At 35.5% G+C, this 72,089-nt stretch overlaps 1 protein-coding gene across 3 annotated transcripts; it reads right to left on the minus strand.

The window, feature by feature from the left end:
- Nucleotides 1–5,258: 5,258 nt before the first annotated feature.
- Nucleotides 5,259–40,321, minus strand: LOC148947560 (uncharacterized). 3 transcript variants are annotated; one of them, XM_089095305.1, is made up of 5 exons: nucleotides 40,212–40,321; nucleotides 25,989–26,078; nucleotides 21,042–21,278; nucleotides 11,343–11,448; nucleotides 5,259–6,459 (listed from the first exon to the last, which is right to left on the minus strand). In XM_089095305.1, exons 1-4 carry the CDS (start codon nucleotides 40,258–40,260, stop codon nucleotides 11,387–11,389), a joined length of 438 nt encoding a protein of 145 aa, XP_088951431.1. In that variant the 5' UTR covers nucleotides 40,261–40,321; the 3' UTR covers nucleotides 5,259–6,459; nucleotides 11,343–11,386. The 3 variants fall into 3 exon arrangements, with proteins under 3 accessions (XP_088951431.1, XP_088951430.1, XP_088951432.1); XM_089095304.1 differs by lacking the exon at nucleotides 11,343–11,448 and adding an exon at nucleotides 13,998–14,118 and having other exon boundaries at nucleotides 40,212–40,314; XM_089095306.1 differs by lacking the exon at nucleotides 11,343–11,448.
- Nucleotides 40,322–72,089: the final 31,768 nt, after the last annotated feature.

A 72,089-nucleotide genomic window follows, 5' to 3' on the forward strand; every position in this document is an offset into this window, starting at 1 on the left:
TTTATGTCGCGTATCAAATTTAATTTTTAATTATTTTTTTTTTAATGCAGTAGTTATTCAATAAGGTCACTTGAAATCCTAAAAAGGATTGTTTATAAGTGTTGGCGTGTCTTTGATAAAAGAATTCATGTCGTATGATAAACTTGTAAAGTAACAATTGAATGTTATAGAAAAAGATATATAGATTGCAAGTAGATGTTGTTTCTTTGCCCATGGTTGATTCTTTAAATCTATTTCTCTTATATTTTAAGATTGAATTCCACAAAAATGTTACTTCACAATTTATGCGAAGCATACAAAACAACGGTTTTCGCCGAAGTTGAAATATGTGTCTAGATTTGTTCTACTCTTGTTTTATATGTTTCCTAATTCTTTTACTCCAGAAAAATGCGACTTTTTGCATTATTTGATAGGAGCCTCTTTCATTATTTAGGGTATCCCAAAATGCTTAAACAAGAGTAGGTTGGAAAACGCGTATCATATGACTTTTTTTCGTGGTTTGGAAGATGATAACGAGGAGTCTCAACAATAGAGAAATACATGTTAGAATAAGAAAAACCCATTGCAGCATAAAGCCGCTAAGGCCAACACAGTAGCACAAAGTTGTGTCAGTTTTCTGCTTGTATTTTCTGATTATTATATTTATATTAAATAAATACAACAATAAGTGTCTAATCTCAATTTATGGAAAATAAAGCACAAAAAACAAATACACAAAAACCTCATTTTTGATTTTTTTTTTTTCCTTATATTATGGTAGACCAATGTGATTTAAGAAATTATCTACAATTACTAAGCTAGGAAAAATGCCGAGAAACACCAAAGGGCTGATGGGACTGGTGTTTTTTTTTTTTTTACACTAGCACGAGTTTCCGCTTTGATAAGTCTTCTATACTATTTGAGTTTACCTTCAATGGGATTTTAATTGTTGTATATCCTTAGTTTACATTTTATTGAATTTGCTATTCTGTTTATATTGAAAACTATTAGTCCTTGATAGATATTTTTGGTTTAAACTACTTCTGAGTATATACCACGTTGCAACCACGCTTATGAATAGATTATATTTTCCATGTAAAACTTTCTGTGTTTTTAGACCAGCTCCTTATAATCCTCCACTCCTCAAGCACTAAGTAGAAATGATCATTTTTCGATCTACTTTGGTTGGAAATGTTTTGCCATACTCCAAATAAACACTGTCTTGGCGGTAATGATTCCTGCCGAATGCTGCACAAAATTAAGCTTCATATTTTACCACACTAAGAAACTTGGAGGGTATTAGAAGCAAGATTAGATCTAGTTTATACACTACTAGTACTAACAACTCACTGCAGTACCAAGCCACCTTTAGCCAACACAGTTACGCAAGCTCCTCCTCCATTCTAATCAGAGCCTCCGTTTATATACCCTCCCAAGAATTTTATCATTGCACCCTAGTTTATACAAACATTCATAATCAAGCGACCTTTTGCTAAAACAGCTATGCAAGCTCCTCCTCCATTCTAATCTAATCAGATCTTCCCTCTTTAGACCCTCCCAAGAATTTCGTGCATTGCACCCTAGTTTATACAAACATTCATAATCTAGCAAATAGGTTTTTTTTTATTCATTTAAAGTATGAAATTATTTGAAGAACAAGAATCCAAACTTCAGATACAAGAGAAACATCAAGAGTCTAAATAATCAGCCTAGGTCACATACATTAAATATGATTACAATACACTTACTTTATTTTCAATTCAAAGTCAAATAGGTTGGATGCTTTTGGTGTAACTTAACCCATTTATAATAAGCTTTTACTAATATTGGGAATTAGCTAGCGTTAATCTGAGCCAATCATAATTTTTGCTAATATTTTCAGCCGATAAGAAAATTCTGGGAAAAATCAGATTGGCATATCTTTATTATTTTGAAAAAGAAGAAAAAAGGCATTACTCTCGGGTATGCCCATTCGTTTTGCCTTCTCCTACTTCAATCACTTGCCATTTTAGTTCCTAACGTCCCTTTCAATCAATCAATTTTTTTTCTTTTTCAATCAATCAATCAATTTATTAATACTAAAAAAAAACAAAAAAAAAAAAATTAAAAAATTAAAATTTATACACGCCCAAGAAGCTAAGCTTGTAAAGGGCCAACAAAACAAATAAGAAAATATTATAAAGCACATAAAAGAATAAGAGATTTAAAAAAAAAAAAAAAAAATCAGAGAAATATATTCAATGAAAAAAAAGACATATAAATGTGGATGGAATGCAAAAAAAAGAAGAAAAAGGGGGAAAATACTATACTGGAAATACCCAGTGAGAAAGTGCCTTTGCAGAAAGAGATAGAGGGACATCAGGAGGGATGGGATTCCTCAGTAAAATAGATTGATAAACAGGAGACCTCTGACCTGCTGTCGATGAACGCTTAGGTAAAATGAACCTGCGATAAGAGCTACGTAAAAAAGAAGAGTACCTACCTGAGCCTGACAGAAAGAAAAACTGCTGCAGAGATGGTGGAAGTGTACCTAGAAAAGCAGAATGTGCTAAATAGAGGTAACTTTTACCCACAATACGATCCAGCGGAGCTATTCCAGTATCATTATAAAGATCAGAGGAAGGGTAAAAACGAGGTAGAAGAAAAGTAGCCTTCACTGCCCTATTTTGGGCTCTTTGAAGTGAGCAGAGAAGAGATTTATTAGTACAACCCCAGACAGAACAGCAATAAGAAAGGTAAGGAAAAATAAAAGCATAATAAAGAGAAAGCATAACATCTGGGGGAAGAAATGAGTTAACCCTGTATAACATTGAATATTGGTGGAGGACAAGGGAACGGGTATGAGTAATATGGGGTTTAAAAGAAAGAAAACAGTCAAGATACACACCAAGAAATTTCACTATAGTAGCTTGCGGTATAATTTCATTCCCATAAGCCAGGATGGTTGGTTCCCTTGCGTCTCTCATACGATAAGGGGTTCTAAAGTGTACAATGGCACTTTTTTGGCTGTTAAGAGTCATACCATTTGACCAGCACCAATCTTTTACTTTATCAAGAAGACCTTGAGCTAGGGAAATGGCAGATGGCAGGTCCACTGCAGCAATGAAAAAGTTACTGTCATCGGCAAAAAGAATAGGGTGCACAAGGGGATGAAGATCATCAACAAGATCATTAATATAAATTAAAAACAAAAGTGGTCCAAGCACAGAGCCCTGTGGGATACCTTTCACAAAAGGCAAGGAAGAGGAAGAAGTACCATTAACCGAAACATACTGAGATCTCCCTGAGAGGTAAGACCTAAACCATTCAAGTGGGACTCCATGCACTCCAAATTAAGATAATATAGACAAAGGGACAGAGTGAATAACCATATTAAATGCCTTTGAAAAGTCAAGAGATAGACCCAAAACACTAAAGCTCTTGTCACGTTTAACGTGAACACACTCTGTAGCATCTGCAAGTGCAAGTAAGGTGGAAAAACTGCGAAAAAAACCGTACTGATGGTTAGTTATGAGAGAAGTACCTGCAATCGTATGAGCAATAAATACAAATGAAGAGAGTCTACAATACATTACTTTTTCAGCAACCTTAAATATTACAGGAAGGAGAGAAATAGGTCTATAGTTTGAAATTAAAGATGAACCACCTTTTTTAAACAAAGGTACAACATTAGCAACCTTAAATAAATGAGGAAAAACAACCAGAAGAAAGAGAGGGATTAGTTATGTGTGAGATGGGGTTAGAAACAAACTGACCAATTTTTTTTAAGAACATTACAGCTTAAACCAAAACCATCAACTGAACGGCTACTTGAAATCTGAGAAATAATGTTAGAAATTTCGGTATCACTGCATGGAAAAAGGAAAAATGACTTTTCTGCTAAGGGAAAACTACTTACTCTGCTGTAGGGGGGATTAGGAACTGAAGGAAGTGAGGTAAAATACGAATTGGCGGCGGTTGCTGAAGAATTTTGTCCAAAAAAGATCCATCAGCTTTTTTGTAATTACTAGGGGGGAACTGTTTTATTTTATTATGGGAAACTTCCTTATTATCTACATTACTAACCTTTCGCAAAGTATTCTTAAACTCATGAATTTGACACGACAAATGGAGCTCTTTGGTTTCACGTACTGAAGAAGTAAGCACATTTTTATAAAGTTTATACTTCAAAAGATCATCCTGTGTCTTACTTTTACATGCAGCCTTGAACAGAGACGCCTTCATATGCGTAGCATTGATCAGACCTCTAGACATCCATGGACATTTAGGTATGGAATTCCTTGGCCTCTTTCTAAGAGGAAAATGCGTATCCAACAGAGCTCCCATACGACACAAAAATAAATTCGTTGCACAATCAACGTCATTAGCTTCAAGAACACTAGACCAATCATTACTCTGAAGACTCTGTATTAAATTAGAAATTTCTTTATCTGTGGAAGTTCTAAAAGAAGACTCACCCCGCTCATCCACAGCAATCTCAGCTTGAGGCACAAAAAGTGAAACATAAATAGGGAAGTGATCAGAAAGATCAGTGAAAACAAGACCAGAAGTAAACTTCAAATTCGAAGAATGAGAAATGAAAATATTGTCTATTAAAGTGACAGAATTTCTAGTAGGGTCAACACGAGAAGGAAAAAAAATTGAAGGAAGTAGACCAGCAGAAGAAAGCACATCAAAGAGATGGTCACAATCATCACTTGATCCAATATTTAACATATTACAATTAAAATCTCCCAAAACACAAATACGTTTTTTAGAGAAAGACCCCACACAAGAAAGTTGATCAAGCAAATCACAGAACAAATGCGTTGGAAAAGGTGGGGGCTTATAAAACAAACAAACAGTGTCACATGCAAACTGGCTTTTCAGATCAATAACAAGAGAATAAACTGTCCTACTATTTGACACTACTGATGTAAACAAGGATTCAAGGTCAGACCTTCTTCTAAACTCAATATCAGACTTTATAAATAAAGAAATACCCCCTGAGCACTTTGTTACCATTCTGGGGATATGGACAGCAAAATAACCATGCATATCATAGGCTGTAAAAATCACCCCATCATATCGCAATGCTTCGATTAAATCTATTACATCCACATAACAAGAATTATCTGAACAAAAACATGGTTGGAGACAGCCAACCTGGTCTCCTATTCTGTTCACATTACATCAAATACATTGCAACTTCGATTTAAATACAGAGAGGGTATAATTGTATCACAATAATCAATAATTATATAATTTGGCCGTGCAAGGTTAAAAGTCTAAGAAAGATCAAAAGGAAATGAGTTTAATATTTTTAGCTAGGAAGTCGAAATATAAAAAGAAAAACGTTCTGTAAGGTGCTCCCTTTTTAACTCGTTTTCCTCAACTCACCAGCTTTTTGTTGCTAATTTTGTCTGTCTTCTAAATTTGTGAGCCAGCTTTCGATCAATTCCGAATATTCAATTGCTTCCAAATTTTGTTAGTATATGCACATCCAATGACAGTGCAAAAATACAACATCCAAATTCCCTCCTTATATACTCCCTCTTGTATGAAGAAGACAACACGAACGAAAAACAAAATTATGAAATAAACAAGATTATACAAGACTTTATAGAGTCGAAAATAAAAAATACGTACATTTTTTAAACTACTTTTCAAAATGGACTAAAGAGTGGAAAGTTTCTTTTTTCGAGAATCTATGAATACAAGTGACAATGAGGGGCGCAAAACGGACTGGGCTTTACTTAACTTGATTTTTTTACTCGTTTTCCTAAACTCGCTGCTGTTTTTCTTTATGCATTTATAACTTAGATCAGTTTGATATTTATGTTATGTAGGGTGTAGTCCCTTTCGCGCCCCTCGTGTTATATTTATAGATTCTCGAGAGAAAAAAATACTTTTTACTTTTTAACACAATTTGAAAACAAGCTTAAACACTATTATTTTTTTTCTTAGAGCGAGCATACTCAAACTAAGATTCGTAAATTAATTCCTTTTTGGACACACCTTATTGTTATTTTTTTTTTTTTTTTTTTTTTGCTGAACAACAGTCACTATGATTAGGCATACATAAGGCCATAAATATTTTAAAAAATAACCATATTTTTGTAACGTCTAATTAAAATGACCCTTTTCTTTGCCAAATTTGTTTTAAAGCTTTGTTTCCGTTCTTCAAGTTTTTTTTGCTGACTTGTCCTCTTGCACAGCCCCCTTTTTGCTGAAAACAGCGCCTTTCTTGAGCGCCCATTTTCTCACATACAGTTTCGTAAAACATGTTAGCAGTAGAGGCAGCGATATTGCGATACAAGAAATTTTAGCGGTACAGGCAGGTTATAACTAACGCCATGTTGTTTTTCAGGTTAAAACGCTCTGGCTTTATAATTTTGTATCACTTCTAGTTCCACTTATCTTAACATTTATTTTATAAATTTCATTAAAATTTGATGAATCCTCACAAGTAAGCATCTTCATCCTTTTTACGCATCGCACCTAAAAAGAAGAAAAAAAAAGATATTATTCAAATGAAAACTATATACTCGCCTGAAAAGAAATCTTAACTGTAAAGACCATTTTACTAAGTCAAAATTGTTAATCTGTTCAAAGAAAAGGATTGGTGCTGCTTTTCAAACAACCTTTGAACTTACTACTGCTACTTCTAACAACTCACTGTAAGACCAAGCTGCATAAGGCCAACACAGCTACACAAGCTCCTCCCACATCCTAACCTATTCAAAGCCTCCCTCTTCACACCCTCCGAAAAAGTTCTAGTTAACAAGGAATTACCCAGCTCCGCAGCAAAAATCCCCAAATAATTTATAACTACAAGCATAATTTACTTGGTGGCTCCATTTTGGCACCACCAAAATGGCTCCTAATAATTTATTTGGCTCCATTTTCTCACGTGATCTCCTTGTGGCTTAATCAGATGCAAAGGTTTCTTCATAAATACTTAAGGCCATACGATTTCTTAAAGGATCACGCAATCTCTTTCATTATAGACGCTTTAGTTTGTGTGGCCAAACTATTTAGATCTGATTGGATGGTCTTGCCACTTGTAGAGCCTGGATAATAGATTCCTATAAATGCCAGAAAACTAAAAACTTACACCTACTTTCTTGGAAATCTTTGAAAAAACTTTTAATTTCCCCTGTTTTGTGCCGGTGATGTTCGGTTTTAATGAAACCGACATCATCAGAATTTTTTTCGCTTCAGCGGAGCAGAATTTTCCTTTAAACCAAAGGAATTATCATTTGAGTAATTTCTGCTCTTTGTGAGTTCCCTCTGGTGCTACTTGCTTCGACTGACAAACTCCTCGACAAAAGGGAAATTAATTTTGGCTAATTTCACAGTCAAACCATAAATTCTCGACAGCTTTCAATGATGGTCAGCCGACACTGAGGCTCGCAAAATTATTTTTAAGGTGCCGTATGGCCCTAGACGTCGGATCACACAACGCTTAAAAAGGCAGCTCGTTAGGCACCTTGAAGTCATCCCCTGTATAACAATTTGTAAACCCTACGTAATAGTTGCTAGTAAAATTCAGATTTGTCCCTAAAAGCTGTGAAACATTTCCTAAACTTTGCCCCTAAAACCTGTGCAATATAGTCCGGAGGGATCTCAATAACGAGCCCTGATTAATAACATTTTCGTTGAATTTTTTTTTGTATAGGTGGTATGTATTATTTTTCCTATGTTTAAAATTTGTATTTAATAACTACGGCCTTGACAGATCCATAGATTTATTGCCTAAATTGATACTTGGTAAAAAGCGCGTATCAAGAATTTTGGTGGGGGGAGGTAGGGGGTGTAAAGCACTTGAACAAATTCATCAAATTTTTTATACGTATTTTGTTACGTTTTACGGGTTCCATTGCAACTGAACCACCGCGTAACTGAACCCCAAGCAACTGAACCACCGTGCAACCGAACCACCGCTCAGCTAACGGAACCCCATTTAACTGACCCCTCGTGCAACTCAGCCCCCGTTCAACTCAACCCCATTTAACTTAACCCCCGTGCAACTGAACCACCGTGCAACTGGACCACCGTGCAACTGAACCACCATGCAACTGAACCGCCGCGCAACTGAACCACCATGCAAATGAACCCTCGCATAACTTAACTCTCGTGCAACTCAACTCTCTCATAGAAAAACCCTCCCCTGAAAAAAATACCCCCTCGCGGAAAACATGGTCTTCCAAATTGGAATATTTTATTTGGGTTCTGTTATTTTTTAGTTTAGCTGGGAAGTGCTAAGGAAAGGGAAAAAGAGGGATTTATGAGTAAGTCTTGCCCTACCTCCGTGCAAAAATGTTCTTCTCACGGAAAATATTCAGGAAACTCTGCCCCCCTCCTCTTCAGAAAAGTCCCAGGCGAAAAATGTTCGTGTGTTTCCCAATAACAAATACTATCTGTAAGCAATGGACAAATTACAAAACTTGAAAAGGTACTTAAACTTCTGTAATAAAGTTTTCTGATTGTTTTGTAGCTAGGGAGAGAGGGAGATGCCTCAAAGGGGGCATTTTAATGCCAAAACATCTTAACTCTCATTGAGCTAATTTTAAGCTGACCATTATATTTAAAATAGATCAAAGGTTAAATAACTATGCCTCCAGGGTTCACAACCCCTAGCTTCTGGTGCAAGGGCTGTAAGTTGTGCAAGTTGCCTATTGTTAACATACAAGGTATTTTTTTTTCTCAAGAAAAGAGGGCATGTTTGATCCTATATGCTAGGATCTTTGGGGCGGCCGTTAGGATCGTTAGGATCATTTCTTTGGGGCGGCCCTGAATCAGTAGCGGAATTCCATCAAAATTCTGAGGAGAGGGGCAAACTGAGATCTGGGAGGGGCAGTTGCCCCCTGCCCTATAGCATATTACGCCCCTGTCCTGAATGAATAAATCACAAATTAAGAATTTCAAAATTTAAAGGTTTTACTGCACAAATACTGTTGATACCTAATAGATGGCACTGCTTCAACAGCTGACTAAATTGGATAAAAGAAGTTGAGTTTAACAATTTGAGTTTAAAATTTTACCAATTCCACGCATCAGCCACCAACCTTTCAAGAAATAAGTAACAAATAACTGAAGCAGCCACTTGATTAGCCATATTATTACCATATTGCAGCTAAGGTTGATGGTGTGTTAAGGCTACATTAGGATGAGGTGTTTCAGGGGATTATTAACTATAGCCATTTGATACGCGTCACAATCGTTCCTTGTGAATATTAAATAAAAAAACAAGTTTTTGTAACTGAAAGTAAGGAGCGACATTAAAACTTAAAGAGAAAAGAAATTATTTCGTATATGAAAGGGGCTGTCCCCTCCTCAACGCCTCACTCTTTAAGCTAAAGTTTTTTTTTTATTGTTTAAAAAAATAGAGTTTGTGAGAAAGAGTCAAACTTTACTGTAAAGAGCGAGGCGTTGAGGAGGGGACAGGCCATTTCATATACGGAATAATTTCTGTTCGTTTTAAGTTTTAATGTCGCTCCTTACTTTCAATTAAAAAACTTGTTTTTTATTTAATTTCTGAACGTTTTTGAATTAATGCAGGTTTTTATTTTGGCTAACCGTACATGAATAATTAAAACGAAATTTGCATACCGTATTAGTTTTACTTTTTTTTTTTGTTAAAAGACTTTCTCGAAAGTTGTTTAATTTTATTTACGAACGTTTTTATTAGTAATAAATATACGTAACTTTACGTAACGAACTTCTATATTTGTATAGTTTTATTACGTATATTTGGGGGGTTTGCCCCCCTAGTCAATACCTCGCTCTTTACGCTTAAGTTCGAATTTTTTACAATTCTCTAAGAATAACCCCTTAATCACAAAGGCCGTTAATTAGAATAAATAGCTCTTAAAAAGTACTAAAAAAACTAGCGTAAAGAGCGAGGTATTGAATAGGGGGCGAACCCCCTCATATACGTAATAATTTCTGCTCGTTTTAAGTCTTGATGTTGAAATTTTTTCAGTTGAAAACTTGTTTTTTTTTATTTATTTAATTTCTGATCGGTTTTTTAAATAATGCTGGGAAATCCGGCGCCCCTTTCATACCAATGTTCGTTCCCCCATGAAAACTTCCTCTATAGAAAGGTCCTCCCACGAAACCCCCGACCCCTCCCCGATACCAGAAAAAAAACCCTCCTGAAAACGTCTGTATACTTCCCAATAACCAATACTATATGTAAACATTGGGCAAAGTTCAAAACTTGCAGCCCTTCCCCCGGGGACTGTGGGGAATTAAGTCATCCTCAAAGACATAGTTTCTATATTTTCCGACCATGCTGAACAAAATGGCCGTCTCAAAATTTTGATCGGGTGACTTTGGGGATAAAATGAGCGTGGGAGGGGGCCTAGCTGTCCTCCACTTTTTGGTCACTTAAAAAGGTCACTATAACTTTTAATTTCCGTTCGAATGAGCCCTCCCACGATATTTTAGGACCACTGGGTAGACACGATCACCCCTTGGAAAAAAAAACACGCATCCGTGATCTTTCTTCTTGCAAAAAATACAAAATTCCACGTTTTTAAAGATAGGAGCTTGAAACCTCTAGAGATTGTTTCTCTGATACGCTGAATCTGATGGTATAATTTTCATTAAGGTTCTATGACATTTAGGGGGTGTTCCCACTTTTTTCGAAAATAAGGCAAATTTTCTCAGGCACGTAACATATAAGACTAAACTTGATGAAACTTACATATTTGAAATCAGCATAAAAATCTGATTCTTTTGATGTATCTATTAGTTATAGAATTAATGAAATTCCGTTTTTTAGAGTTTCGGTTACTATTGAGCCGGGTCGCTTCTTACTTACAGTTCGTTACCACGAACTGTTTGACCGAAATCCATTAAAGTGATTTTCATAGAAAAATTGAGATACAAGGTTTTTGCTTTCTGCAGCAATATGTGGGTATTTACTCTATAGCACAGACCGCTGACATGACAGGATTTAATGGATGTATAACGCTAAACGATATTTATTGCTTAACGATAAACATTCTTTTAAACCCTAAAGGACGTACTGGACAAATTTTATCTGGAAATTTGAACACTTTTTGAGGGGGGGTCTCAACCTTTACCACCTCAATCATTTTAATGGCCTAGCCGGGAGTTTATCTATGGAAGGGCCCAATTCATTTCTTGACGGGAGTGGGCTTAAACCCCGTAAAATAATTGTAGTTCCATTATACAACAAAAAACTAATTATTTATGCGATTTTGACGTCTCAGAGGGGTCTGGACCCTCAAAACCCTCTTCCTGGCTGTGCCGTCTGTACAAGTACATGAGTAAAATACCTTCAGGCTTTTCATTCATTTCAAAGTCTGTTAGAATTTTATTTTGAGTTTATCAAAGGTAACTAAAATTACCTATCTATAATCGCAACATTGAATGTGTATCATCGTAATCATCATCACAACTTAGTAGGCATGGATTTAGCAGAGGCGGTGTAAGGCCGTGCAGCTGGCCCCGGATCTAGAAAATTTGTAAATACATGTAAAAAACAAGAATTTCTGAAAGAATAAAGCAGTGCGATTTTTATCCACTGTCTTGTCTACCGATTTTTTTTCAATAACTAATCCCCTCCCCGAAGAATTAGAACCCTGGCCAAGCCTAAGGTGGTAGGTTCAATTTCAAGTAGGAGGTATTCTGTATGGAGCAATAAATAAATCCTAAAATTTTTAAAGACAGACTGTTCTAACATGAAACTACAAAAGATTTTGTAGTCAAAAACTTAATACTAAGGTAGAAAAGGTAGGAAATTCAAAAATTTATCTTCATTTTCTCCACCATATTTAATCAAGGTTGGTTTTAAAACTTCAAGACTTGTCTTATGTGATTTTAAGCTCTTATCCCGTGATTCAACATCTTTCAGCTTATATTTGAACGCTAAATTTAAAATCACGAATATACCTCGGGCTTCACGGTAACTAATTTGGGCCACGTTCCTTAGAGTGTATTGCAATTTAATTTATTGTTGGCGTCCTAAAAGGAATTCAGGTATTAAGATATTCTTATTTTTCTGTCCCAAAGTGCTTATTGCGATCTATTGTGATTATTTGTTTATTACTGTGCTTGGTAACGCACTAACTTCACTAGACCCTAATTTAGACAAAAATCTTAATTTTATCGAGGGGTTGCTGACTTTTAGAAATCACAAGCACCAGGTGGCGTGTGACAAGCGTGGCAGAACTGTTCAACACGCGTGGCACTCCAAGCATGCATGCCAGGTGGTGGGAAACGAATAATCCCTCGAATTTTATTTCTACAAATTTAATTTGGTCTTGTGGAATTCATTTTGATCATTCACAAGTCTTCTAAATCTGCTAATGCAAGTGCTTTAAAAGACTTTTTTGGCATAAATATAATTGGGCTGTCAAACAGTTCGTGGTAACGAACTGTAAGTAAGGAGCGACGCGGCTCAATAGTAACCGAAACTCTACGACGAAGGGTCTTGCAACAATAGATACATCAAAAGAATCAAATTTTAATGCTTATTCAAAATACGTAAAATTCAATAAATATAATGTTACCTATCAAAAGTTACGAGTCTGAGAAAATTTGCCCAATTTTTGAAAAAGGAGGAGACACCCCAAAACATCAAATGATCTTAATGAAAATCACACCATTAGATTCAGCATTCCAGAAAACCCTACTGTAGAAGTTTCAAGCTCCTATGTACAAAAATGGGGAAATTTGCTTTTTTTTTTGCCAGAAGAAAGATCACGGATGCGTGTTTATTTATTCATTCTTTTTTCCCCAGAAGTGATCGTATCGAATCAGTGATTATAGAAGATCGGGATAGGGAAGTGATCGGAAGAAGGTTCATTTGATCGGAAATCAAAAGTTCTAGTTCCCTTTTTAAGTTTCCGAAAATATTGGAGGGCAGCTAACCCCCCTCCTACGCTCATTTTTTCCCAAGGTCGTCCGATAAAAATTTTGAGATGCCCATTTTGTTTAGGATAGTCAAAAATCTAATAACTATGTCTTTGAGGATTACTTGACCCCTCACAGTTCTGAGGGGAAGGGCTGCAAGCTATGAACTTTGCCCATTGTTTACATGTAGTATTAATTATTGGAAAGCATACAGACATTTTCAGGGGGGATTTTTCTGATGGAGGATTTTTCAGGGGAGAATTTTCTATGGAGAGGAGCCGGATTTCTAGCTTTATTTAAAAAAATGATCTGAAGTTTTTCAACTGAAAGTAAGGAGTAACATTAAAACTTAAGACGAAGAGGAATTATTACGTATATGAGAAGGGTCGCCTTCTCCTCAATGCCTCACTCTTTACGCTAGTTTTCTTTTAAAACTTTGAAAGAGCTTATTATTCTAATTAAATGGGTCTTTTCATTCAGGACTCATTCTTAAATAATTGGAACAAAAGTCGAACTTTAGCGTAAAGAGCGAGGTATTGAGGATAAAGCGACCCCCTCATTTATGAATAATTTCTATTTGTTATAAGTTTTAGTGGTGCTCCTTACTTTCAGTTGCAATAACTTTTTGTTATTTCTAATCGTTTTTTTAGTCATGCAAAGAACCACAAATGGTTATATTCAGTAAGTTGTGCTTATATATCTCTGTAAGTTGTGCTTATAATGTGCTTATTAATAATCAGGACTTGCTTCCTTTTGATTATTCTCTTCCTTTTCTGATTGGTAGCACAAAAGAAAGCACAACAAGTTGCAACGATTTTTAAGCTACAATGAAATTTTTAATTGTCTTTTGACAGAAATAAATCTTCTAGTGGAATTCATTTTTATAAGCCAAAATCTGACAAATGTGCTATTGTGTTCTTTCACACAAAGGACACAAATAGGATTAAATTCAATAGGCTATTGCAATACGTACTAGACAACGCTGCCGTCAACTACGTGGAACGTGTAAAAAGTCATTCGCCATTTCGCTTTTTTGCTACCTTAATATTAAACATTGCTGTTAAATAGAAGAAGAAGAAGAACATACAAAAAAAAAAACGCTAACGTTTATGATAAAAACTATTTTTCTTCAATGAAAAAATTACAACCTTTCAAAGTAGCATTTCCAACATTGAATAATCTATGACCGCTTTTTCACGCTCGCAAGAAGCTTCAGTGCCTGAGACGCCTCCTGTAGTAAACCTCCGGTCCCTCCTGGATGTTTGCCTCCTAAAAATATCTCAGCTCTAAATAATTTCTATAACCTATCTTATCAGCTAAGATTTTCCTCCCTGGTATATATATATATATATATATATATATATATATATATATATATATATATATATATATATATATATATATATATATATATATATATATCATCTTAGAATAACATATTAATAAACCAGTACCAAGACGCATGAAAGTGCTCGGTTACTTCTAGTATTTTACTGGGGCGTAAAACATTAAGTTTTTAAGAAGCACTTTATGGGAACAGTAGTTTCAAGAGTTTAAGTAAAAAAGAAAAGAAAAAAATGTGACATAATGTGACTTCATATCGGTAAATATAATAACATTATTTTCCCACCAAAAAACCGTAGGATTTAGCCTAATATTTGTGTATTATCGGTAAGATTTGCCTATGCTTTGAGTTTTTTAGAACCTGTGCCCTCCCTCCTCCAAGCAAAATAAATTATGCTTCTGTGCTTGCACTTGAGGTAAAGGTTCTGAAATAATTTTTAGAAACGTAAATATTCCCAAGTGCGGCGTTTAGACCAAAAAAGTTGGCTTCGCACTTTTTCTGATGGCACAGAAAAGCTATCCACTACCTACAGTTTCTGCCACCAGTCGTACAACCCACAAGCCCAACTGGGCTGACAGCTTCACTCACGGGTTGCATGTAACCCTGGCGTCCTACCAGGGTTACAGGCATGTAATCATGCAGTAGACCCAATTTGACGTTTAAGGTAAATGCTGTAAGTGCAAAAAAAAGATATATAAAAACCACAAGTTTAATGTAAACAAATGAAACACAACAATGAAACTTAGTCTGAGCAGGCTGCTACATTTAAAGATTTTAGAGTAGGGCCTACAACACAGCTCAGAGTATGGCACTGGCTATATGGTCTCTGTTATATGTATTCTGGTTATACAATATTGTATTCTGTACAATATAAGGTATGTAGAATATGGTACACTCACTGTTTATTGCAGCCTTAAGCTGCCTACGCACTGAATAATCGTCCTGCTCCATTTAATCTGCTTTGACTACATCTGAGAAATTAGCCAGTTTTTTATGTTATTTTGTAAAAATTTCGTCCCAGTCTAATTTCGTCTGATACCACCGTCCGGGTTGTGCAGTACACTATTTTTGAGGCACAGTTTTAGTACCACCTGAAGACATATTCAAGCCACTAATAACCTGAAGACGTATTCAGCTCAGTCATGATGCACATACTTACTTCATAAAAAGTTAGCCCTTGGCAAACAACCAAGTTTGAAAAGCAAGTGCCAAATTTGGCATGACCAAGTTTTCGGCCTAAAAGTATACATAAATAATTTCTTTCTAAAGCATCTATTAAATTAAATTTTTTTTTTTTACCAAACACAGATTAAAAGATGGAAAAGGGCCTATGTATCAGCGTTAAAAAGAGACAGCAGACGATCCAGTGGCAGCTTTCAGATCAGCTTTGTCAGCATTGTCACGAAAAGAAAAAAGCAGTGACAAATTACAGTGACTTTTCTATGAGAAATACTACTAATAACATCTATTCCAGTGCCATCCAGCTGACGCCAACACATGAGTAATTGCTTCTCCTCCACACCACTCCCTTCAAAGCTTCGCTATTTAATCTCCCTTCCTGAAATTCTAACTTCCTTTATATCCTTTTTTATGACCTCTTTCTACCTAATCTTAAGACAACCTCCTTTTTGTTTGGGCCCAGTTGGATAGCCGAAAAGCGTGATGGTGTGCGTGTAACCAAGCCCCCGTGTGACCGAACCCCAAGCAAGTAAACCACTGTAACTGAATCACCGCGCAATTCAATCCCCATATAACCGAAACCCCGTGTAACTCAACCCTCGTGTATCTAAACCACAGTGGTAAACGCCTAGACCCGTAGACAGTGACAGGGCGAGGGAAACCCCCATTAACAGACATACAAAAGAGAAATAAATCTGGCTTTAAGAGTTTGTGACGTCCGATTTCTATGTTTTTGTGACAACAAAACAGAGCTTTTTTATTAACCATCTTGAATATCATTATATCATGACATTAAAAAGGAAACCGTTCCAACAACTACTACTACTACTACTAACAACTCATCGCAGCACCAAGCTGCCTGAGGCCAACACAGCTACGCACGCTCCTCCTCCACCCCAATCTATTCAAAGCCTCCCTTTTACACCCGCCCACGAAGTTCCCATTTCCTTTAAATCTTTCTAAGTCTGAACATATAAGGATTCTAGCTTGTGTGTAAGGATTCTTACCCAATGTAAGTGAGGTGGTTGAGTTGCACGAGAGTTCAGTTATACGAGGGTTCAGTTGCACGGTGGTTCAGTTGCATGGTGGTTCAGTTTCACAATTGTTCGGTTACAATGGTTCAGTTACCTAGGGTTCAGTTACATGGTGTTTCAGTTGCAATGGAACTAAGCGTGATATTTGGCAATCTAACATCCTTCTTTTGTAAAACACGGCATAATCATATCAAACTATCTCTCATTATAGCCCAAGAAAGTGCGATCGAACCACACATTTGTTGGACAGCTTATTATTTGAAATGCGGAGAGTCATACGCGTATCTACAACCACACTTTAAACATTTTCTCTGGGAGAGATCTAGCCCATCTTCTTCAAAATTCTGAACACGTGGTCATACGCGTATGACCACGTTTCAGAATCATGCTTAACCACTGTCGTTGCTGTTGCTTCAAATATTTTACTCCTAGTTTGAAGACAGATCTTCTTGTCGTTTTAAACTTTTTTTCAACTAAATTAAGACTACACTGCACCTTGGCTAAGGGAAATGAACATAAATCATACCACTAACTCAATCTCATATACTAGAGCTATAATGAGAGAAAGGTTCAGATAGCTAGGACGTGTTCTGCGGAAAAAGGATGACAAATTACTATATATAATCCTTATTAGCCAATTCTACAGGGCCAAACGAAAACATAAAGAAAGAAAAACGAGCAAAAATGGGGTTTTTATAGGCCAAATGAAAATACTGAAAAAAAAAGCGAATATTTCGAGAGGACAAACGCCTCTCTTCAAGCTAGCCTTATTTCGCATGGCAAAGGTATTGTCCAGCACTACAGAGAAGCTGTTGAAATTTATAAATACCAACATTTAGGTCTAGCTTTAAACAGAGATTCCGTTGATTTAAGAATAAACGAGTCATATTTCGGTTTTCGCAAAAGAGAAGCCGATACTTTACTAATCCCTGAAATAAACCTTGAACCACTTTCCCATTCATATAATCAAAGACGTGAACAACCCCTTAGGTCTCAAAGGGTGTCTGCAAGAAATGCAATAATTAAAATCCGAAATCAAATGACATAGTTCTCCAACTTATTTAATTGCTGGTTCGTTTTTTTTTGTTTTTTTTAGTGAATGAATTGTTTCCTTTTCTTTGTCAGTTCTTCGCTAGTATCCGTCGATGGCAGTTCATATTTTTTTTGGAGTTTGTGTAAATCGCGGATATTGGCGAATAACTCGCTTTTATGGTTGTTAGGTATTTGGTTTTAATTCTTTTAATTTTTGGCTTTTATTGAATTTTATTCATCTTTTAAGTTTTTTTTTCTTTGGTTTTTTGTTTCTTTTCACATTGACTTTCCACGTTTGTTTTTTTGTTGTTTTTTTCTTTGGCACTTTCCTTGTATACGTTATTTCGTTTCGCGCTGAAGAAGGGAGGCGTTTGTCTTCTCAAAATATTTGCTTTGTTTTTTCAGTATTTTCATTTGGCCTATAAAAAACCCATTTTTTCTCGATTTTATTTATTTATGTGATGTCAGGCCAATGTGGTTTAAGAAATTATCTTCGCCAAACGAAAAGCAGGTCATCCCCGAATAGGGTGGTAGGAGGTCGTAAGGAAAGATTTAAAGGAAATGGGAGCTTCCCGGGAGGGTGTAGAGAGAGAGGCTTTGAAAAGATTGGTATGGAATAAAAGCGCGCGTGGCTGTGTTGGCCTCATGCAAATCGCTGCTGCAGTGCGTTTAGTTCTATTTGTATTTTACATAGTTTGGGATAATTATATACATTTTTTTGTTCGTTTCCACTTTACAAATCGTTTTACATGTAATTTTTGGTGTGAATATTTTTTAAGCCGTTCAAGTCCTTGGCTACATTTTTCCCAAAATAGAAAATGAAAATAAATTTTATAAATGGAAAGTTTAATTCCAAACTATAATCGTAATTTTTAAACTTCCTCAGTAGCCTATCTATTCTTGTGGTGTCTACAGTTAACCATATAATAGCACTACATGAATATTGAGAAGAAACATAAGATAAATCGCACTACGGTAGTTAACAATTAATTAATGAGCTATGTTTTGAAAAAAAAATAATTTACAAATCTTTAAAAAATGAATTAAAATAAATTACGGTTAGGAGCAGCTTTACATAAAAACTTAAAACATGGTGTGACTAATTTTAAACCATGATTCATACTTTTTATTTACTTCAAATTTTTTTGGAATTTTTTTACCTCTTCTAAATTTTTTTTCCTCTTCTAAAATTTTTTCCTCTTCTAAGGAAAATTTCAAAGGAAAATTTCTTCAAAGGAAAATTTTTTTCCTCTTCTAAAATAGAGGTAGAAACTCATGCTTCTACCTTGATGGAGCTTCTTGTAATTTGCAAGAGTTTATCTTTATATTGTATTGTATTAACTTTCCAATGATATGCAAAAAATAGCAGATAAAGCGGGAATTGAACCTTGCCATTCCCGTTGAACATAAGTGTGCAAGAAATATTTTTCTTTCTTGCGGTGCTTATGTATGTATCTTATTTTTCAGAAAAATTGAAAAAAAGAAAAATTTGTCTGAAAAATTTCAGAAAAATTCAGAAAAATATGTATGTATCTTATTTTTCAGAAAAATTGTTGATTTTTCTGAAAAATTTCAGAAAAATTCAGCAAAATATGTATGTATCTTATTTTTCAGAAAAATTGTTGATTTTTCAGAAAAATTTCAGAAAAATATGTATGTATCTTATTTTTCAGAAAAATTGTTGATTTTTCTGAAAAATTTCAGAAAAATTCTGAAAAATATGTATGTATCTTATTTTTCAGAAAAATTGTGATGAAGAAAAAACGAGTATGTTTCCAGCAAAGAAAAAAAGCATAATTATGCAACTATTTTGGCTGAAACCTTCACTTGACCGTCTCAGTGCATTAAAGTAGCATCCTCTCGAAGCAACGGTGAGAGGGTAGCCCTCTTACCGTTACTTGTAGAGCCCTCTTGCTTTTCCTTGGAGAGGGACTATTTTGATTTAGTATTTTGTTTTTGAGTTTTTTGTTTCTATTTCGTCCTTACGACTTTTATTCTATATTATCTACTCTTTGTTACTTTTGTGCAATGAAGACGGACGAGCAGAGGCGTTTCTTCTTCTACGTAATTTTTCTCATTTTGTCAAGCATTGCCAGTGTTGCCAGGAATCATTTACTTCTTTTTTAGCTATTAAATATTTTGACCCTGGGCTAAGAAAAGCGAAAGAGTTTATATTCCTGATCTACTGTGTTATATTTTTTTAGTTTTGACATTGCAGTCCTTTTAGTTTAAAGGTCGTATTTATAAACAGAATTTCCACAAAATGAAGTTTTTAAATAAAAGCTAAATATCTCCCATTATGCTGTGACTGCTAGTTCAATAGGATCAGCCCTGGAAAAAAGAATAGAGAATAGAACTGAACGAAACGAACACGCATGCATGACAATCATGAATAGGCTAAGTCAATAAATCATTGTTCCAAAAATAAAGCTTGCTCTTTTGAGTTCAAAAATTTTACCGGTATTGCATGGTTTTTTAGATTGAAAAAACCTGGAAAATTAGTAAAAAAAATTGTTGGAAAAGGACAATCTCCCTATTTTTTAAGAAAGCTTTGAACCTTCCCAAGAAAAAGTTCAAGTAGTATCATAACTCTGACTCTGTGAATGGATAGATCAGAGACTAATGATTCTAATGATGTAAGTACTCTAATGATAAGTATAATGATAATGATAATAATTATAATGATAAAGTTTATTCTTATAATTCTAATAAAGTTTAATATAATTTAATAAAATAAAGTTTAATAGAATAAAGTATATAAATAAAATGAATAAAATAATAATTAAATAATATAAAACAAATAAAATAAAAAATTATAAATTAAATAAAATAAAGTTTACTAAAAGTCTAAAATTCTAATAAGTTTATTTTAGTTATTCTAATAATTCGAATCAAAGATTCTAATGATATAAGTAATGATAAGTACTTGTCCTTTTTTGTCCAAGTTAGAAGTGCAGGATTTTTGAAAAACACTTGTTTCAGAAGGAACATATACCTTAAGGCTGCTAGAAAAAAGCCAAAGAAATCAGGTAATTTGCTATATCAGAAACCTCTCTATTTTTATAATTGAAAATGTTTTCAAAGTGAAATTAAGGATTTAGCCTTTCAATACTATCAGGATTACGCCCTCTTCGTGGTTTCACCTTTGTTCACTCCAAACAAAGGTTTCACCTTTGTTCTCCTAGCTTTCAAACAGTTTGAAACTCAAATGCGTTTTCTTGGCATTGATATTAAAATTGGCCCTCAATATTATTCTTGACATGGCCTGTAAATAGACATTATATTTGCTCAACTTAACTGGTAGCCGGCCAGTCGATGACAGGTTGGCCATCCAAAATCAGAACACGTTCCTTGCAAAAAAATTCCGGGCATGATCAGGTATACTTGATTGCTTTCCCTGTCAATTGGGGAAGTTTTAAAAATGTTTAGATATTTCCTTTATATTTATCCCTATTTGTTCCTTTTCCGTTTAATTTTTATTAGCGATCTTAAGATTTTTTCCTTCTCATTTCAACCTTTGCCGCTAAGCTTTTATTTTTCCTTTAATAGTCCTATTAAGGGCCCAGCCAATATGAATTAGAAATAGCGGAAAAATAACCTACGAATGTTCAAATTGATGTTGACATTATTGATAGAATCCTCTTCTCTCTGCCTCTTTTGCTCATTGCCATACTTGTTTTCATATCCATATTCCTTTTGCCCATGTTCATACTTCTCAGGCGTTACTACTTTCCCATAGCTCTCCGGTGAATACTGTGGTTTCAGATATTGCTTCTTGTGGTTGTAGTCTTTTCTGTATATATTCCTACTTCTTAGTAGCCCATCCAGTTTTGGCTGACCTAAAAATTAATGATTAAGTCGGGTTCAGATGAGTGATACAAGCTAGCGATAGGAAAGATTAACACAGTAAAGAAAAAGATGTCCACTTTAAGCAGAGACATTGGGACATAGTAACCATTAGAACTCATGATTAGTGAGTTTATTCTTCGAACTCACTATTGCTGCAAACTGAATTAGGCGTGCTTTTTGTCACCAACAGCGTTTTAAAGTCTTCATTTTATTCCTCTTCTCCTCCTTTTATTCCTCCTCTTTTTCTTAAAATTTGTTAAGAAGATTTTTTCCTTGTTAAGCTTAGCGGCAAAGGTTGAAATGAGAAGGAAAAAATCTTCATTTTATTCCTCTTCTCCTCCTTTTATTCCTCCTCTTTTTCTTAAAATTTGTTAAGAAGATTTTTTCCTTGTTAAGCTTAGCGGCAAAGGTTGAAATGAGAAGGAAAAAATCTTCATTTTATTCCTCTTCTCCTCCTTTTATTCCTCCTCTTTTTCTTAAAATTTGTTAAGAAGATTTTTTCCTTGTTAAGCTTAGCGGCAAAGGTTGAAATGAGAAGGAAAAAATCTTCATTTTATTCCTCTTCTCCTCCTTTTATTCCTCCTCTTTTTCTTAAAATTTGTTAAGAAGATTTTTTCCTTGTTAAGCTTAGCGGCAAAGGTTGAAATGAGAAGGAAAAAATCTTCATTTTATTCCTCTTCTCCTCCTTTTTATTCCTCCTCTTTTTCTTAAAATTTGTTAAGAAAGATATTTAGCTTAGGCTGGGCCCTTAATATTGGCTGGGCCCTTAATAGGACTATTAAAGGAAAAATAAAAGCTTAGCGGCAAAGGTTGAAATGAGAAGGAAAAAGTCTTCATTTTATTCCTCTTCTCCTCCTTTTATTCCTCCTCTTTTTCTTAAAATTTGTTAAGAAGATTTTTTCCTTGTTGAGCTTAGCGGCAAAGGTTGAAATGAGAAGGAAAAAATCTTCATTTTATTCCTTTTCTCCTCCTTTTATTCCTCCTCTTTTTCTTAAAATTTGTTAAGAAGATTTTTTCCTTGTTAAGCTTAGCGGCAAAGGTTGAAATGAGAAGGAAAAAATCTTCATTTTATTCCTCTTCTCCTCCTTTTATTCCTCCTCTTTTTCTTAAAATTTGTTAAGAAAGATATTTAGCTTAGGCTGGGCCCTTAATATTGGCTGGGCCCTTAATAGGACTATTAAAGGAAAAATAAAAGCTTAGCGGCAAAGGTTGAAATGAGAAGGAAAAAATCTTCATTTTATTCCTCTTCTCCTCCTTTTATTCCTCCTCTTTTTCTTAAAATTTGTTAAGAAAGATATTTAGCTTAGGCTGGGCCCTTAATATTGGCTGGGCCCTTAATAGGACTATTAAAGGAAAAATAAAAGCTTAGCGGCAAAGGTTGAAATGAGAAGGAAAAAATCTTCATTTTATTCCTCTTCTCCTCCTTTTATTCCTCCTCTTTTTCTTAAAATTTGTTAAGAAGATTTTTTCCTTGTTAAGCTTAGCGGCAAAGGTTGAAATGAGAAGGAAAAAATCTTCATTTTATTCCTCTTCTCCTCCTTTTATTCCTCCTCTTTTTCTTAAAATTTGTTAAGAAAGATATTTAGCTTAGGCTGGGCCCTTAATATTGGCTGGGCCCTTAATAGGACTATTAAAGGAAAAATAAAAGCTTAGCGGCAAAGGTTGAAATGAGAAGGAAAAAATCTTCATTTTATTCCTCTTCTCCTCCTTTTATTCCTCCTCTTTTTCTTAAAATTTGTTAAGAAAGATATTTAGCTTAGGCTGGGCCCTTAATATTGGCTGGGCCCTTAATAGGACTATTAAAGGAAAAATAAAAGCTTAGCGGCAAAGGTTGAAATGAGAAGGAAAAAGTCTTCATTTTATTCCTCTTCTCCTCCTTTTATTCCTCCTCTTTTTCTTAAAATTTGTTAAGAAAGATATTTAGCTTAGGATATTGTAACGTTATAGATATTGTTTCTTGTAGCTTCAGTCTTTTTTAAATATTTGCCTTTTTCTTAGAACCCCATCTGCTTTCAGCTGATCTAAAATTAGTAATTAAGTCGGGTTCAGATGAGTGGTACCCGCTAGTCGTAATAAATATTAACTCAGTAAAGAAAGAGATATCCAGTTAAAGCTGAAGAAGAGAAACAAAGTTTTTATTAATTAAAAAAATTCTCTAATGGAAGTACTTATGTATGCTGTAGATTTCCTAAGAAGAAAATCAATCTTCATATCTTAAGATATGCTTAAAACAGCCAAAACGGCACATTGTATGAACATTATGGAAATAACATCCGATTCTCTTTGGGGAGAGATACCCCAGAGGCAACTTTTCCTGGGGATGTGCCTGGCCGTGGCCTGATCGTTTTCATTTGCCTGAATATTCAAATTCTGGGAAAAAAGCGTTCAAATATTACAAGGCTATTGAAAAACTAGATGAGATATTGAACTTTTCCCGTCCTGATTTAGTTTCAGTTCCTTTAAATGCATAAATTAAACGTAAAGATATACTTTTTTTTGTTCCCAAATTCGCGGCTTCTCGTACTATTAAGAATTCATTTTTACAATTTTGTCGCTAGTCATTTACCCCGTTCCATCATAAGGTTTTCATTGACTGTTTAATATGCTCTTGAAGGAGTGAACAGAGAAAATTTTGGGGAAGGATCGTTTTAGGATCGTTTAGAACTTTTAGGACGTCACCAGGAAGATCGTTACAAATCGAAGAGCAGCGTCAACGAAGCTGTTCATCAAGTACTCTGTTCAAGACGCGTCAGCCTTAAGATAACTAGACCGAGCTGTGTGTCTTCGTGTCTGTCTCAGCGGTTGGACAATGGGGGGCACAACACGAGAAAGATCTATACAAACAGATGAATTTATTTACTTGTAGAGAACAGCCGTCGATGCTACATGAAACCTTTGACTACAAAAATGGAGAGAGTCATGGGTAGCAAGTGAAACATGACCTGTTAGCCCTATTCTGAATCTTTTGAAGTGGTGCCGATCACATTTTTGCAGCACCATCATACAGCGGAGATCCATATTCAGCGATGGGTCTGATGCCAGACTACTAAAGTGGAATGATTGAGCTGCGCGGTAGAAGGTTTTTGCAGCGTTGAGGGATTCCCGGCGTTCTTGCGCACGAGGTTTTTGCCTGATTGAGGAGGGTTTTCCAAAACAGATTTGTAGAGAAGTGAATTCCTTGGACCCGAAGCCCATCAACTCTCTTTATAGCTGCATTTGTGAAGATGAAGCTGAGGTGTATGCGTGGTATTTTCGATCGGGAGATTAGTAGCTCCGTTGGTTTCGATGCGTTGAACTTGACCATCCATGCATCAAACTGTTTTTAGTTTTCAAAAGATCCATCTCTACTGGTAAGGGGGTAGATTTGGGTCTTCGTGTTTTGGGACGGCTATGTACGCCGTGGTGCCGTCGGACAAGTGATGAAGAAGGATTGCAGTCTCCTACCCCATATCATTTATATGTATGAGAAAATGGGTAGGTCCCAATTCCCTAGATAAGTCTACCTTTATTGGATATTCGTGGAAAGGGAGCCCGTCAAAAACAACCCGCAGTGATTGATCAGAAAGAAAGCTCTCCATCGTTTTTAACAGACCTCCGTAGACAATATTCGCGTAGACTTTCTTAATTAGGGCACGATGCCAAACTCTATTGGAAGCTTTAGCGATGTTGAATGACAATGGCCTGAAGTTGTATCTTTTGTCCTATCTACTCCTGGTGCAGGATTACTAGGTAGTCAAGCGTTGAACTTCTCGAGCGATATATATATATATATATATATATATATATATATATATATATATATATATATATATATATATATATATATATGTATATATATATATATATATATATATATATGTATATATATATATATATATATATATATATATATATATATATATATATATATATATATATATATATATATATATACATATATATATATACATATATATATATGTGACTTTTTGGGGATCGCCTAAAAAGTCACTTGACTCCAGGCACTGTTAAAGTCTATGTGTGGTTTGAAACGCTTTCGTAAACTTTCGCAATGCAGGTGAAGAGCGTAATTGGTTACGAGCCAAGAATCATTGGATTAACATCTGGTTTAGGTATAGAAATGACTTGGACGAATTTTCATGTGTAAGGAAAGTTTTCAGAGCAAAAACACCACCTGAAAAGCAATGAAAAAGGTCCAGCAAATTTGGCACTGCAGGACTTCAAGACAAAATCAGGTATGGTGTCAGGACCCATGAATTTGGTAACGTATAATACGCTACAGAATGCAAAGTACTTTAGGAGCGCTATAGGTCACATGATCAAGGACAGTATCGGTTCAATCAGGGAATTCGGGAACTTCTTTACCCTTGTTGGCAAGGTTCAAGAATTCGACGAACGCCTTAGCAAGAGCTTATGTCTTTGCCTGTGGATTTCGCACGACAGGCTTCTCGTTCCCTTTTAGGGAAGGAATTGAAGTTGCCTGAGACAATATGAAAGACTTCTTGATAATTCTCCACCAGCTCTTACTAGAAATCATGTTGAAGCTTAAAATACGAAAGAAAGCTCAAATTTCTTTGAAAACTCATACAGTTTTATGTTTTTGTGAGTTGTAAGAAATTTTGCCAAAGCTAGAAATTTTAAGAAAAAGTAAGGCTGCTTTTAATAACAGGGCAATATTCAAAAAATAAAATAATACAAACCTTCATGTCTACCCTTAACTAATTTAAGATCTTTGATGTCATTTATATTGATTGAGTTGTTTAGATCCTCTTTTTTCGGTGACTCCTCACCTGAAAACAAAAGAACACGATTAGTGACCAGGGTTTCCAGCAGTGGAAAAAGAATACCCAAAACTCAGCTACATACCGAAAAATTACAAAACACAAAGTTAAAGCTAAAGAATATTGCATATTTTTCTGTAGGACAATGGTAAAGTATGGATATACAACCTTTTGATGCCCCTCAGCTGTATTGTAATGATAATGCTCCACCACGTTTTTACTCAAATAAGTAACCGCCTTCACAGCAATCACTAAGTCACTATTGCTGCACTGAAATCGCTAACAATAAGTGACTGGCCAAAATAGGGTTGTGCGCAGTTTTATGGTATCAGTTTAGTGGTTCCACACTGCACAAAGAAACACTATGAAATTTTGGAAACTACTTTAAGCATTCTAAAATTCTTTATTATGTTATTCCTAAATGTGGAGCATTTAACATTACCCCCACTCCCCTAATGGAGAACTATAAAGCCCAAACTATATAAACTCATGAAATCTGTAATAGCTTGACTTTACAAACAGTTCGTGGCAACGAACTGTAAGTAAAGAGCGACCTGGCTCAATAGTAACTGAAACTCTAAAAAATGGAATTTTGATACCAATATATACATAAAAAGAGTCGGATTTTTATGCAGATTTCATATAGCTTGACTCTTTGTATGCCCTTGCAATTTACGGCAAACCGTAAAGCTGTGGCAAGAAGAAAAAATCATGCTATTGAAAATTCAATGAGCATATATAATTTAGGCTATATGTTTTTCCATTAGGGGGGGGGGGAAGTTTAGTGGTTCACTTAGGAATGATATAAGTAAGTATTTTAGATTCTTTTTTTTTCTAAAGTAGTTTCCTGAGTTGTATAGTGATTCCTTATGGAAAATGGAACTAGTAGACTCATACCAATTTTTTAAGCACTCGTATGTAGAGAAAAGCTAAATCGATATTAGGTACAATTTCCACTTTGGACAAATTTAGCATATTCTTTTTTTCCTGGCAATTTTAATATAAACTCAATACTATAAGTAAAAATTGCCTGCTATGCTTTTTTCCAGCTGCTTTATACTTGAATGTTCTAGCGGGAGATTTCCAATGAAATGAATTACAAGCCTTTTCTGGTGACTCAAAACGTAAGAAGATCCTTAAATTTGAAACTGTCAAGCCGTATGCAGCGCAAGAACTGACTTGTGCTACCAGATGTCTGGTTTAAAGTTGCGCCGCCATAAAAGTGAAAATGCACCGAAAGCTCCATTTTCCTAGTGAAAATGAGCCGAAAAAATGATTTCCCCCCCCCAAAAAAAATGAGCCGATTTGAAAATTTTAATGCGCAACCGCCCCCAAAAAGTGCCGAAGTGGCGCAAAATACTTGATTTTAATACTTCATATATATCTTGTATATAAAGACTCATGTACAAGATATGAATATTCAAATCAAATCAGGGGCGGATCTAGGATTTGTTTAAGGGGGGGGGGCAAAATAGGTTGATCCGATAAACTTACGTTAGGAGCAAGTTTAATTAACGCAAACTTGAGGTAATTAACTAAATTACACAACTTTAGACTACGTTAGGGGGGGGGGGGTCGCCCCCTCACCCCCCTGGATCCACCACTGTTTCAAATAACACGAAGATGCAAAATGTAACTTCCAAATGAGCCCTTAAACATCTCTCTATGATTTCTCAGTGCTCCACTAGCGGCAATGAAAAAAAAGAAAAGAAAAAAAATCTTTATAACTTTATCAATGTGTAAGGAGGCCTTAATTTGTGTAAATTTCGTAACTCAATTTTATTCAAGCTTGGAATTCCCTTTCCGTTAATAGATAAGAAATATAGTGACAATTTCAAATTAGCTTGAATTTGAAAATAACTTCTCTTTGCGTAAATAGTCATAAATCTTTTAGTGACACTCTTTGTCCAAGAATCAAACGAAATTTGAACCCGTGATATGTTAAGACCTAATTTAGACCAGTTTTGCAAGGCCTTGAAAGACAGGAAAAGAAACTACTTTTAACAAAAAGTGGTTGATTGGCCAGGAGGGAGGGAAGGTCGCTAAACGGATCAAGTAGCAAAAAGAGTATAACTTACGGATGAGAGACAAATCGGGGTAGTTTTGCCTCGGAAACACGGTAGTCCTTTTTTGGATCGAAAAAAGAGTAAGTGTTTTACTTTGTAATTACGATAAGCTACCACTGTCTGTCTGAATTCTCCTTGGGGATAAAAGTTTGAAGATAAAGGTTAAAATAAGAAGAAACCCTCTAAAGCTTTTTGTCACTCGGAAATAACTTTAATACGTATATAAGAGAAATTAATGTATTTCCACCTAGACAAGGCTTGAGCCATTTGGAAAAAACAGCAATTTAAGCTTTGAATAACTGAGGATTTAAAGGGGGAAGGAAACCTTAACCAAGAAGAGAAAGCTAGGAAAGCCATTTTTGCTTCCCCTTTTTCAGCCTAGAATACCTTAAGGCTTAGCTTGATTTTATAAAGACCTTATATTCGAAAATTGGAATTATCGGACAATAACATTAACCCCCCCCCCCTTTGTGCAATCTTCAGACGTTTATACGAAGAGGAACACCGTTCCCTTTTTAATCAATCTTTCTTTTCATTAATCCCGTACTGCATGTTTATACAAAGGTGACCTTAATGTTTAAACAGGTAGGTTAGGGAAAAAGGGAATAGCCTAATATTATCAGCTTAAGAATTTCTAAACCTTTATGTCCAGATATTTTCAATTAAGTTTCCCTGCTAAAGTTAAAGCTTAATAAAGGTCAAAGGAATACACAACCCTTTTCAAGAAATAATAAGAGAATCTCTTGGTTTGGGTTAATGAAATTTGAATTAAAAGCAAGTACGGTTATTCTTAGCTTAGCTCAAAAATAGCTTGAACTAAAGGATTTTAATAACCCAGAACTCAAGCCTTGACTAGCTGTTAAAGTGTAACCTTTTTAAGTAGAAACAATCATTAGCCTATGATTAACTTAATCTTTTCTTTTCGGTCAACATTGGTGGATTGAACCAGTAGATCATTAGACCTTAGACCTAGAAGAGGTTGGGAAGTATGCAACATAAACAGAATTAGAATATTTTTCTTTTTATCTTCTTTTGTAAATAAAATCAGTTGTCACTGAATTCTGAGTACCGATTTCTTACCTAACGCCTCAGTTTGTATCACACTACCAAATTTATTAGCCCTGTTAGTAGGGGCAACCTTACAAATGCTTCCCATTCGAAAAAGTTATTTAGTTTGCTGCTCATGAAGGAGGATTTTTGGTTTTTCCGCTGTACTGATTTCTATAGTGTGGTTTTAATTTCGATCCGACGGATTATCATTTTCGATTGGTTTTAGGCTGTTTTTCGAAATTCCCGTAAATCTGTTCTTGGAATAAACTTTTACCAATGAGATTAGCCGAAATAACAGTTACCACTCCTGAATCATCTTCGAATGGTGATTCTTTCTCATTTGAAAGTCTTTTTTCAAAATATGCTTTTAAATTTTCGGCTACTACTAGCTAGAGTTCGTTCTTTGCTAGGTTGCGTCTAACGCCACAACCCTCTTAATCACATCGAATATAGATCATCGAGCGAAAGCTTGGTGTACTTTTTCAGCCATTCCATATACTTCTTAGTGCTAAGAAAAATGTGATGAATGACGTCACAGAAATTAACCAATAGCATTAAAGAACACATTTTAACACAAAAAATAGGCCAATAAACTTCTTTTTTCTTCGTTTTAACCATTATGATGACTAAAAAGTTTCATTTTGATTCTATTAAAATATAGATTATACACAAATGATGAAGATAGAGAACGCTAAATAAATCCCAGAATCAAATGAAAATACTTTCAACCGACTGAAATTTTTCACTGAAGGTGGGGTATGTAGGGAAGAAGGCGGGGGTAGTAATTCATCAATTAAATGATCTGTTTCAAAAATAACAATAAAATCATTGTGCATAATTTACTAGAATAAAGAAAACCAAAGGAGCTTTTTGAGAAAACATCAACGACAAAAAATATAAAATTCCACTGTCTTGCGAAAAGAATTCCTTATTGTTCTTTTTTATGAATTTTATACTTTTTGAAGAATCAGCCCTTATTAGCAATGACTTGGGCATAAAACAGGTTTTTCGAGAAGCAATCGAAATTAGACATAAAATAAATAACAATATATCCTTAAATAGGGATTTGGGGAAACACTCATTAAATGCTCTATACACAAATTTAATTAAAAACGATCTAACAAAATATATAAAAAAAAACAGTTGACACTTGCCCTGGGGGCATATGAGATTTTTGTAGAAAGCATTGTCGTAGAAACTTCATAAAAGGCTAATTCGATTGGAAACTGAAAGAGCTAGCGCCCTTTTTAATAGTCGAAAGTAATTGGAGGGCAACCTAACCCCCCTTTCGCGCCCACTATTTCCCCAAACACATCCAATCAAAACTTTGACATAGCTATTTTGTTCAATGTAGTTGAAGGGTCTGGAAAATATGTCTGAGGATGACATACCCCCTCCCCCCCCCCCACAGCCCCCAGGACAAAGGTTGTAAGCTATGCCATGGGGGCACGTAAAGTTTTATTGAAAGAGTTGTCATAGAAACTTCAAAAATGGCTCATTTAATTGGGAATTGAGAGGGATAGTGCCCTTATTAGTAGTCAAAAGTGATTGGAGGGTGCCCCCTTCCCAAACATTTATGTCCCCAAACACTTCCGATCAATATTTTGATATAGCCATTTTGTTGAACGTAGTATAAGGGTCCAGATATTATGTCTTTGAGTATGATAGCACCCTCCCCCCCCAAAGCCCCCAGGGCTAATGTTGTAAATTATGCCTTGGGGGCATATATCGTTTTTATAGAAAGTGTTGTCGTAAAAACTTCAAAAAAGGCTCATTCGATTGGAAATTGAGAGGGCTATTGTCCCATTTAAAAGTAAAAAATAATCGCAGGGATAATCAGACCCCTCCCCCCCCCACCAAGCCCATCATTTCCCCAAACAATTTTGATCAACATTTTGATATGACCATTTTGTTCAACGTAGTTGAAAGGTCTGGAAATATTGTCTTTGAGGAGGACAACTACCCCCATAGCCCTCAGGAAAAGGGTAGTATGTTATGCCCTTGCGTTATATAAGGTTTTTATAGAAAGTTTTGTCGTAAAAGTTTCAAAAAGTGCTCATTCGATTGGAAATTGAGAGGGCTAGAGCCTTTTTTATTAGTGGAAAGTGAACAGATGGCAAATAACCCACCCCCACCCATTATCCTCAAACAATTCCAATCAAAATTTTGACATAGCTATTTTGTTCAACGTATTTTGAAGGTCTGGAAATTAGGTCTTTGAGGATAACAAATTGGGGGGGGGGCAGCTATTCCCCCCTCACCCACACACACACGTCGTATTATCTTAAAATGCATCTAATAGAAATTTTGAGATAGCCATTCTATTCAAAATAGTTTAAGTATCATAAAACAAGGATTTTGAGGTTGATACGAACCCCGGAGATTAGAGGCAAGGGTTGTAAGTTATGCCCAGGGGGTATTTAAGGTTTTTATGGAAGGGATGATTGTTTAACTTTAGAAGAGGCTCATTTGGTTGAAAATTGAAATTTCTAGTTCCTTTTTAAGCGTCAAAAGCTATGGACAGCATTTAGCCCCCCCCCCTTCCCATCTCCTACAACCGCTCCTTTCACCAAACACATCTGATCGACATTATGAGATAGCGATTTTTTTTTCAAAATAGTTCAAAGAACATATAATAATGTATATAGGGTTGACAACCCCCCCCCCTCCAGCGCCCTGGGGATAGGACTGTAATCGTGGCATATAAGGTTCTTATAAAAAGGGTGGTCATATATTCTTTTGAGGGGACTCAATTAATTGGTAATCATAAGTTCTAGTGCCCGTTTTAAGAGCCAAAGTGATCAAAGCACAGCTACCACCCCCCCCCCCACACACACATACAAACACGTCTTTTTTTCCCGAGATGTATCCAATAGATATTTTTAGACAGTCTTTTTATTCAAAATAGTCCAAATATCATATAACAAGGCTTTCGATGTTGATACAAACCACCAGAGACTGAGGCCGAGGGTTGTCAGTCATGCCCCTGGGGTATTTAAGGTTTTTATGAAAGGGATGGTTGTATAAGCTTTAGAGGTGGCTCATTTGGTTAAAATTGGAAGTTCTAGTTCCCTTTTAAGAGTCCTTAGTGATGGAGATCAAGCAGCACCCCCACCCAACTACCCTCTTTTCACGAAATGCATCTGATTGAAATTGTGTGACGGCAATTTTGTTTAAAATAGTCCAAAGAACATATAACAATGCTTCCAGGGTTGGCGCAACCCCCAGAGCCCTGGGGCAAGGGTTTTAAGTTATGCACTGGGGGTATGGTAGGTTTTATGGAATGGGTGGTCCCCTCCACACCCATCATTTCCCATAAAAAATATCCAAACAAAGTTTTGAGACATCAATTTTTTCAACATTGTTGAACGGTTCAGTAATTATGCGTAACAATAGTTGTAGTAGTAGTAGTAGCATTGGTAGCAGTATGCGTATAGTACCTTTTTTTTAAATATCCCCTTCAACACACGATGAAAATTTTAACTTAATACCATCAACCGGTCCTGAACCATTGCTGATACGTCCTCTTGACAACCTATATGGGCATAGTGTGCTTCAATTTATTTCAATATAGTTACAGTATTGCCCAAAATTTTCACCTTAATACCCTTAGGTTTATTGGTTGTAGCAGTGGCACCAGTAAATATAGTAGTAGCAGCAGGAGTACAGTTAAAAGTAGCAGTAGTTGTAGGAGTAGAAACATTAGTATTATGATGCAAATATTGTCTTTCGGTTAGTTCAACATCCCCCACAACAATCATTGCAAGTTTTAATTTCACACACGAAACTGTTCCTATGATATTGCTGATATGCCCTGTTGACAACCTGCATACGTATGGCAGGCTGTCATCAGTACAACAGAAATACTCTCCTTCATACCTTCATAGGTTGTGGATTTTGAGCTAGCCAGAAGACACTGTGCGTATTCATTTAATGCTGCTTCTACGGTTACTGTAACTAACGACACTAATGGCATTATGTTTAAACTTGTAGGGAACATTTTTGGAGGAGTTTCAATTAAACGAAAGACCTATATGCATGCAGTTATTAAAAGGGCATATAAGAACTTTAGGGCATATAAGGACATAGGTAGCGATGCTCTATCATAGCTAGTAATATCGTTGAGACTTTAGAGGAGCTAATTTGATCGGATATTAAAAGTACTAGTTCCCTCTTTAAGAGTCAAAAGTGACTGGAGGGCAATTAGCCCTCCTCTTCAGCTCATAATTTTCCAAACACTTCCGATCAAAATTCTAAGACAGCGCTTTTGTTCAGCAGCACAGTTATATTATTTGCCCATTATGCTTAAAAACAAAATGTTGCTTTAAAACGAAATCAAAACACATTCAATAAGACATCTCCGCAATGTACCAAGAACGACTGGGGGTATTAATTTCAAATTTTTGGTGATACTTCTTTTACTACTGCTGCTCTTAAAATTTTACTAAATCAAAAGAATGTAATCGTTTCCAGGCTGTAAAAGAGCATAGATATACGTTTTGGGAATGGTATTAACTTTTATTTATCAGGTCAACTAGAGGATTTATATGACTAAATTAAACCCTATTATTTGTGTCATGATTTTCAAAAGAGTTCATGTTGTTAAAAATGGCTGAAAAAGTTTCTCCAGCATATAAACAGCAGGCAAAACTATAAATTCTTAAAGGAAAACCAGAAAGATTCAAACCAATATTTATTTTTCCCTGAAAAAGACTATGTCAATATAAAACAAACAGAAATTAATTAAAAAAAATTCCACAAAATAAATTTTTAAAAAAAAAGCTCCATTAAACCAAAAATGAACAAAAATAGAATCAAATAATCTACCAAGCATATAACTTCCACAAATCAGGATCAATAAATAAATCAAACCCAAAACAAACAGAAATTAAAATAAATAACAGATTCAAACTCAAAACGAGCAGAAATTAATATGAATAGGGTTCAAAACCCCCTATGCTTTCTAAAAGCCAGAATATAATTTTTTATTTAACTGAAAAAAATTCAAATGAATATACATTGTCAGTTTAATATACATATGCTGATCTTATTCCTTAAAATCCTAATTAATTTTTGATTTCTTATAGTTATAAAAGTGAAAACGTTCATAAATAATTCAAATAAACATTCATAAACTGTCGTAATAAGGTTTTACTGATACCGATATCTAGCTAGTGCTAATTTGAGCGAATCAGAGTTTTTCCTAATTTTTTTTAGCCGATCAGGAAATTCGCTGACAAATTCTGATTGGCTCAAATTATTGCTAGCTACATCTCGGTATTAGTAAAATATCATTGTAAATGGGCCTATACTGACACGTCCTTTGTTTGAAGCTAAAAAACATACATTGTGTAAACCCTTTTATGAAGACTGAAAAAAAATTGTTTCTCTAAAGTTCTTTACCCCAGACTCCAAAAAAAAATTTCCGCAAGAGTTTCACCTCCATCCCCCAACCGTGAGACAAAACAGGTTATTTTTACCAATCTACTGATAAAATTCGTCATCTTTTATTAAGACTAGACCCCGGCACCACGCCGATGAGGGAAGACCGGTGACGGCGGGGCCAAAACACCACGCCGCCACCGCGCCGTCGGTAAGATGTCGGCAGCGTGACGCCGGTAAGATGTCAGTGGCGCGCCACCGGAGCAATCAATGTTGACTGCAAACATTGATGTTTTTATCAGTCTTTCTCAAATCACAGCTTAAATTTACAACAGATTTGAGCCTATTCATGAGTTTAAAAATTCACAAGTCGCTGGCTGGAAACTGGTCTTCTTCGTTACTCATCAAGAGAAGTAAAAAAATCTGGTAGAAACGAAATGGCTGTGGCGTTTCAGAACCCTTGCATAATACGAGTAGTTGAAGTATCTATTAGCTGTGCATTCTTCACATAAATAATTATAAAAATTAGTAGTTTTTTTTCATAGAGCATTACTGCATACAAAACTTCAAATACCTTATCACAAAATTCGTCAGTTATCTGGGTAAAAACTTTTAATGTAATTTTGAACTTAGAAGCTTAATTTTTTCATAATGCCCTTAGCCTAAATCGGTTTTGTCACCTTTAAAACAGTTGAAATGGACAGACTTTGATATTGATTGTTTTTTTTTGCTCTTTTGGATTCCTAAAAAGCCTTTCTTGTATTAAAAACTGGTTTTTAATAATAGTTTAAAAAAAGACATTTTAAAGTTTTTTTTTGGCTTCTTTATAGAATATATGTCATGTAGGCTAAGGCTGAACTGCTGCTTTTATATTGCTTTTGGCTGCTCTTTTGTATATTATTCATTTTTTCTTTTGGGGGATTCATTCCAAATTATAAACTCATAAATACCTAATATAAGTCAAATTATAAAGTGTATCTAAAAGGAGTCAATTCATCAAATTGAAGAATACATGATGAACACTTCACATGAAAACACTTCAATTACAATGAAACAAAAACACTTAATGGTTTATTTGTTATGAAGAAAAATGAAGTGCCAGCTATTTTCTTAGGTAAAAAATGAAAAGCTCATCCGTTTTAAATGTAATTAAATTAAATAATAAGTGGACTGAAGTAGGTCCAGAAAGATGTTGGGATTTTCTTCCTAATTCGTCGTTTTTAATCCAAGCAAAATGTTTGGAGAGTGTGTATCAGTTACTAAGATTAGGCTTTGATTTCCAAATGCTCACAAAAATTACCAAATTGAAGAAAGTCGCAGGAATAAGTCACCTGTGTTCAAAATACTCAAAGACTTCTCTTTGACCTCCACCCAGGCTCAAAGCTTCTGCTATAGTCATATCCATGGAAATCTCCAAAGAATTTCTTTTTAAAATAGCTTTCAAGCGTAGTTAGGAGTATTTAGCCTTTTTTGCTTTTCTTCAAAGCTTTTAAAAATTGTTATAATATTCCAAATGGTACATTTGTTATATTTGTGCATATTTTTGGTAATCATTTGTGGGGTGATCGAATTTTTTAAACTCCTGTAGATACGTAAGAACGTTGCAACATCTAGTACCCTGAGGTCATAAGACTCCTCCTTGAACATCCCAAATTGAAAGTTTTTATTATGACCTGGCCTTTTAATGTAACTTGGGCACTGGACCAAGGGCGCCATTGTCACTCGAGCGCAACGTTAGGTGGGGATGTCGATATGGCTTTCGTCACACCAATTCGTTTTATTGTGAATCTGCCTGGTACTTATGAATGAATTTTTTCAAAGTAAACCTGTTTCATCAATAAGAAAAAAACGGGTTGGACGCATATGTCCCTTTCCATTTGGACCATAAAACTATACAAGTGCTGTATCAAGTATAAATCACGAAAATCTTGTTAATTTTTGTCAAATTTTCAACTTTTTGGCGTCCCTGCTTTCAATAAAAAAAATCAAGGTACTATCACTTAAATATACTAGCTCCCTGAGCCCCCCTCACCCCTCTGGATACCATCTTGATAGGATACCGTCTCTGCTTTAAATAAAAAAAAATAATTAATTTATTGGCATCCCTGCTTTAAAAAAAAACAAAAAAACGAGGTATTATCATTTAAATATGATAGGTCACTAACCCCCCCCCCCCTCTGGATACCACCTTGATAGGATACTGTCTCAGCTTTACATTAGAAAAATAATTTACAACATTGGTTCAAACAAAATTACAACATATGGTTCAAACAAACACGCAAAATAACGTTAAACAGCTTAGTGTTCCTTGAAAAAAAAAAATTGAGGGTATGAGTAAAGGGGTACAAAGACAACAAAAAAATGTTGAAATTATTCATATATACCTCAAATTATTGGAAAACTGAGTCATAGATTCGCCGTGGCATTCAATAAGATCCAAAGAATCTAATTAAAAGGGAGCACACACAAAAGCCAAATAAGGCCAGTAGCCTATGAGAAATCACAGAACAGCCAAGACAAATTTTCGACATAACACCTTTAAATTAGGTGTTGTTTTCTTAGACCACACTGCCGTTCTAAGACGAACAAATAAACTTTCCAATGTAGATAAATCCATTTATTTAGACAAGTGAAAAAACAGGTACAAAAGTCCAGATATTTCGGTCACATATACAGCGACAGTCTTCAGTAGAAATAATCTAGTGAAAAAACAGGTACAAAAGTCCAGATATATCGGTCACATATACAGCGACCGTCTTCAGTAGAAATACTATATAATATTTCTACTGAAGACGGTCGCTGTATATGTGACCGAAATATCTGGACTTTTGTACCTGTTTTTTTTTCACTGTCTAAATAAATTGATTTATCCCCATTTGAAAGTTTATTTGTTTACCCAAGACAACGAACAAGTCCTAATGGGGGGCCCTGGGTCTATCAAAATATTTCAATGATTTCCCACGGAACTTCACATTCTTTTCATCCGTCTCCACTTTAAATGAAAAAAAAATAATTATCTTTTTGGCATCCCTGCTTTCAATTAAAATAAATGAGGCATTATCACTTAAAAATGATAGCCCTCTACCCCCTCCCTATAGGCAATAACTTACAATTTATTTATGAATGATATTTTTGGGGTGAATTCCGTTTCAATCTTTAATTTCCCAACCTTGTACATAGCTTAGTCTATAGCTAAATTTTGTCTCAATAGAAGGTTTTTCTGGGGGGGGGGGGGGGATAAAATGTTTCAGAAATAATATTTTACTTTCTATAAGGCGTTAACCAGTTGAGTATTAAAAATTAAGAAAATCTTATCTGAAAAAAGCAATAGGAAAAAAAATTCTGCTAACTTACAATTCAGCTGTAGAAACAATCTGTCGGTTGTCAATTTCAAAATCCAACTGAAGGCTGAAGCTGTACAGTAGTGAATGCGTTCTATAATTCTATTCAAAATGAAAATAAAATTCTTGACTACAAATGATGTAAGAAATAGCGATTGGGAAACTGCATTCGAAATGATTTAAACTCATTTCATAAAGACGATACTTTTTTTTGGCAACATATGAAGAACTGTGTATATTGCAATATTTGCAATTTCATATTGCATCTGTCAGGTTCTTATGCAAAGTAAAAAAAGAGACGAAAATTAATGAACAAGAGAGTAGTGATGAATTATGGTATGCAAAGTAATATTTGGCAGGGAAAGTAACTGGTGATAAATCGCTAGGGGTGGCACCGTGATTGCGTGATTTTTGGGTATTCGGGGAACCAAATTTTTTTTCGGGGTGACGCATAGATTTTTGGGGAAATACCCAAGAATTCGGGGATAGTGCAAGCCCTGCTTGATTTCTAATCAGGAAAATCGAAATACTAAACCACACGAGAAGGAAAAGCTCCGACTTTGCGGTTGATGCAATAAAGAATTGCCGCAAAATTAATTTAAAGTCCACCGAATGCCGCCGCCTATGCCGGCGGCGTTTCGACACTTCGGCGGCGGTTGACAGGGCCTTTTGTCAGCGGTGTTCGGTTGATCCGCCGGCGTGGCGCCCGGGTCTAATCAAGACCCCCTGGCTGCATTCACCCTTAATAATGAGATATACTTGCCTGCCTGTAGTCTTCAGGCATAAAGCAACATATACTCTCTTTGTAATCTGATAGCATCACGTGATTGTTTCCAGATTAGCGATTGGTTGGGTGTAACGGAAACTTACCAATTATATGTAGTAAGATACGGCAGTATGGGTAATGAAACTAATCACAGGATGAAGCATTGTTCGTTTACATAACTATCCTGTCATGTCTAAGGTAAGAGAGTATACTTAAAAACTTCTTAACTATACAGGGGGCAGGGATTAGTTTCTTGTTTCCAGGTTTGAAGGAACAATCTGCGAAGATTTACAGGATGTAACTGAGTAATTTGCCTTCAGTTTACTGTATGGCATAATTAAAGTAAATTTTGAAAAAAATACTATTTAAATACCATATATAAAATTAAAAATTAATTACAATAAACTTGACTTAAACAAAGCACAATTTAAAGTAAAATTATGCTTTGTAGTGTTCGATTAGAGTTTGTATCGCAATCATTATCCTTAGGGTTTGCTGTTAATGTATTTATTTCTTTTAATACAATCCTTTTTCTTCTAAAAAAGAATTGTGTTCTTCTAATATTTATGAATCAAATGTACCTCTCCAAATTCGGCTAGTATACAAAGAACCAAAGGTGTTATTTTTATTTCCTAAGTTATTTCAAGAAAAAAGTTTGGAAACATCAATCACTTTCCCAGAAGTGTGTACATGTAGGTGGGGTGGGGATATTTAAGCATGCAAAAAGAAAGGATAAAGATCCCACTGAACCATTGCTGGCGCATAGGGTTTTGAATCAACGTTTCAGTTGCTGGCTCGTTTTCAACAGGGACACGTAGCAAGCTTGTCGCCCAACCTTGCTGCAGCGGGGATCGAACCCTGGTGCTCGTTATTGGCAAGCAGACCATCAATCTACTCTGCTACAACAAGGTCATTTAGGTATATTCTCTCCAAAATCTCAAGACTTGTACAATTTTTCATCTGTTTGCGATTATTTTTAAATTAAGCCAAGTATTAAGTCAGTGTTAAATACTATACGTTATGTCTTAGGCACGACACGCTGATATGATGAACGCATGCAGGGGGTATGAAAAAACGCATGCAGGGGAGGGGGTATTTAGGCCCATTCCCGCTGAGATCTCCCAATTTTTACAGTTTTCACCTTTAATCGTGCCTGACTCCCATAAAAAGTATTATTCCCCCTTCGGCTACGCCAATGTTAGATAATATGTACGACAAATTTGCAGATGTTGAAGGAAAATATGACCTAGCACTTCCTGGTTATTTACGACTTTTAATAGTTTCCTAAAAAAAAACACGAAACGATCAAATTCTATGTACAAAACGGTTTTCCAAAATCAAAACATTTTGCATGCATTCTCCCTGGTTAAATCTATGCTTGCTACTTTTTTCCCATAGATTAGTTGCATCTTCAAAAGTGCAAAATCTTATTCTTTTCGATATTCCCGATTGAAGAAAAATATCAGCTGAATTACTTCCAAGCCTAATTGTTTGAAACTTTTATCATTTTTCTTTTATTTTGAAAGATCGAACATACCATATGCTGAAAAAACGAACAAAAGAAGAGAAACATACATCAACATCATTAAGTTTTAGATAACTGCTATTAAGTTTTCCTGGATAAAATCGAATTAACTTTGAGACACCTGTATGTGGTTTTACAACCAAAGGCAACAAAATGGCAAAATGAAATAAAAAAGACAAACCCATCTGTTACATAAATATTTAAATGCAACACTTTTGAGCTCAGTATGTGAAAAAGCCAGTTCAAAAAAAAAAAAAAAAAAAAAAAAAAAAAAAAAAAAAAAAAAAAAAAAATTGAAACTGTGACTGTAGGAATCAAGAAACCAAAGAGTGAAGTAAAGATGACAGGTGAAAAGCTGGAGAGCAATATCATGACTTCGACACGTCCATATTTATACTACTTGAAGATGGACTGGGGAGTAGGAGCAAGCGTGTGGTGTGTGTGTGTGTGTGAAGGGACTTAGGGCTCACTGGCTCCCCAAACTTGAATTTTTCCTATAATTTATTTTATTTCAATGCAATTGGTCTATTTTCACTCTCTTTTCTCTTTGAATTAAGTTAATCAAATCAGAAGTTCTATATTCTGATTCGTAATTAATAGATAATCACCATGTAAACATAATTTCAAATAAAAACCTGACAGATCATGTTGCAAAGACAACGAATATTGTTTTCAGGAGTAAAACATGATAGTTAGGTACATAAGCGTCAGGTTTGTGCATTTTACGGTAAAGGCATGAAATTTGGCAGACATGTGCAGAAAAATACGGTAACTCTGACTGAGGACAGAACCACATTTTCGACGCGATTATCGCGCCGTTTTGCGTTTTTGCGCGGGGGAAAAAATAGCTGAACTTCAGAGTGGGAACTTTTTCCGATCAGAGGGTCGTTCCTGACTAATTTGTCTCTCCTGATCCCAAAAATGTCCTTACTTTTTTTGTCCAACTCCTGGTTACCGAGTTACTGTCATTTTCATCACTATGCTCCATGCACATCTGAGTAATTTTTGCTTTCTGACTTTGTATTTTTCATCTTAATCACGTAGAAATTGGTGAACATGCTATGGAAAATGTGAAGAATCAACGAAGTCGCAAATTCAATTTTTTCTTCGCTGTTCCGTGCTACTTTGCGTTTTTCCGCGCGAATTTTGAGAATGAGCGATGACCGAGTTTAAGATCTCTTTTTGATTAATTCGAGTCTGTCAATTCCAAAAATCTGGTTATTTTTGCAATCCGATTCTTGGTTCTGGATTTACCTGTTTCAAAACCGCGGTTTCTATGCCATACTCTAACAAGAACTCATACCCTCCCTATAATATTCCAAAGGAGATAATGCGTTTTTGACTAAGTGATTAATTAACGTTTAAGATCTCCTCAATAAGTACTCAGTAAAAAAAAAAATCATTCATTAAACTCAAACAGCTTGACTTCAGGAACTTCGGACGTAAGAAGCATACTATTATGATGATAAAATGTAGAATACTAAACTACTTCAGGTATTTCAAAATAGATAAACAATCACATGGATCATAGGAATGAAATAGCCAATTTCGACTTGTTTCATCATATAGATTGCTAAAAAAAAACAAGAAAATGAGGTTCTCACGGACAGGACACAGGTCGAAATCGGCTTCTGACAATTAAAGCTACAAAAAGTGCATTACTGATTGTACTGATTATCACAACCTTTGCACGGACAGAGATCTGTGCATTTAAGGGAAGCTTTTGCACATTTGCACCTGTTTTTACACTTTGTTTTACATCCACGTTTGAGCAGTTCTTTGCAAATTGTCGCTGCCACAGGATTATTAGTCCAGAAAAGATCCCAGCTTCCGTCGTGCTTCACCCAGCCGTAAGAACCTGGAGCCAATTCGGAAAGTTCTGGACAACACCATGATGCCCATATCTGGGCCTGCAAGTAACTGCGTTTGGTGTGCTGCTCAATAGCAGTCGCTGTTGGGGGCAGTCTTTTTGTTCCGGCTGCTTTTCGTGTCAAAAGCTCCTTCCACAGACTTTTAACTTCAGACAAGCCGCTTGATTTTTCGTAAAAAACGACGACAAATCGCTGGATGTCTGTAAAGTGATAATCTAGGAGCGGGACTCCTGATGTACTCAGAGTAAAGAAAGTCGGAAGAATGGATTCCACAGATTTCCAGGTCTTCCAAACCAGAGAAGGCATGCAAAAAGAGAAGGCTGCGAGACCCGTCAGGTCCTAGACCATAAGTAATATCGAGAATGGGCAGTATTTTCGTCTTTACTCCAAGCCCATAGATGACAAACCGGTTTTCAATCAGAAGCTACTGGAACAAAGCTGTTGCAATCATAACTACATCAGAATCCACAGTTCTGATTACTATGAATTTATAGTTACACTGGGCCTAATGGAAGGTATGGAGCAGCACACGAGTGTCACCTTCTTCGTGGTTGGTAAGAGTGAGGGCTTCGCGAAAAGCAATATCGCGCGTTGAAATAACTGTCTCCAAGAGTGGCCACTACAAAGATGTCCTGCAATTCCTGGACTACCAAATGGAACTACCAAAAAATGGAAGAGTCGACTCTTGTTCTCAGTTGATTTCAAAAAGTCATGCCTGTTCATCCAAAGAACGGGGGTTCGGTTTGTGATTTTCACGGCGCAAGACGAAGTTCCTCTATGTTCACGCGCTCCGGCTTTTAGGCGGTCGTGAGTGTAGATAGTAGCGAGGCCCTAATGACTCGTGACAGTACATAATTCGGTTATTAAAAGAATGTATCTCCACTAACGGGTCAATGACCCCATTTTCAAGGTCAATCAGAGGCTGTTTCTAAGTGTATTGACTCCGGGATGAAGTTTGCGCACGCGCACTGAATACTAACGGTACAATGTTATTGAATACTGACCCTACATAATTTATTGAAGGATTATGGATCCATGGAAGGGGACAGATTTCTGAGAAATTGATTGCGTAGTCGACTAGGACAAGTGGATGTCTGAGAAATTGATTGCGTAACCGAGGTGAAAATGGATTTCCAAGAAGTTGATTGCGTAACCGAGGGGGACATGGATTTTCGAGAAATTGATTGCGAAACCAAGGGGGAAATGGATTTCAGAGAAATTGATTAAATAAAAGAAGGGGACAGAATTTCTGAGAAATTGATTTGCATAATCGAGGGGAATTATTGATCTACGAAAGGGGAATTAGAAATGACATCACTTGTTTCCTAGGAATTATACGGGATTCTAAAGAGATATAAATTCTATTTTTAAATATGGCTTCTCAGATCTTACGTGACAGCGATAAATTAATATTCTATTTTTAAATATGGCATCTTTGATCTTTAGTGTCAGGAATTACAAATGACATCACTTGTTTACTAGGAATTATGCAGGAGTCTAAAGAGATAGAAAAATCCTTTTTTAAATACGGCTTCTCTGATCTTTAGGTCACAGAGATAAATTGATATTCTATCGAAACCATAATAGTGTAGCTAGGAACACCTATGAGATGAAGAGATTAACGCGGGAAATGGTTTCCTAGGAATTTCAAATGTGACAGCGCAGGGATGCCAAAACAAAAGGAAAACGCAGAAATTACTTCTAGGGGATTATTTGGGCGAAACCGTTCGAGACACTTTAGAAGATCATTTAAGCGAAACCGTTTGAGGTATTTTAGAAGTTGATTTTAGAAGATGATTTAGAAGATGATTTGAGGGTGAAACTCTGTGGTCATTATAATACACAAGTTCCATTTGAACAGTCTTGTGAGGTCCGCTACCCCAACAACCCCCTTACCCCAACACCAAAGGGCCCCGACCCCCCTACCCCAACCCCTAAGGAACCCCTCGGCCCCCAAAGGCCCCCGGGCCCCGAAATGCCCCCCAAGCCCCCAAAGGCTCCCCGGCACCACCAAAGGGCTCCCCCATTTTTTAAGGCTTTTTTATGTGCACTTGAGACATAGAAGGGCCCCTCACATTTCAAAAGGCTTTATTATATCTTTTCAGAACAAGTTATTTTCTTAATATTTCCTCCTAAACCTATTTTACAAATTGATGTACTCATCGTTTTCACCACAACTTTACCTTACGACTTTTTGAATAACCCAACGCCAAGCAGTACTTTTCAAAAGGCTTTTTTATATTATTTCAGAACAAGTTCTTTACATAATGTCCCTGCTAAACCAATTTTAAAACTTGAAGTACTCATCCTTTTCACCCAAAACTTTACTTTATGGCTTTTTGAATATCCCATCACCAAGCAATACTTTCAAAGGGCTTTTTTATATCTTTTCAGAACAAAAATCAAATGTTATTAATAAAATCAAATGTATTTTAAATGTGTGCATCAAAGTAACAACAATCTTCTTTAATACCACTAAATGTTTACTGAACACACACAATTTTCTTTTAGAAAAAATATTTTTCATCAGTTATAAGCCTTTTTCTGTTCGAACTAGCAATTTTTCTACCAAAAATACCAATTTTTTTCTTAGAAGTAACATTTTTTTTACTGTGATAACAACTTTTCTGTCAGAAGTAGCAAGTTCTGCTTAACACTAACAAACCTTCTCATCAAAGTAACGACATTTTACCTTAATACTAACCTACTTTTACTGAACACACACAAGTTTCTCTTAGAAAAAATATTTTTCATCAGTGATAACACTTTTTCTGTTCAAACTAGCAAGTTTTCTACCAAAGATACCAAATTTTTTCTTAGAAGTAATATTTTTTTTATTGTGATAACCACTTTTCTGTCAGAAGTATCAAGTTCTGCTTAACACTAACAAACCTGCTCAACAAAGTAATGACATTTTACCTTAATACTAACATACTTTAATGAACACACACAAATTTCTCTTAGAAATAACATATTTCATGAGTGATAAACCCTTTTCTGTTCGAACTAGCAAGTTTTCTATCAAAGATACCAAATTTTTTTTAGAAGTAACATTTTTTTTACTGTGATAACAACTTTTTCTGTCAGAAGTAGCAAGTTTCGCTTAACACTAACAAACATTCTCATCAAAGTAACGACATTTTACCTTAATAATAACATACTTTTAATGAACAGATACAATGTTCTCTTATAAATATTTTTTTTTATCAGTTCTAACAATATTTCTGTTCTAACTAGCGAGTTTTCTACCAGAGATCCAAATTTTATACGATAAGTTAAATTTTATGACTGCTATTGAAAGTTTTCTGTCCAAGTTGCCTATTTGTGCTAAGATCTTATAAACCTTCACATCGAAGTCGCTATGTTTCAAATTAGAACTAAAATACTTCTAATGAACACACACAAATTTATATTCGAAATAATATTTACAGTCAGTAATAACACTTTTTCTGTTCGAGCTATCAAGTTTTTGCCAAAGATACCAAAATTTTTTTAGAAGTAAAAATTTTTTTATTGTGATAACAACTTTTCTGTCAGAAGTAGCAAGTTCCGCTTAAAACTAACAAACATTCTCATCAAAGTAACGACATTTTATCTTAATACTAACATACTTTTACTGAACACACACAAGTTTCTCTTAGAAAAAATATTTTTCATCAGTGACAACACTTTTTCTGTTCAAACTAGCAAGTTTTCTACCAAAGATACCAAGTTTTTTCTTAGAAGTAACATTTTTTGATTGTGATAACAAATTTTTCTGTCAGAAGTAGCAAGTTTTGCTTAACACTAACAAACCTTCTCATCAAAGTAACGACATTTTACCTTAATACTAACATACTTTTACTGAAAACACACAAATTTCTCTTAGAAATAATGTTTTTCATCAGTGATAACACTTTTTCGGTTCGAACTAGCAAGTTTTCTGTCAAAGATACCAAATTTTTTCTTAGAAGTAACAATTTTTTGATTGTGAAAACAACTTTTCTGTCAGAAGTAGCAAGTTCTGCTTAACACTAACAAATCTTCTCATCAAAGTAACGACATTTTACCTTAATACTAACATACTTTTAATGAACACACACAATTTTCTCTTAGAAATAATATTTTTCATCAGTGATAACACTTTTTCTGTTCGAACTAGCAAGTTTTCTGTCAAAGATACCAATTTTTTTCTTAGAAGTAAAATTTTTTGATTATGATAACAACTTTTCTGTCAGAAGTAGCAAGTTTTGCTTAACACTAACAAACCTTCTCACCAAAGTAACGACATTTTACCTTAATTCTAACTTACTTTTACTGAACACACACAAATTTCTCTTAGAAATAATATTTTTCATCAGTGATACACTTTTCTGTTCGAACTAGCAAGTTTTCTACCAAAGATACCAAATTTTTTCTTAGGAGTAACATTTTTTCATTGTGATAACAACTTTTCTGTGAGAAGTAGCAAATTTTGCTTAACACTAACAAACCTTCTCATCAAAGTAACAATATTTTACCTTAAAACTAACATACTTATACTGATCACACACAAATTTCTCTTAGAAATAATATTTTTCATCAGTGATAACACTTTTTCTGTTCGGACTGGCAAGTTTTCTACCAAAGATACCAAATTTTCCACTTCAGTTCAGATTTTTCTCAAAGAGATGAAAAAATTTAAAATAATGTTCCAAATTTTTCATAGAAGATAGAAAAGTTCAAGTTCACTTCTGAATTTTACCAAAGAACACAATTCAATTCTAATTTCTCCAGAGAAAATGCAAATCTTCCACTCCAGTTTTAAGTTCACCAAGACATAAAGAAATTTAAAGTTCTGTTATAAATTTTTTCGTAGTAGATAGAAAAAGCTAAACCATAGTTGTGAATATTTCCTATGAAGATAAAAAGTTCAACTTCGATTCTGAATTTTCTCAATGAAAAGAAATAAGTCATTGATCAATTCTATTTTTATAAAATAGTATAAAAATTTTCCACTCTAGTTCAGATCTTTCTCAAAAAGATGAAAAAATTTAAAATACTGTTCCAAATTTTTCATAGAAGATAGAAAAGTTCAAGTTCTCTACTGAATTTTACCGAAGAACACACTTCAATTCTAATTTCACCAGAGAAAATAAAAAGCTTCCACTTCAGTTCATATTTCTCCAAAGACACAAAAATTAAAGTTCCATTCTAAATTATACCGTAGAAGATAGAAAAAGTTATACCTTAGATGCGAATACTTACCTTGAAGATAAAAAGTTCCACTTTAATTCTAAATTTTCTCAATGAAAAAAAATAAGTTATTGTTCAATTCTATTTTTCCAAATAATTATAATATTCCAAATTTTTCATAGAAGATAGAAGAAATCAATTTCTCTTCTGAATTTTACCAAAGAACACAATGCAATTCTAATTTCTCCAGAGAAAATAAAAATCTTCCACTTCAGTTTTAAATTTCAACAAGACACAAAGAAGTTTAAAGTTCCATTCTAAATTTTTCCGTAGAAGATAGAAAAACCATACCATAGATGTTAATTTTTTTTAGAAATATGAAAAGTTCTACTTCCATTATAAATTTTTTCTATAAAGTGAAGGAATTTCAAACTTCTTGTCTAAATTTTCTCAATGAAAAGACATAATCTTTTGATCAAGTATATTTTTCCATGGAATATAAAAATTTCCACTTCAGTTCAGATATTTCTCAGAGATGAAAAATTTAAAATACTGTTCCAAGTTTTTTCATAGAAGATAGAAAAGTTCCAAGTTCTCTTCTGAATTTTACCAAAGAACACACTTCAATCTAATTTCACAAGAGAAAATAAAAAGCTCCCACTTCAGTTCGTATTTCCCCAAAGACATAAAAAATTAAAGTTCCATTCTAAATTTTCCCGTAGAAGATAGAAAAAGTTAAACCTTAGATGTGAATACTTACCATGAAGATAAAAAGTTCCACTTTAATTCTAAATTTTCTCAATGCAGTGAAGAACGGTTCAAGTTCTTTTCTAATTTTTCCAAGAAAAAAAAAAGGTTCCACTTCAGTTCTTTTTTTTTTTTCAAAGAGATGAAAATTTAAAGTTTTTTTCTAAATTTTTTTGTAGATACTTTGATTCTGAATTTTTCCTCCAAGAAGAGAAAAGTTTCTGCTTTTATTCAAAGTTTTTCAAAGAAGTGAAGAAAAGTTCAAGTTCTCTTCTGAATGTTTTTCCAGAGAAGAGAAAAGGGTCCACTTTAATTATGAGTTTTCACAAGGAAATGAAGAAAAGTTCAAGTTCTCTTCTGAGTTTTCTCAAAGAAAAGAAAAAAGTTATAGTCCAATTCCAATTTTCTCCAAAGAAAATAAGAAATCTCCGAGTGGAAGGATTATGCACGGGGTTTGATTTTACATGTGGTGGGGGGAGGGGGTTTCCAAGGATGAAATTTTCAGGGGCTATTACCGATTTTTTTCCGGAGACGTAAGTTAACTTTTAAATTAAATTGTAGCTCCTTTGTCCTAGAGATTTACTCCTCAAATTTCTAAATTAGAAAACGAGTGCGTCGTTCTATTATTAAAGACAATCTTTCAAGCTCCTTCATCTAACCTCCAAAACCATAGGTTAGGTTAGGTTTGGTATAAATAAATATTCATAAATAAATAGAAACATTTCTCCGTGTTTAAGTTGAGTTAGGTTAGCTTATCATGAGCGCTCATGATAAGCTAACCTAACCTAACTTAACTTAAACACGGAGAAATGTTTCTATTTATTTATGAATATTTATTTATACCAAACGTAACCTAACCTAACCTATGGTTTTGGAGGTTAGATGAACGAGCTTGAAAGATTGTCTTTAATGAAAAGTTCAAGAGAACTTGAACTTTTCTATCTTCTATGAAAAATCTGGAACAGTATTTTAAATTTTTTCATCTCTTTGAGAAAGATCTGAACTGAAGTGAAAAATTTTTATATTATTTTGTAAAAATAGAATTGATCAAGAACTTATTTCTTTTCATTGAGAAAATTCAGAATCGAAGTTGAACTTTTCTTCACTTCGTTGAGAAAATTTAAAATTGAAGTAGAACTTTTTATCTTCATAGCAAATATTCACAACTATGGTATAGCTTTTTCTATCTACTACGGAAAAATTTAGAACAAAACTTTAAATTTCTTTATGTCTTGGTGAACTTAAAACTGGAGTGGAAGATTTGCATTTTCTCTGGAGAAATTAGAATTGAATTGTGTTCTTTGGTAAAATTCAGAAGTAAACTTGAACTTTTCTATATTCTATGAAAAATTTGGAACATTATTTTAAATTTTTTCATCTCTTTGAGAAAAATCTGAACTGAAGTGGAAAATTTGGTATCTTCGGTAGAAAATTTGCTAGTTCGAACAGAAAAAATGTTATCACTAATAAAAATATTATTTCTAAGAGAAATTTGTGTGTGTTCAGTAAAAGTATGTTAGTTTTAAGGTAAGATATTGTAACTTCGATGAGAAGGTTTGTTAGTGTTAAGCAAAACTTGCTACTTGTGATAGAAAAGTTGTTATCACAGTCAAAAAATTGTTACTTCTAAAAAAACTGGTAACTTTGGTAGAAAACTTGCATGTTCGAACCGAAAAAGTGTTATCATTGATGAAAAATAATATTTCTAAGATAAATTTTTCTGTGTTCAATAAGAGTATGTTAGTTTTAAGGTAAAATATTGTTACTTTGATGAGAATGTTTGTTAGTGTTAAGCAAAACTTGCTACTTCTGACAAAAAAGTTGTTATCACAATAAAAAAATGTTACTTCTAAGAAAAAATTTGGTATCTTTGACCGAAAACTTGCTAGTTCGAACAGAAACAGGGTTATCAATAATGAAAAATATTATTTTTAAGAAAAATTTGTGTGTGTTCAGTAAAAGTATGTTAGTATTAAGGTAAAATGTCGTTGCTTTGATGAGAAGGTTTGTTATTGTTAAGCAGAACCTGCTACTTCTGACAGAAAAGTTGTTATCACAATCAAAAAAATTTTACTTCTAAGAAAAATTTGGTATCTTTTGTAGAAAACTTACTAGTTCGAACAGAAAAAGTGTTATCACTGATGAAAAACATTATTTCTAAGAGAAATTTGTGTGTGTTCAGTAAAAGTATGTTAGTATTAAGGTAAAATGTCGTTACTTTGATGAGAAGGTTTGTTAGTGTTAAGCAAAACTTGCTACTTCTGACAGAAAAGTTGTTATCACAAACAAAAAATGTTACTTCTAAAAAAAAATTTGGTATCTTTGATAGAAAACTTGCTAGTTCGAACAGAAAAAGTGTTATCACTGATGAAAAATATTATTTCTACGAGAAATTTGTGTGTGTTCAGTAAAAGTATGTTAGTATTAAGGTAAAATGTCGTTACTTTGATGAGAATGTTTGTTAGTGTTAAGCAAAACTTGCTACTTCTGACTGAAAAGTTGTTATCACAGTAAAAAAATGCTACTTCTAAAAAAAATTTGGTATCTTTGGTAGAAAACTTGCTAGTTCGAACAGAAAAAGTTTTATCACTGATGAAAAATATTATTTCTAAGATAAATTTGTGTGTGTTCAGAAAGAGTATGTTAGTATTAAGGCAAAATATTGTTACTTTGATGATAAAGTTTGTTAGTGTTAAGAAAAACTTGCTACTTCTGACAGAAAAGTTGTTATCACAATAAAAAAATGTTACTTCTAAGAAAATCTGGTATCTTTGATAGAAAACTTGCTAGTTCGAACAGAAAGAGTGTTATCATTGATGAGAAATATCATTTCTAAGAGAAATTTGTGTGTGTTCATTAAAGTATGTTAGTATTAAGGTAAAATGTCGTTACTTTGATGAGAAGGTTTGTTAGTGTTAAGCAGAACTTGCTACTTCTGACAGAAAAGTTGTTATCACAATAAAAAAAATGTTACTTCTAAGAAAAAATTTGGTATCTTTGTTAGAAAACTTTCTAGTTCGAACAGAAAAAGTGTTATCACTGATGAAAAATATTATTTCTAAGAGAAACTTGTGTGTGTTCAGTAAAAGTATGTAAGTATTAAGGTAAAATGTCGTTATTTTAATGAGAAGGTTTGTTTGTGCTAATCAAAAATTGAAACCTCTAACAGAAAAGCTGTTATCACAATCAAAAAAATTTTACTTCTAAGAAGAAGTTTGATATCTTTGGTGGAAAACGTGCTCGTTCAAACTGAAAAAATGTTATCATTGATGAGAAATCTTATTTATAAGATAAATTTATGTTTGTTCAGTAAAAATTTGGTAGTATTAAAGAATATTGTTGTTACTTTTATGCAAACATTTAAAATACATTTGATTTTATTAATAATATTTGATTTTTGTTCTGAAAAGATATAAAAAAAGCCTTTTGAAAGTATTGCTTGGTGATGGGATATTCAAAAAGCCCTAAAGTAAAGTTGTGGCTGAAAAGTATGAGTACTTCAAGTTGTAAAATTGGTTTCGGAGGGACATTGCGTAAAGAACTTGTTCTGAAATAATATAAAAAAGCCTTTTGAAAAGTACTGCTTGGCGTTGGGGTATTCAAAAAGTGGTAAGGTAAAGTTGTGGTGAAAAGGATGAGTGCATCAACTTGTAAAATGGGTTTAGGAGGGAACATTAAGAAAAGAACTTGTTCTGAAAAGATATAATAAAGCCTTTTGAAATGTGGGGGGCCCTTCTTTGTCTCAAGTGCACATAAAAAAACATTAAAAAATGGTGGGGGGCTTTGGGGATGCCGGGAAGCCTTTGGAGGCCTGGGGGATATTTGGGGGACCGGGGGCCTTTGGGGGCCAGGGGGTTCCTTCGGGGTTGGGGTAGGGGGTCGGGGCCCTTTATTGTTGGGGTAGGGGGGTTGTTGGGGTAGGGGACCTCACAAGACTGTTCAAATGGAACTTGTGAATTATAATGATCACAGAGTTTCACCCTCAAATCATCTTCTAAATCATCTTCTAAAATCATCTTCTAAAATGCCTCAAACGGTTTCGCTTAAATCATCTTCTAAAATGTTTCGAACAGTTTCGCCCAAATAATCCCCTTAACGTAATTTCTGTTTGTTCCTTTTGTTTTAACATCCCTGCGCTGTCACATTTGAAATTCCTAGGAAACCATTTCCTGCGTTACTCTCTTCATATTATAAGTGATCCTAGCTACAGTATTATGGTTTCAATAGAATATCAATTTATCTCTATGACCTAAGTATCGAAGAAGCCACATTTAAAAAAGATTTTTTCTATCTCTTTTTATTCTCCCGCATAATTCCTAGTAAACAAGTAATGTCATATCTAATTCCTGACACTAAAGATCACAGAAGCCATATTTAAAAATAGAATATTAATTTATCGCTGTAAACGTAAGATCTGAGAAGCCATATTTAAAAATAGAATTTCTATCTCTTTAGAATCCCGTATAATTCCTAGGAAACAAGTGATGTCATTTCTAATTCCCCTTTCATAGATCAATAATTCCCCTCGATTGTGCAAATCAATTTCTCAGAAATTCTGTCCACTTCTTTTATGCAATCAATTTCTCGAAAATCCACTTCCCCCTCGGTTACGAAATCAATTTCTCGGAAATCCACTTCCCCCTCGGTTACGCAATCAATTTCTCCGAAATCCACTTGTCCTAGTCGATTACGCAATCAATTTCTCAGAAATTATCTCCCCTTCGTGGATCGATAATCCTTGAATAAATTATGTTGGGTCAGTATTCAATAGCATTGTACCGTTAGTATTCAGTGCGCATGCGCAAACTTCGTCCCGGAGTCAATACAATTTACGGCCTCTGATGGACCTTGAAAATGGGGTCATTGACCCGTAAGTGGAGATAAATTCTTTTGATAACCGAATTATGTACTGTCACGGGTCATTAGGGCCTCTCTACTGCAGATGTCAAAGACGAGATCAATCCTTTGAGTGTCAGTTTGGGACTGTTGCTTCCTAATATAAGTAGTGAAGTTCGAGCGAGCGTATTCACCGAAACTAATTCCAGGCTTAGGAACGATGAGATGTACTAGAACAGACACTTCTAGTACAATGGAGTCGACGGTTAGGAGACTGCTGAGCAGTGGCTCTTCAAGCTCTGCCTGAAGAGCCATTTCTTTTTCGTGCTTGAAAAAGTCCATCAGGTCTGCCTGACGTCAGGTCTGCATGAACTTTACATGTACATATGTCATGATATGAACACATTTATAAGAGAAAACAACACTTATTAAAGGTAAATTATACGTTACTTGTTCTTTTCTCATATGCTTTTTCTTTAAAAAGTACGTGCCGCGTGCATTTTCTTCTTTTCTTCGTTAAGCCTGTTAGCAGTATGAGGTATTTCGAGTCGCGTTCTCGAACCCGCAAATGATCCATTCATTCAGACCACAATCGTCACTTGCACATTAAGGTGAACCAGAGTTTGTAATGTAGAAGTCTGAAAGACAGTCTACACCCGGCGATGAAGAAAGTGATGATAAATCAGTAACCGATGGTTGGATATTAAAAGTAATTAATTTTCTGACTCAACAGACTCTATTTAGCCATGAAGGATACCCTAAGTGCATCTACCCTTCAAACGTCCAAATCCTTCAATTTTAAAAATACATGATTTGCCGCGCGGAAAAACGCGGTGAAACGTGCTCGGAAAATGTAGTTCTGTCCCCTATCAGATTTTCCATATTTCCCTACATATGTGTGCCAATTTTCGTGCTTTTACCATAAAATGCACAAACTTTATGGAAATTATGAGTAGGGATAACTCAATACTCTGGATTGGGACTTGTCATCCTCAATTGTTTACCCGTATACAGCTCACGTACCAATCTTTTGTTAGCCATGCGTGCCGTAAAGGCCATGCGCCGCTGGCGATTGCTCTTATTACGATTGGAATTTCATTAATTCATTCTGGATATTACATAAACTGGAAACTTCTTTCTTGTTATCCACTGACATTTTGTTCTTATTCTGCTTGTGGGTTGTTCTTTTATTGGTAAAGCTCAGGTTCCGTTCTTTTGCTATCCGTACGTGCCGAAAAGGCCACGTGCCGTTATTCACGTGCCGTTGACGTTTTTTTGTGACGATTGAAATGTCTTCATTCAATCTGGAAATTGCATATACTGGAAGTTTCTTTCTTGTTAACAACTGGCCTTTATTCTTCTGGCTGTTGGTAAAATCAGACCAAATACCCTATATTAAGCAAAATGCAAATATCAGTAAAACTAAAGAAACTCAAGACGAGTCAAAATTCTCTGAGGTGGTTTAAGTTTCTTATCTCGGGGGATGGGGTTCTCCTACAGGGTTTGCAATTTCGGCAACCTATGAAAGCCCAGGACGTAGAAATATATAGTGCGGTTGAGCATTCCAAGATCACTTATCCGACAAGCCCAATTTTTTATCCTTAACGTTTCATGAGACGTAAATGACGTCAGAGGCTAATAGGACTACTACTTGAGACGGTGGCGATTAATTGTCCGATGTCACTCCTGCTAACCCTCGAAAATGCAGGATAACTGAGGATTAGAGACGTCATGTAATGAAAATATTAAATCTTTACAAAAATGGGAAAAAACATGTGAAATTATCCGCAGAGAGCAAAAAGGGACAGTAATTGCGAATTGTGGTACAGCTTCTAGGGTATGTAAGTAAGCTATGTTAACATGGGAGTACAGGTGATTAATGTAGTTATTCGCCTAGTTGCCTATAACTCTTCAGTTGACAAGCTCCCAGATACGTATTTATTGACCGTATCCGAAAGACGCTTTTATCGAAAACCCAACACAAAACCCAGCCAAATATCCTACATTGCTGTCCGAAAGTTAATAGCCTATGCAGATTATGCTTCTTCTTCTGTAAAATATTGTAAATATAGCGATTAGCATATTTGGAATCAGCGTTAAAATTCATGTCAAGCTGTGTGTTCTTTTCGAACTTAGCGAAGTGTTAAATACACTGTAAATTTAGCCACTTGACTGTGTCACAGCTCTTCTTTAATGCCTGGACACCTACATACGTAACTGTCTCAGCTCTTTAAATTGGGTCACCTGCCCAAGACTCTAGGTGGGCATGCCTCTCCAAAATCAAATATATAAGTATTTGAGTTACTCCCACGTAGAGGCATAATTGCTCCCGCCGTTTACTCGTGCCGTAAACTCCAACAGTATGAAAAATATAGGTTGCCCCATTCGCCTGAAAGTCCAGGGGACTTGTTGGTCATTTGTCAATCCTAAAACTCCGTCATCCGCCCGAGACTTTGGCTTTCAAGTTTTTATTCTTGACTTGACTTATTGCTCTTGCTCAGCATGGTTGCCAGCGTAAAAGAAACTAGTTGACAGCGCCGTCCACAAAATTGATTTTAATAAAATTGTTTTCAAATAATTTAATTTAAAATTGGGGGGGGGGGGTTCAGTAATAGTGCCTCGCGGCTTCCGAGCAGTCAGATAGGGAAATTAACACAGGGAAATTAGCAGGGGAGCCCTCGCACCTGTCCCCAGCTGGCAATATTCCCATCTTTGGAAAGAATTCAATGTCCTTGGCAAGAGTTCATTGGATGGGATAGGCCAGGTGAATCCCTATGACAAGTTATCTGACGTCACGGTACAACCCCCCCCCCCCCCTCTCTATTCCTGTGACACACCCCTATGTTTTTCTACGGCATGTCCTCTGACGTCACACGACACAACCTCGCACCTGTACAATGCGGTCAGCTGTTTTTACCGGAGCCCTGTTTCTAGGCAAGATCCCCATTTTTGGCAAGAGTCCAGAGATGCCTCAATTACTTGGAGTGTGGCTGGTATAATACGGAATAATATGGGAAGCTCCTATCCCTTTGCCCCCCTGTTTATATGCAAGATTTGGCATGCCCAAGCAAGATTCTCAGATGTTTCAATTACATGGAATGTGTTTTTAATAATAGGAAATTAACAGGGAGAGCTCCTAACCCCTCGACCCTGTTTCTAGGCAAGATTTTTAGTTTTTCTGACAAGCCCCTTTGTTTTTCTATGACAGCCCTGACAAGATTTCATTTTTATTTTATATGATTACCTGGAATGTGGTCGGGATAACATACAAGTTAAATTAACAGTGGGGGCTCTTAACCCCTCGAACCTGCACAGCGCAGATACCTGCTCTATTAAAGGGGACACACTTGGCAAGACTCCATGACACGCCCCTTTGGACTCCAATGACGTCATACGACTCACCCCGTTTCAAATGGTCGGGTGTAATAAGCTTGACGCAATTTTATGTAACCCTGCGTCAAGAACACATGGGGGAATCCCCGCTTATAACGTAACGACAGCTCACACCTTACGTAATTATTATTCAACACTGTCATGTGGTACTTTTTTTCGAACGAAACCTCCAAAGCGTTTTTTCTTCTTTATTAACTTATTGGTAGTATACACTTTATGTAAGGTCAGCGCATCTTAAGCATGGATAGAGCATCCATCACAGCTAGATAATGCCATTTTGACATTTTTCACCCAATAGCCTCAAACATTTCTTTATTCGACATTTCATTTTTCGCTCGAAACACCTATAATATTTTTTCTTTTTGTTTCTTGACTTCTTGACCCCGCCAGGACTCGAAAGGTCATTCCCATCCAATGGCTATGTGCCTTAACTGGAAGGACTAAACTTCTATTCACAGTATTTTGTATCTAGAACCATATTCTAAAATTAACCTATTGCGTGACAGCTAAGATTCCCTTTTACTGGCAAACACTGGAATGACTTATTATTCTATCAATTTGATACACTGCAGGAGACATTTACTCTCAAGATATTAATAAAGGGAAATGCGTGTCTTACTCGTGCTAAAGACTACATCTTAAAAACACAGACATTTTAAATAAAAGGTTTATTATTTCAAACAAATTGACAAGCAATAAAACATAGAAAAAAGACAGCTAAAAAAAACACGACGAAAAATAAAAGATGAAAAAGCCATGTCATAATATACGCAAAAAGAACCGTGTATTATAGAAAATCGGGGCTCCTAGCAGGCAACCCCGGAGAGCAGGGGAGGGGGGAGTGATATTAGACATGAATTTGAAGTGTTTTAAGAGCTTTTAAGGAAAATACCCCTTTTTCATTGAACTAAATTTATGAAAATTTAACAATATCCTAACAATAGGCTGAACCCTCCTAGTAGCATTCATTTTCAGAGGGCGGTTTGATAAAAGATGTGATTTTTAGGCATTATTGTGGCATATAAAAGAATAAAATATAAACAATAGTATGCGTAATTTAAGGAAAGACGAGGGGAGAGGACTCCAGGGGAGGAGGAGCCTTCTATTAGGGGCGGATGGACGTTTTTCGCTCGCCAGCTCAACACTACCTTTTTATTCATGTATTTTTTTTTCGTTGCGCAAAGCGGTAACTTTCATGAGTATATATCGTAGCCTGCCTCCCTCCACTACGGTACCGGCCCAGCTCACTTCCCACCTCCAAGGAAGTTTCCAGTCCCCCGAACGGTTTGTCTCAGCCCTGACCCAACCCCAGGGCACATTTTTTTCAGCAAAAATATCTGGGAGGGATGATAATATACGCAAAAAGAACCGTGTATTATAGAAAATCAAGACTTCTAGCATATAGCCCCGGAGGATGGGAGGGAGGGGGAGTGATATTAGACAGGGATTTAAAGTGATTTAAGAGCTTTTAAGGAAAATAACCCTTTTTCATTGAACTAAATTTATGAGTATTTAACAATATACTAACAATAGGTTCAACCCTCCTAGTATAATTCATTTTCAGAGGCCGCCTTAATAATAGATGTAATTTTAGATATTTTTTGGCATATAAAAGAATAAAATATAAACAATAGCATGCGTATTTTAAGTAAAGACGAGGGGAGAGGACTCCAGGGGAGGAGGGGCCCCTTGTGAGGGGAGGAGGCCCGTTTTTCGCTCGCCAGCTCAACATTGTCTTTTTATTCATATATTATTTTCGTTACAAAAAGCAGTAATTTTCAAATGTTTAATTTTAAATGTTTTCTTATTTATTGTTAGCATGCCTCCCTCCACTAGGGTATTGGCCCTGCTCGCTGCCCACCTCCAAGGAGCTTTCCAGTCCCCCGAACGGTTTCTCTCAGCCCTGACGCAACCCCAGGGCAAATTTTTCAGCAAAAATATCAAAACACGCACAGGATTGGAAATTCTTGTTCCCACCCAACCCGCGCACTGTGGGGGAGTTTGGTCTATGTCTACTCATTCCAGGGACGGAATCAGGCCATCCCACGCAATTCAGGGGAGTTCGATCTGTGTCTAATCATTCCAGGGACGGAATCCGGACTTAGGCTAGGTGATAAAGGAGGTTAAAAAAAATGCTTTTGCTCGAGATAAGTTTAAAAGTGATAATAATAGGGAAATTATCATAAAATTTCCAGGATTTGCCCGCATCTAACGTCAAATCATCCCTGTTTCTAGCTAGCAAGATTCCCACCCCCTGGCACCCCACCCAGGATTCAAAGCGTTCTATATTATTTCTTCTATATTGACAGGATTCCTAACCATTTTGTGGTACATTGTTATTCAGGAAGATCCCCTAGATTTCTGTGACCAGGTCTCATAATAATGACACCAGTGTATATCACAAGCTAGACTATAAGGATCCCTTGGGGGAATCCCCTCCCCCATTACGGCACACAAACACACCTTCAAGCGCGATCTTGGGCAGGCGTTCGGGATTCATTTGCTTTACATGGCAAAACCAGCGCAGTTGCTGTTTTCGGATTTTGTTCAGGATAGTGTCTTGCGACTTCAGCCTTCTTCGGACTGTTATAACGACGGCACTCATCTTAAGCAAAGATACCCAATGAGAGAGGATTGAAGATCATCTTGTGAGAAGAGTAGATGCCCAAACGGTTAAAAAGTATACTTATGGTCCAGAGCGGAATGGTGCTCTCGCACTGTTTCCACACAGGCGCCAGCCCTCCACATGACACCATTTCTCATCTCCCTAGGATACCCTAGTGAAGGCCTAAAAAAAGCTAAGAAAGCTAAAGAATCCCATTAAAGACTATATTTTTGAAAACAGATAAGCCCCTCCCCCTTTCTTTACTAGTGTTTGTTACTCTAAGCATTTCAACTCACAATGCCAGACTATTACTGCCCCTGTGATACACCTCTGTTATCGCCCCATCTCCCCCAAAACTCTTTTTACACATTTCTTGTTAAAAGTTTTACTTCAAGTCATTCATTCGGTTTTTCGAAAGCAATTCAGCCACAGTATCACACTATAACTGCCTCCTCTGTCATCGCCCCATCTCTCCCAAAACACTTTTCAAGATATTTCTTGTTAAAAATTTAACTTAAACTCATTCATTAGGGTTTTTGTAAACAATTCACGCCTTAGTACCGCACTATAACTGCCCCCTATCTCATCACCCCATCTCCCCAAAACACTTTTCAAACATTTCTTGTTAAAAGTTTTACTTCAAGTTATTCATTCAGGTTTTTGAAAGCAATTCGCACCACTGTACCACACTATAACGGCTCTACGACACCTCTCTGTCATCGCATACATTATGTTGTGTATGATATTATAGGAAAAAGAAGCATCTACCCATTTTCTATCTACAACTTCACCTTTCTGCAATTGCGTCAATGCTGGTAATAAGAATTTCAAATCGTAGTGGGAATTGTGGATGTAAACCGGTAGAAAGTATTGCTGCTTAACGTTTACATTACACGATTTATGCGCAAACACCAAGAATTTACTCCCTCTTGATGAAAATTCTTGACATAAATCGCCATGATCGCATGCTTTCACGTCCCCCTCAATAGTTTTCTTCTTGCAAACCCAACAAATATCTTGATTTTTAATAGCCACACTTTTATTCTGGTGATACAGTCATTAGATACTGTGTGTTAAAAAACCGTGAAATTGCCTTAGTTGCAGTTTTGATAAGAGCAACCATAGCTGTACCAACCCAATTTGCTCCACCCAATGTCCTAAATACGTTTAGCAAATATGTGGTGCTAGTAGAGTCTTATTGCGCAAAGGCAAAATAGAATACAATGGTTTCGTTTTCTTTGATACGAATACAATTTGTTGAATCATGCACATCTGTGGATGCCGTTTCGATGTTTACCATCACCCTGCGGCTTTGCAGGGGTATGTTCGGAAAATCTTTGAACCGCAGAGCTACATGGTCTCCTGAAACCGTATCTACGGAACAGTATTGATAAAGCTTGTGTCGTTTCACATTAGTTTTTTATTTTATTTCACTTTGGAATCTAGATTGAACAGTAATAGCAGGTCCCCCTTTTGTGCCCTTTATCTTCACTTAAAACCCTGCTAGTATGGTTTATAGGAAAGACATGTCCAATTGAATCAAGATCTTTGGCAGGTTTGTAAAAAAGCCATACCCAGTGCTTCATTGATTCAATGGACGGAGCCCATAACGGACTCAGTCTCGTCATAGAGATTGTAGGTCCGTTGAGATGATGGTATATGAGCCTAGAAGAATAATAAAAGCATTTTAGCTAACTGGAACACATTGCCCTATGAAAAAGATAATAGTTAAGAATGAGCATTGAAGAGCATTTTGATCCATACTACTCTTTGGAATGCATCATCGTATTATGAGTCATAGAAGGCTACCCTAACCCTCAGTACTGCAGATCCCCCGAATACTGACCATGGCCTCCACTTGGCCACACAACTGGTATAAATATAACAAAAACCCTACTAGTAGTTAATAATGTTAAAAATCCCCGAGAGGGTTTACACCATGCATATCTTTAACCAATGCAGGTATTTCATGTACAGTGTCCCCCGCTGGTGTAGCTTCTAGGACCTCACTCAAGATGTTGTGGATCAATTGGTCAAAATTGGCTTAGAGAAAAAAAAATTTACCTTTAGATATGAAAGGTAGATGGATCTGACAGGGGAATGCCTTGAGAACTATTGGGGGGACTTCTCTTGAAGTGTAATGTCATTTATTCCAAAAACTATTGACAGAAACTGACGATTAAGCACTTATTAGCTTAAAAACTCTCTCCATAACCTGAAAAAGTTAAAGTAGACGAGAAAAACAAGCTTATTTGTATATACCTCTTGGGGGGGGGGGTCTCTAAAACTAAGGGGGCTGGCATATAACCTGAAAAGGCGAAAGTGGACTAGCGAAAAGTCAAATCTAACGACACAGAACAAAAGAAAAGCCCTGGAATACTTTTACTGTCTTAAGATTGCGTTCTTCAACATGTAAAACATTTAGTGAAAAATTATATTATTAAATTGAAAATGAAAAGAAGGGATTAGAACAAGAATATACATAAGCAAGAAAAAAGCGGTAAGTTTTTTATCGTACTAATAAATAATCTTTATGAAAGAATAGTTTGGCTTACATTTTAATCAGCATCGCCTTGGACAGTTAGGCAGCGATGTCACGAACTTGCGCAGATGGCCCATGGACGTCATAGGGTTACAGAGATGAGGTTGCAGCTTGTGCAGGCAGCACTGAAGTCCTTCTGGAAGGGGCGTGGTGGATTTTGGATGACCCAGCCATCTCCAGTCGGCCCTTAGCCCTGTTGCTTGGAGGGGCCTATCAAGGAATTCCTAGAAAACAAGATTTAGTGTAATTTATATGAAATAGTGTTCCCTTCCACACAAGAAAATAAAACAAAATTTAGTATAAAAACATTAATTATTGGAAATATAAGGTTTCGGGGCCCCTCTTGAGTCTAACTCACTCCCTTCTTGAAACCCCCTACAATAGCCATAGAAAAATAGGATCATTTTTGGGTATACATATTTAAACACGTCCTTCATTATCCAGAAAGTCTCTCCAGCTTTATCCATCGATATCTTAAGCTTTTAAAGATATACTATTTAATATCTAGGGGGCAAATAAAATAGATATGGAATGTGCCCTGGAAATACCCACCCAGGACCGATGTTTTCTCATTTTCTTAACCCTCCTCCCTCTCCTGCTTTATATGCAACTATCTCAAGCTTTAGAAAAATGCTATCATTCATCTAAAGAGCAGATAAATAGGTTCCTAGCATAGGTCTCCCCTATTTCCAAAAAAACAAAGAGTATAATTTACGAGGGATAAACTAGGCTTAGAAATCAAATATTTTTATTACACAACTTGCGAGAAATAAACCCGAAAATCAGTAGTCTGTAGCCTTAGTATAGAAATAAATGTTTCTGTTTTGTCACTTATAAAAATCAAATGATTTATTATGCACGTAGAGATGAGCTACATTTTAAGAATAAAAAAGCTAAGTTGCATTTTAAGTAAAAAGAGCTAAGTTGTATTTTAACATAGAGAGCTGAGGTACATTTTAAGCAGCAAAAGTAAGGTGCATTTTAAGCAAAAAGATTTTTAAGCATAAACAGCTAAGGTGTATGTTAAGCATAAAGGAAAAGCTTTAAAAAACGAGCATTATTCACTCTTCTGAGGCTAAAACGTGCTTCAATTCCAGGCCAACGACTCAAAATTTAGATTGCCATTGAGAATACAGGGCTTATTTAAATGGCTATAAATTCCTGAATTCATAATACCCAACTAGTCTCATCCCCCTTTCAAAATCGTGAAAAGTAGAAATAGCGAGAAATAAACAAACTAGCCTAGAATTAGTGACCAAACTTGATACAAAAATGGATCACCCTCTAAGGTTTATTAATTGACAGCAAAGCAACCCTTCCACTTTGTTCATAACAGATGTCTTTGTTTAGACAATAAGAGACATGAGATATTTGATATATTCTTGCTTTTAAAGAATGAGGGGAAAAACACCTTTTTCCGAAAAACGTATTTATCAGCGAAAATAAAATTTTCTTTTGAAAAGATTAATTATCATCGAATGGAGGATTGGGCTTTGGGGTGCTACATGGTAAATAGGGGATAATAAGAGCTGTAAAATGAGTATAAACAACATAATGTGTGTGTGGAGTGGGCGATAGGGCTTGGAGGAGGGAGTTGAGGAAATACTAGAGAAAAGAAACTCACCTTCTGATAACGAGAATTATCCATTATTTTCTTATGAGACTTGTAGCACTTTCAGAATCCAAATGAGTACTGATGTAGAAATGCCCTTTCCTCAGCTATTTATAGCGTCCCCGGGACACAAAGGCTTCACATGGGGCTTCTATTTTTAGCGGTTTTAGGTCAAGGAACATACAGAATAAATGTCTAGACTCCTACATGGGGGCTTCCATTTTTAGAGGAAGGAATCAAGACAAATGGTTGTTGTTAGGGAAAATATTGGAAAACGTGGGGGTGTCATCGGAATCCTATGCTATTTTTCTAATCGGAATCTTGCCAGATGACCGCATTGCACAGGTGCGAGGGACTAGGAGCGCCAATTATAGACTCCCTATCTGACCCTTTCAAATCCCATGCTATTTTCCTACGGACCTATTTAAAGCACGAAGCTGTGTCACCAGCTGTGTTCCCTACATTAGAACAGATGTGCTAGTAACCTCTATTATTGATACTTGTGTATTATACTAAAACACTCCGATTACTCATATAAATTATAATGAGGCACCTGGAATTTTGAGAATCTTACCATCCGACCGGAAGAAAAAGATGACCGCGTTGCCAAGGTGCGAGGGATTAGAGATGCACTTATACACACCCTATTGGGCTTCCAGAAATCCCATGTTAATCTGCTAATGGGTTTCCAAAAGACCTTTTGACGATGCTACTTGTGTTTTGGAGTGGTTAACATGCGAGTGTGTTGTTCTTGGGGGGAGGATTTTGTTCGTTAGGACGACTTTTAAATGTTTTCTAGTTCCTCCAGTTGACCAAAGCTATACACACTAGCCCATTCTTGAGTTAGTAGCCTACTGCATGAGCTTTAACGATATGAGCACTCTATACAAGACAAAATCATGCATTAAAACCCACATATAAACACGTTAAGCCTCTTTTAATTTTTTACTTGCAGGTCTGATCCTGTTTACTACAAATATTGCACATCTCAAGGGACCTGCAATCTCTATGACGAGATTAAGTCCTTTATGGACTCCGTCCATTGAATCAGTGAAGCAATGGGTATGGCTTCTTTACGAACCGGCCAAAGATCCTGATTCAATTGGACATGTCTTTCCTATACCCCATACTAGCAGGGTTTTAAGTGAAGATAAAGGGCACAAAAGGGGGACCTGCTATTACTGTCCAATGTGTCTTTCTAGATTCCATACCTAATTAAAATAGAAAAATCACTTGAAACACTTCAAGTATCATGGGCACCATTCCTTGGAGACGGTTTCAGTAGACAATGCCACCTTGCAGTTTAAAAGTTTTCAGAACACGCTCCTGCAGAACAACAAGGTGACTTTAGACATTTAGGCTGAACTCACGGATGTGTACGATCCATCAAATTTGAATTGTGTTAAAGAACATGAAGCCATTACAGTCTCTTTTGCCCATGCGCGAAGAAACTCTAATAATACCATGCAATTGGCAGATTTACTTGAGATGCTGGATGGGGAAGATTGTGTTGGCACAGCTATGTTCACTCTTATTAAAACAGTAACTAAGCAACTTCACGGTTGCGCAACACACATTATCTAATGACTATATCACCAGAAGATAAGTTGGCTATTTAAAATCAAGGCATTTGTTGGGTTTGCAAGAAAAAATTTTGAGGGGGGTGCAAAAGCCATTTATGGCAGGAAATATAATCGGGAGGGAGTAACTTTCGGGGGGTTGCGTATAAATCCTGTAATGTAAACGTTAATCAGCAATACTTTCTACCAGTTTACATCCAAAATGCCCACTACGATTTGAAATTCATATAACCAGTGTTGACACGACTGCAGAAAGTTGAAGTTGTAGATGGCGCATGGGTAGATGCTTCTTTTTCCTATAATATCATACATAAATCATATGAAAAGTTGCTAGTCTTAGAATCTAAATGAAAAGCAATTGTTAATGGTAAAATGTTCTTAAATAAAATCCGTTTCCTAGATTCCTATAGCTTCTTCCCCAAATCTTTAAGTCCACTCATTCAAGTACATAAAAGCGATGATTTTAATATTTTGTAGGAATATTTTCCAGCCAACTGTATTGCACAGGTGCGAGGGCCTAGGAGCTTCCCTTATAGACTCTTTATCTGACCCTTTAAAATCCCATGCTATTTTCCTAGGGACCTATTTAAAGAGCTGGGGTGTGTCACTAGCTGTGTTCCGTATAGTAGAACAGATGTGCTAGTAACCCCAATTATTGCTACTTGTGTATCATACCAACCACACTCCGATTACTCATATAAGAAAATGATGGGGCACCTGGAATTCCGGGAGTCTCGCCAGCCGACCGGTAGAAACAGGTGACAGCATTGCTCAGGTGCGAGGCACTAGGAGCTAAACTTATACACCCCCTATTGGGCTTCTAGAAATCCCATGGTTATCTGCTATTGGGCTTCCTGAAGGCCTTATGACGGTACTACTCACATATAAACATTTTATTTACGGTGACAATTCTTGCGAGTCCATATCCTTACTATGGTTCTGGATATGACGTTGGTGAAGTCCACTAACCATGCTTTTCACTCAATGTTTTTTTTGTCGTATATTTTCTTTCTTTGTTCAGTTTTCCAATGTTTTTTTTTATTGATGTTTAATTTTTTTTTTGAAAATTATTTTAGTTGAAGATTTTTTAAGTCCAGAGTGGATATGTAGTATTGGTATTATGAATTACGCTGGTTTTTACAAGAAGAAGAAGTAGAAGAGGTAAAGGTTGCTTGCCACCCCAAGTAACTGCATAGCTTTCAATGACTTTGTATGCATAAATAAATTGGAGATGAAAGTTAGATCTCAATCACTATGTCAGTACATGGCTAAATTCTTCTAGGTCATTCAACAGGTTTGTCAGAATTTAAAAAAAAGAATCTTTCTACCGTTTCTAAGTGCCTTCCGTCCACTGTATATAAATTTATACAGTATAATCAAACTCTGTATTTTTGGCTACTACAGTATCGGCACGTACAAACAGCTCCTCCCATTTAACCTGCCCTCAGTGGTACAGTGTATAATACCCTGGAACATGTATTTTGGCAGAAACTTTCTCAAAATATCTTTGAAACCAACTCGAAACTTTGAAATCAACTTATAATTATAAAAACATCCAATAATAACATTACACTACTAATTACCGATATTTATATATGTATCGGAATAAATTAATTTAAAATTAGATCCTTTAAGAGTTAGTGTTACAGAGGTGAAGCCAAGTTGTGTGTTCAAGCGAAATCTGACTTGTCTGGCCGTGAAAAATCTTATATCGCTTATGTTTATACTTGTTTAAATGTTCTCCGGAGCACTTGCATCTTGGTCAGGCTTTGTCTAATGGTTGAGATAGGGAATGATTGTACTGTCTAAATTTATATACAGTTCTTCTGTCCACCAAATTTTAAAGTACCAAGAACAGTGGAAATGAAATTGATTGTTTGAATTGATTACATGGAAAATAACATAACCACATATCTAAAAAATTAGGAAAACTAAGGATTTCAGTTTCAATAAAAAGACATGCAGTTATGTATTTTATGGTAAGAGTGGGTGCCAAATAAAAAAAGAATAGTGGCTGCAAAATCAGCAAAAAACACTAAAAAAAATGCAGCAAACATGTTGTTAATGTTTGAATTTTTACAGGCAAAAAGCGTTGTCAAATTTAATTACTTAGTTTCGCTTATTTATTATTTCGGTTTTACATGGCAAGACTCACGAATGTGTGGTGCTGAACTAGAAATTTAATGGTTTTTCATGTTGTATTAGACCTAAGATGGGTCCAGAAAGCCAAAAATAAAATGTTTGTCCATGCTACTGAACAAAAACTTCGAGAACTATACAGTGTCATTCAGCTGCTGTTTACACCCAGAACAAGTTCTTTAACATTAACTTTTGTACTCTAGCATACTCATTTATAAAAACTGGTCAAATTAAAACGTTTCCGGACACTTTGTTGTGGCTGAGTGGATAAAGCGATGCCTGCAAACCGTGGGTACTGCGGTTCTATTCCTGGATGTCGTAAGGGTTAAATAAAATGATTAATATAATTAAATAATGAATAATATAATTACATAATTTTATAGTAAAAAAATATTAATAATTTTGCTTGTAAATATTTTTTTTTCAAACCCTAAAAAAGAAGAAGTTTGGTTTCAAACAGTTTGTATTGAAGAAATAAAAGTGAAGAAAGATTGGTCCATATAGTTGGAATTTTTTCAAATTAAAGCAACGTTTAAACATAAAATTATCATTAAAAACTTAATGTATGAGATGCTACCCTCCTTTTCATCCATTGCACCAAATAATGTCACTGTATTGTTTACTAATGGTACTCTCAATGAACAATGTCGTATATTTTTACGTAAAAAGTTGATAGGGGATTTCAAGGGCAAGTTTCTTCTGAATAAAATAGCTTCTTTTATTCCAGGTTACTGAACAAAATTTTCGAGAATTATTTAGTGCTAAAGGTACCGTAACTGATGTTCAGCTGCAGAATTCAAAAGATGGCAAATTTCGTCATTTAGGATTTATTGGATTTAAAACCGCTGATGAGGTAGAAAGTGCTCGGAAATATTTTGATAATTGTTAGTTGGACAAGTCAAAATCAGTGTCTAACCATATGATAATCTAGGTAAAACTCCTAGTTGCGAATAATAACAATAATATTAATTAAAAAAATTAAACCTGCAAAGAATGCTGTTTCTGTAGAGTGAACCTTATGGTCATTTCGATTGTCCAAAAATATATTCTCTGAGGTCAAGGTCCCATCCAGGTTGTTTTCAAGGGGGGGAGGGGGGAGGGGGGGGGGCTACAAAAAGAACTTTAAAAGCTGCATCAAAAAGTATTTATATTCAATTTTACGTTTTTACGAATTGGAAAAACAGTTCGGGAGGAAGGAGAGAACAGGGTGACCCCCCCTGGATGCGGCCTTATCTGTGGTTTACCCTATAACTAAATAGAAAAATTCTTGGCCACAAGAAAAGAAAGAAATAAGAGATAACAATTTCCTTTTTTAGCCACTTTCTTTATATACTTATTTATTGAGAATATTTGTAAATTAACTAAAAATCGTTTTAGTAACCATGAAAAGACTTGATTTTACATGACCTGTTTAGCAAAATAAGAGACGTGACTATAAAGTAAGACTGAACGATACTGAACACCTAAGCAGCTTTTTCAGTTGCTACCGTACACCTAAGCAACCCACATACACTACGAGGTATTCGAATTTACTGCCAGTCTGAACGTTGGCCTCACCAAATAATATTAAGCACACTTAATGCTTAAGCAGCTACAGTGATGACATTGGTCATGCATGGTTCTGAATAGTAAGGACTCCGAAAGACAGAGGATAATTTGTTAGATATTTTCCAGAGAAGTATCTAAGGGTTTTTTTTGGGTACCCACCTTCCTGGACCTATGTCAAACAGTTAGTTGTACGATAAATGGGGTTGTATCCCACTTTTTAGGGCTGTAATGAAACAAAGGTTGAGATGGCTAGGGCTCTTTTTGCAGAGGAAGGACGAAAGATTGCCAAAGATCGGGTCGAACGAAAACAGGATCAGCCGCTTTGTGGCATGTTAGAAACAGGTTTTCTGCGGCTATGCCAATTCCAAACAAAAATGAATACTTTTCGAAAAGGGGCATGTTTAAGAGCTGACGTCACAAAACTTGTTTTGTGTCTTAAACTAATACGAAGGTGATGAAATGCCAATTCTAAACCAAAAAGGCACCATGTGTTTTTTTGTTTGTTTGTTTGTTTGGGTAAAATCGACAGAACTAAAGATTCATAGAACATGAGGTCAGAGATTACAGATACTTTATTAAATCAAACACTATTAAGATTTTCAGGAATAAATATCAGCATATGTATATTAAACTGACAATCCACATTAACTTGTATTTGCTTTCTGTAAAGGGCAAAATATGTTCTGGCCTTTGGAATACATAGGTGTTTTGACAGTGGCGTAATTTCGTCAGAATCCAGGCAGGGGGGGGGGGTCGTGAATTGGAGCAAATTTTACCAAATTAAGTAAAAATGACAATGAAAACTGAAAAATGATCCATATATTACCATAATTATATTACCAGAACTATGCAGGCTTATCATAGTTTTGACAAGATTTTTTGCAGAAACTAGATCTCAGATGGGGGGTGGGGAGGGGCAAACTGAGTTCTAGGGAGGACTTGGGTCCTGAGGAGGCAGTTGCCCTCGCTGCCCCAGATCAAATTTCGCCCCTGAGTTTTGAGCCCTTCTCATGTTAATTTCTGCTCGTTTTGACTCTGACTCAGTTATTTATTGTAATTTCTGTTCGTTTTGGGTTTCATATATTTAATTAGGGTGATTGGTAGTAGTTTTATGCTTAGTAGATCATTTGATTCTATGTTCACTCATTTTTAGTTTAATATTCTTTACCTTTCTTTGAAAAATTATTTTGTGGAAAAAGATTTTTATTTAATATCAACAAAAAACGAACAGAAATTAATTTAAAAGACTTTTTCCACAAAACAAATTTGTCAAAGAAAACTAAAGAGCTCCATTTAACCAAAAATGGATAGAAATAAATTCAAATAATTTTCAAGTTTTGCTCCTACTCTTAATCTACTTTTACCTTGCTTGCTTAACCATGGCTCATCCGGTTCTAGGAGTTTAATCCCCCCAGCATTTACCACCCCGAAAAATACCCCTGGAAAATAGCCCTCCCCCCCCTTCGCGGAAAATACCCCCCACCGTGGAAAGTACTCCCACAGAAAATATCCCCCAGAAAATACCCCCCCCGGAAAATACCCCCAGTGGAAAATAAGGCTTTCCAAATTTGATATTTTTATTTGAGTTTTTTTTTTCAGTAGGGGAAAGGAATTTTGGTACTTGTGTATTATAGGCCACTCACTCAAATTAACGCTATGTAAAACTCGAGAACAAACCGGTTTCTTAGTTTCATTTCTTTCAGCTTAGCGTGAGACATGACAAAGACAAGTGACAGAATAGATGGGAAATATATATAATTTGGGCTATATATTTGCAAATTAGGGGGGTGGGTAAAGTATTTGGACAGTTTGAAGTCAGAAAACAATTCTTACTTCATAATATGCAGAATACTTGTGCCTAACACATTTTGCATGCAGACCCGCTATATTTTACCCCCTCCCCCCCCTAATGTGCAAATATATAGCCCAAATTTGTTTCTAAAGTAACGAAGAAACTAAAGAAGAAACCGGTTTGTTCTCGAGTTTCACACATCGTTAAAGGTACTCGTGTACTATGCAATGGCGGATCCAGGGGAGGGGCGAGGGGGTGCCCCCCCTAACGTAGTCGAAAGCAGTGTAATTTACTTAATTAACATAAGCTCGCGTTAATTAAACTTGCTCCTAAACAAGTTTATCAGATCAACCTATTTTGCGCCACCCCCCCCCCCCCGAAAAAAAGTCCTGGACCCGCCTCTTGTACTATACGCCACTCACTCAAGTTTACGATTCACAAGTTTTATAAATTTTACACAGTTTTACAAGTTTACAAGTTTTACAGAGCGTAAACTTGAGTGAGTGACGTATAATACACAAGTACCAAAATTTCTTCCCCGGAAAATAAAAAAAAAACATTTATATAAAATTCTCAAACTTTGAATGCCTTATTCTCCACGGGGGGGGGGTCTTTTCTGGGGGTTACTTACCGGGGGAGGGTATTTTCTGTGGGGGAAATTTTCTGGGAGATATTTTCCACCGGGGGGATGGGGGTATTTTCCAAGGGGGGTTAACTTAGCGGACAGCTTTGCATATCCAGACATATTTGTGGCAAAGTTTTCTAGCTCAATAGAAATGTCCTTTTAGGCTAAGGGAATTATTTCACCTGTCCCTATATAGAAAGGGCACTCATTACTTAGAAATGAATCAAAATTTCAAAAAAAAAGATCATTTCTTGTGTAGGTATGATAAATGGTACTATAAAATACGCTTTTTTGTATTTCATAAATTTTGGGAAGAATTATCTGAATTCTCCTACAAAACTACAGAATCCTCTTACAGAATATTATGGTGGAATTGTTAAGTAAGTAATTTCAATAAGTAAGTGTAACAATAAGTAACCTAATCCTTCTTTTAATATACAACTTTGAGTGGTTCCACACTGTAAAAAAAAAAAAAAAAAAAAAAAAAAAAAAAAAAATCTGATTTCCAACAAAATGTTTTGCGCGAATTCAAACAAGTAAAAAAAAATCCGATTTTTCTGCTGGAACTGTGACTTGCTTATTCAGTTCAAACAAGTAAAAAAAAATCCAATTTATCTGTTGGAATAAGGACTTGCTTGTTGAATTCCAACAAATTATTGAAATTATTAAGATTTATGTAGTTTTCAGTGGAAAAAATGTAATGTTCAACGTAAATAGGTTATATTAATCAACACGGTTTGAACTTCAGCAGTAGTTTGAAGTTTCTTGAATATCATTTTAAATTTGACTATAGGACCAAAGAATGTAACAGGTTCAGTATAAGTTCAATTCAAATATTCGAATTATAGCAGAAAAAGGGGATGTTGAATTTTGAGCATTGAAAGATAATTATAAAAATAAGAAAATATATTTTTACTTTGAAATAAGTTGAGTTTACTTATCTGCAATTTGAACATGCAGAAATATTTGTACAACAATTATCTTTTAAATTTTACAATTGCTTTTTTTAAATACATTTTTTTTAGTTTTTGTAGATAGAAAATTTCTTAAGATGCTATCCTAAGCTTAATAGTACTAACGGTGAAAATATATCGCTTTCTGAATTCAATTTTCTCTGATTAACAACGAAAATCCTTTTGTGGGAACAAGTTTTGTTTTTGTGATGAACGTCATTTTTGTAATGAGACCCAGAAAGCGTTAAAAAAAAATCTTCCCTGGATTTGCCATAAATTTGCTGCTTACGGTGATTAGCCAAGTAAGAAAATATATCACAAGGAAAGAAGACGCCTGTAAGGGTATTTCAGTCCTTTACGCACACGTAAAGGAACCAAAAGCTTCCCCAAAAAAGAGAATTTTCTAAAATAGTGCACATTTCAACTGGACTCAGAAATACTACACTTTAATAGCATGAATAGTGCTTCAAAAACTCAGGTTTGCTACTGGATT

This window comes from Artemia sp. Qi Xiang Cuo, chromosome 10, assembly GCF_049724085.1.
Source record: "Artemia sp. Qi Xiang Cuo chromosome 10, ASM4972408v1, whole genome shotgun sequence".
NCBI lineage: Eukaryota > Metazoa > Arthropoda > Branchiopoda > Anostraca > Artemiidae > Artemia > Artemia sp. Qi Xiang Cuo.

Bases quoted from the DNA above. Each gene is read 5' to 3' on its own strand.
- LOC148947560 (XM_089095304.1), bottom strand. From the start codon at position 40,260: ATGATGTTGATGTATGTTTCTCTTCTTTTGTTCGTTTTTTCAGCATAT. The intron at 26,079-40,211 runs GTATGTTCGATC...TTTTGTTTTCAG, and splicing joins GTTCGTTTTTTCAGCATATG to GTGAGGAGTCACCGAAAAAA. The intron at 14,119-21,041 runs GTAGGTTATTTT...AGATATTTTTAG, and splicing joins CAACATCAATTTGAACATTC to GAGGCAAACATCCAGGAGGG.